General features: G+C 38.3%; 3 protein-coding genes across 5 annotated transcripts in view; 2 read left to right on the top strand and 1 right to left on the bottom strand.

The window, feature by feature from the left end:
- Positions 1-14,245: 14,245 nt before the first annotated feature.
- LOC122670744 lies at positions 14,246-18,854 on the top strand. Of its 3 annotated transcripts, none has more exons than XM_043867719.1 (5): positions 14,246-14,576; positions 14,676-14,953; positions 16,470-16,475; positions 18,376-18,509; positions 18,642-18,854. In XM_043867719.1, the coding sequence occupies exons 1-4, from the start codon at positions 14,270-14,272 to the stop codon at positions 18,475-18,477; spliced, it is 693 nt and encodes a 230-aa protein (XP_043723654.1). In that variant the 5' UTR covers positions 14,246-14,269; the 3' UTR covers positions 18,478-18,509; positions 18,642-18,854. The 3 variants fall into 3 exon arrangements, with proteins under 3 accessions (XP_043723654.1, XP_043723655.1, XP_043723656.1); XM_043867720.1 differs by lacking the exon at positions 16,470-16,475 and adding an exon at positions 15,185-15,189 and having other exon boundaries at positions 14,247-14,576; positions 14,676-14,957; positions 18,379-18,486; positions 18,666-18,854; XM_043867721.1 differs by lacking the exon at positions 16,470-16,475 and having other exon boundaries at positions 14,247-14,576.
- A 3,050-nt stretch (positions 18,855-21,904) lies between these two features.
- LOC122670389 (nudC domain-containing protein 2) lies at positions 21,905-29,812 on the bottom strand. The gene is made up of 5 exons (XM_043867243.1): positions 29,685-29,812; positions 29,285-29,433; positions 29,145-29,193; positions 28,847-28,989; positions 21,905-22,186 (listed from the first exon to the last, which is right to left on the bottom strand). Exons 1-5 carry the CDS (start codon positions 29,731-29,733, stop codon positions 22,100-22,102), a joined length of 477 nt encoding a protein of 158 aa, XP_043723178.1. The 5' UTR covers positions 29,734-29,812; the 3' UTR covers positions 21,905-22,099.
- Positions 29,813-47,365: 17,553 nt separating this feature from the next.
- Positions 47,366-51,720, top strand: part of LOC122670368 (vacuolar cation/proton exchanger 3-like) — a 13,411-nt gene continuing 9,056 nt past the window's right edge. The window contains exons 1-6 of the mRNA XM_043867215.1: positions 47,366-47,657; positions 47,765-47,832; positions 47,918-47,946; positions 48,232-48,428; positions 48,540-48,758; positions 48,865-48,993. Of these exons, the coding sequence (XP_043723150.1) occupies positions 47,388-47,657; positions 47,765-47,832; positions 47,918-47,946; positions 48,232-48,428; positions 48,540-48,758; positions 48,865-48,993 (912 nt within the window). The 5' untranslated portion in view covers positions 47,366-47,387. The remainder of the gene's footprint in view (positions 47,658-47,764; positions 47,833-47,917; positions 47,947-48,231; positions 48,429-48,539; positions 48,759-48,864; positions 48,994-51,720) is intronic.

The raw sequence follows: 51,720 nt of genomic DNA, 5'->3' as shown, positions 1-51,720 counted from the left end.
TCATAAGAATTTCAAGATGTCTTTCATTTTCTCTCTCAATGCTCAAGGAGCTTCTAGAGGTCGGACTCTTATGGCATAGCCACATTAATCTCATGGTCCTTTACTCTGATAGCCACATCATATATACTGAAGTTATTATTCAGAGTTCTTTTATCGTCACTAGTATGTATGATAGGTAGGTGTGGAAGAAGCTCAACTTTATAGGGGGGCAATTGATACAATAATTGGCTTTGCCTAGGAAATTTTAATTCTATCCTCTTATGGCATGAGAAGACTAGGGGCAATAGGAAGAGTTCCAGAGACATTCAGCAGTTTCATGACATGCTCCAATCTTGAACCTGGCCTTTCCCAAGTTGTAGGTCCTACTAGTAGGAAGTTTATTGGGAAGTTATTTAATTTCCAATCTACCTTCAAGAAGTGGAACCGAGAGGTGTTTGGTTCAGTGGAATCCAAAATTATAGCCTTAAAAGAACAACTTGCTTCTCTCCAAGGGTTGCCAATGTCGGTATTCTCTCAAGAACATCATAACGATATCTCTCATAGTTTGGTTGAGGAGCTTGCTCAAGAAGAGGTGATGTGGCATAAAAAATCACGCATCTCATGGTTGAAAAGTGGTGATAAAAAAAAAAATCGGCTTTTTTCATGCCTCTATAGTTCAACCAAGGCAGTGGAATAGAGTGATTAAGCTTAAGCTTCCATCTAGTCGATGGACATCATCGGAACCTGAGGTGTATAAAGAATTCTTGGACCATTTTTGGTGACTTATTCGTCGGATGGAATTGATTCAAAACCGCGCTCACCGATTGATTCTGGACACTGTTGAACCGATGGTGTATAATGAGCTGAATTTTGTTTTGTATTTTTTCCCTTCGGCTGAGGAGATTCATAAAGCTGTAAGCAGTATGGGCCCTCTTAAATCTCTTAAGGCTAGATGGGTTCCTACTTATCTTTTTTCAAAAATTCTAGGATATTGCTAAGGATGATTTAATATCTTTTGTTTCAAAAAAAAAAAAAAAAATTGACAGGGATTATGCCTTAGGAACTGAATAGAGCATTTATTTGTCTTGTCACCAAGCCAGTTAATCCAAAAACCGCGGATCAGTTCTTCCCAATCAGTCTATGTGGTGTAGTTGTAAAAATTATTTCTAGCTTCAAGACTAGAAAGAGCTATGGACAACATTATTTCTCCCAACCTGTCTGTGTTTGTCCTGGATTGTCTAATTTAAGACAACATCTACATTGTTCATCAAATCTTTAATTACATCAGGCATCAGAAGAAAAGAAATAAGAGACTCCTTTCCATCAAACTTGATATGAGGGAAGCCTACAACCGTCTGGAATGGCAGTCTATTAAGCAAGTTCTCCTTAAGCAAGGATTTTGCACTAGATGGATGTCTCTCATTATCCAATGTATCACATAGCCTCCCACAATGTTATCATCAATGGAGTAGATTTGGGAGTCATCTCTCCCTCGCATGGTATTAGATAGGGAGTTCCCATTTCCCCGTTTATTTTCATATTATGCTTCTAGGCCCTTAGTTCGATTCTCTCAAAGGCTGAAGAGGAGAATGTTATCCAAGGAATCAAGGTCCGAATTATAGCCCCCCTCCCCGATATCCCATTTACTCTTCGTTGATGACTCTTTTCTTTTAGGTGAAACTCCAGGAAGTCTATCATCTGAAAGACTACCTTGAGTTATATTGTAAAGCTAGTGGTCAATCTATCAACCTACACAAGCCAAGTCTCACCTTCAAACCTAACACCCTTCCTCGTATTAACAGATGGTTCTCTATGATTCTTAAAATATCCTATGGTAAAAGTCCCTCAAAATATTTGGGATTGCTAACTGACTTTGGTGTCACTAAATCCCATTTGTTCCTAGACATTAGAGACAGGGTGTGTAATAAAGTTCAAGGTTGGAAGCAGCATCATTTCTCTCACGTATGTAAAGAGGCTATGATTATTGGTTGCTTGCTCCATATCAAATTATGTGGGTTCCCACTTTAAACTCTCAGTTCCACGTGGCTTGCATAATAGTGCTTTGTCATTGAATAGTCACAAGACTATGACAGTGTGCAACAATTTCTTTAGATCCTGTCTTTGCATGTGATTGCATCTCTTGAGAAGATTATGCCTCTAAGCATGGATATCAGAGGCCATGCCCTCTGTTGTGGCTCTTCGGATCCGTATACTATTGGATAGCGCGCTTTTGTTGGTATTGAGTCTGGTTTGGCATGTTGTGGCCCGGGTTTTTTCCCCCTTTTTAGTGGGTTGTAAATGATTGGGGTTCTTCCCTTTCTCCTTTGCAGGCCCTTGCCTTCCCTTTTATTGGTTGAGCCTTGTGTTTGGCTTGCGATTGTATGTTCTCTCCTCCCCCCCCCCCCCCCTTTTTTATTGGTTGAACCTTGTATTTGGCTTGCAATTGTATGTTCTCTCCTCCCCCCCTCCCCCCTTTTCTCTCCTTTGGTAATGAATTTTATTCATCCAAAAAAAAAGTTGAAGCTTTTGGTCAGCATCTTAATTCCTAACTATCTATTCTAATAAAGGTTTTATAGAGTGATACAAAAGTAAGTCAATGAGGTAAGTACTCCTTCACAATGGTTTAATACAATACCAGACCAACATTGAAATGTACTTCCATTCATGTTTACTAATGCAAGGATAATTCGTTTTGCTATTTCATTTTCCTCATTACTAGATATAGGCTTTACAACCTGCGAGCAACACTTCTTAACATTCCCTATCTTGTTGCTGAGAAACAGTCCCACTTTCATTAGATGTAAATCTCCAACAACCAACATTTACTCCTTGTTTTTTCTTCACTTCTATAACTAATCCAAAGGTTGAAAGAAAAGACTCCTCAAGAGAAAATCTTCTTCTTCTTTGTCTCAACTTTTATGTTCTTAATCAATTCAAACTCTTGTTCTAGGTAGAATTAATTGTTATTTTTAATTGATTTCATATGCAAAAGTTTTGGTGTTTTTGATTTGTTGGGAAGGTCTTGTGATATTCAAACATTGCACCTCAACAACTCCTTTCCCTATAATGCTTTCTCTTTAAGAGTATAAACCCTTGAAAATGAAACAATAAGTATATAACAACATCAACTATGATGCACTGGTGGTGATGATTGGTCAAAGTAATATAAGAATTACCTATAAAGCTTACAATATCAATTCGTAGATTTTGTTTGCACTTATATGTTTCTTACTAGAGCTTCGCCTCATTGCTCTTCTTATATGACATTTTACAATTAAAAATTAGGGGGAGCATGGCCCCTACGTGTACACGCAGGGGCCAATGAGTGTGAGGGGAAGCACCATGGGAGCCGGGATTTTTTCCTTTTATAGGGGTTGAATAGTCATTTGCACCACCTATGTCTGGGCATGGGCGTTATACTCCCCGGCAAAGAAAATTTCTCCTAAATGTTATTTCATCTTGTTCCTTTAGATAACTTTTGTATGACATGTGGTTTTTTGAACTAATATCTGTTGATTTATGTTTCCACCTTGTGGCTTGTTGTTAAGAATGTTTAGGATAATTGCCATGTTATGTGGCCCCTGCATCAGCGTGGGAGCCAATGCATGGAGACATCCAACACGGGTGGATTTTTCATTTCATGGGGGGCATGGCGGTTATTTCGCCCTTCCTGTGTCTTGATGCAGGCGCCACGCAACTTGGCAGACTTCGTTTTCCCATTTTTAAATTAGGGGAAGTGTTTTGTCTCCAGAGATGTGGCTCCTACACTTGCACAAGACCCAATCAGTGCCTCCCCCCTTTAAGTTCAATTTATGGGGACCAGGAAGTTCATTTTACAAGAAGGAGAGAGAAGAGATAGACACACGGAATGTAATCATTTTGGTGACTTGTTTTTGGAGTTGTAGTTGATTTTAACAAATCAGTATATTTCTTCTCGAAGAGATGTAAATCAATCAAATTTGACTTGGATATAATAATATTCAACATGGTGTTTATATTATCTCATACCAAATTTGAATTCAATATTTTTTTTTTATAATTTAGTAGCATATAAATTCTTACATAAAATAATATAAATTAATGAATAAACACAAAAAAAATAATACACACTAATTGCATGAAACTTTTAGCCTTGTTAATATGAGAAAATGTTTCTCAATGACATGAAATTCTATCACGTGATAGCTTAGCTAATGTCCAAATCTTCTAAGCATGTCATCCAAGCCATCTTCTCCTACTCTGCTAAGTCTTAATCCAATATACTACAAAAGTTGTCCTATCCTAAAGGGTGATTTCCATGTGTTTATATAAAATTTTAGGAAATAGTAGGAATACCATTTTTGTATTTTTTTTTTTGAGTTTATTTATTTACTTTTTGGGTAGAGTTTTTTATGGGTTTATGAAATTGTCAATTTTAGTTAATTTGGGTTTTGCGGCTGAAAATAGAAGAGAAAAAGTTCAATGAGGGAATATTATAGGAGAGGGATATGAACGTTACACATTGTTTAATGGAATCTTATATATTAGTATTTTATTGATCGTTGATATACATAAAGTCAACCACCATCAAGTAACCACCATGTGGTACCAGCAAATGACCGACACGTGGTAGGGAACCAAACAAGAACAGAATTCAGTTAACCACCATATTCATCTTCTCCTACTCTGCTAAGTCTTATCCAATACACTACAAAAGATGTTCTACCCTAAAGGGTGATTTCTATGTGTTTATATAGAATTTTGGGAAATAGTAGGAATGCCATTTTTTTTTTTTAGTTTATTTATTTATTTTTGGGTAGCGTTTTTTGTTTTGTTTATGAAAGTATCAATTTTAGTTAATTTAGGTTTTACGGCTGAAAATAGAAGAGAAAAAAGTTCAATGAGGGAATATTATAGGAGAGGGATATGAACGTTAGTGTTGTTTAATGGAATTTTATATATTAGTGTTTTATTGATCGTTGATATACATAAAGTCAACCACCATCAAGTAACCACCACGTGGTACTAGTAGATGACTGACATGTAGTAGGGAACCTGACAAGAACAGATAGAATTCAATTAACCACAACGTTCTCTTGGGATTTGAGCTTTGGACTTTCCCATGGAGAACAAACTGGGGACTCTTTACGGAATACTTTTCTTACAAGGACAAAGCTGACCTTTCACCACTCATTGGGATTAGTTTCATAATTTCCCATCCATAAATAAGAACGAGGGGACACAAAGTATAAAATCTAAAATACTTTAATACTTTTTCCTACTTATTGATCTTTCGATTAGTACTTAAGCATCGAAGTCCCTGTTGGGTAACCTAGAGGGGGATGAATAGGTTACCACTAGTGGATTTTGCCTCTTTTTCGATTGGTTGCACACTTATATTAAATATAAAAAACAAAAGTAAATGAGGCACAAGATTTATAGTGGTTCGGCTAACTTAGCCTACATCCACTCCTCTCAACCTTGAGAGAATTCCACTAGTATTTTTCTTTCAATACAATAGGTGGGGAAATACCACATTTACAACTCTTTTTAACAGGATAAGAGGATCCTTACAATCTTAGTTCCAGGACAAGAGTATCATTTTAATCTCTTAAGGATGAGAGGGTCCTTGTACTAATCTAAGTACGGTCTAGATTAATACAACAATGCTTTATCAAATCAAAAGCATAAACAAGTAAATACAATAAAAATTTGGTATAAATACCTATCAAAGAGTAGTGACACTTTTACCCTTTGAATGATGGTGTTCAATGATATGAATGAGAGTGATGCACCTTGAGTCTCCTAGATGATTCTCCTTGATGGCATGAGTTGGAGAGAGTGGAGAGTTAAGAGCTTGGTAAGATCTCTTTGAGGAGCTTGAATTGAATAATTTAGCTCAATGACAAATTTTCACTTTTATACTTTCACAAATGTACTATGCACTTTTTCTATTAAAAGATATATTTTGTTTCTTGTTTGGATGTGTTTTATAAAGCCAAAAGTTGGAGTTTGTTTGTTCTCCAATGGATATAAAACAGTCATATTTTTAGATTGTCAATCGACCTATAAAGGTTGTCGGTCGACCATAAAAAAGTAGCCATTGAAAAACTAGCCGTTAAGGCCAAGTTTGGGATTGTCGATCGATTGTCGGTCGACCTATAATTCTGTCGGTCGCAACCGACAGGCTACTAGAAACAGGTGTGTGTTTTTTATGTTCTGTAGGTCGACCGACAGACAGTTGTCCTATTTTTGACTGTCTGTCAAGGGGATTTTTGGTCCAGCTTCCTTGGGATTTCATAGGTTTTTGTTCAACACTTTAATGGCCATGTTTCTTGAGTCTAGGGTATGGGAATGAGTTCCTCCTAGGGTCTCTTACATGTGAGTGCAATGTGTGTGCAATGTGATATGCACATGTAAAGAAATGTGTTCTAATGCACTTGAATCTTCTTGGAGAGTCTTTGTCTTGTTAATTCTTGGCTTCCTTTAAATGATGTTCTTCAATCTTCAAACTTCTTCTTTTCCTTAACTCTTCTGTTGTGAGCTCCGTTGATCAAGTCTTTCCTGGATGCTTGATGCTTCCAACGTCTGACTATGAAGCTTGCTTAAATATTGGAATATTAATATTAATCTTAATGTTTGTTATCATCAAAATTAGTTTATGGAGGAATGTGTTTTCCAACAGTCCCCACCAGACATAGCTCTGGTTCTCTCTTTTGTCTTATCGTCATCTTATGACATGAAGGTGACCTCATAGCATGACGACATAGTTTCCCTCCACAACAATCGTCAAGTTCCTCTCTCTGCATCTTAGCCATTCAACCCGAAACAACTTGAGTTTCATGATTTCATTGGTTCTCAAGTTTCCGTGCTGGACTGTCAACTGAGCAATGTGCTCTATAGTCAACATATTGTCTTTGCTTGAAAACTTTGCGAATTCAGATATCTTTTGACTTCTGCAGAAATCAAACAAGTCTAAATGCTCAAGTTAGGGTTTTTTATAAATCGGTCTTGTTATCTATGTATAGGCAGGGTTAATTGTTCTTGAATCAGTCGAGCCAATTCTCCTCGGTCAATAGGTACCTGATTAACTGAGTTTCCTTGACTCAACCTGGTTAGGAGGTTGCCCCAAGCGGCCAAAGACCATTCTGTGGTGGGAATGGTAATCCATCAGGCCTTCCATTTTGGTCCTGATATGATCATTACAGTGGAGCTTCAGGTAAATTTGTCTGACCCACATTTGGTCTTGGATTAAAGTCGGTATTTCTTCGTCCATATTGTCTCCTACCATATTTGGTGGTGCTCTGTATTGGGGTGAACTTGGATATCCTCCTAGTGGAATAGCATTCGCTACTATAGCCACCAGGTTGACAGATTGGGGGCCAAACGGCGCTTACACACCCAAGGGATTAGTGAGATATGTATTTGTTGCTTGGAAAGGCGGCAAATTGTATGGTGCCTATGATACCATACCCCTAGTGGGCTCACCATTTGCCCCTAGTTGACTCGAAGTCCCTATATGGCCTTTTTTATTGATGGATGCAAGATTGCCTCCATCTATGTGACTGAAGGCCTGAATTGAGGGAGTTTGGCCTACATTGGGTTGGGTCCAATTAGTCAACTGTGCTTGCACTGTAAACAATGTCATGAGTTGGTCAACGCGAGCCTATTGACCATTGTTAGATTGTGTCACCTCAGTGACTAACTGACGCATGTCGTCAGTTGCAATAATAGCCCCTGCATAGTGGTAACCAACTTGCAGGTCATGTCTTCCCTTGCCCTATGACTGGATAAATTTGCTCCTTGTTGAACAATCTCATTACTAGCCTCAGAGCTAGGTCCCCTTGATGAATTTAGCACATCAGCCTCTTAAGCATTTCACGTGCCTCTCTTTATCATTACCGACCCACATTACAATTTTCTAAAGGGTCCCACCAAGCGTGCCAAAAATATGTTGACGAAAATTCCAGTCTCACATGTGCGGTTGAATGTGGGGTGTGCCAGAGACAGTGGAAGCTCAAAAGATGTGATTAGTAAATCCACCGATATGACATCTATCAGGAGAATACAGAATACTCTCATGCCTTGATTGCTCCAAAAACTTTTAACATGCACAAATTGTAACGTTAGGAACGCTTAAAAGAGAGAAGTACACGAATAGTAGATACTAAAATTGGAATAATCTAAAATAAATACTTGAACAAATAAGAACATACTAATGATCGCTGAAGAGCACTGGTACACTATGATCATAAGGTAAACTAATCCTAATCCTAGTTATAGCGATGGAATATAAAGATATAAACGAGTAGTTCTGGTGTGATTTTGGCCAAAGATCTTCCCTTCTTTGTTGAGCTTTCTATTTATGCTTGTTCCTCTTGAAATCCAAATTTGACCGGTACGTTAAACTATACAATCCACTCTCCACATTCCCATGTAGAAGTTATAACCGCTGGAGTTATTGACCGATCATAACTGTTAATGATAGAATGTGACAAACCGATTGTAACTGCATCGGTCATGATGCCGCAATCCAAGCATAATTGTCTTGACCAAGTCAAACATAGGTCGATAATTCCGGGTCGATCGTCCTTGGGCCGGTTCTTTCTATGATCCAATTGCTTTTTGGGCCCGTAGCTCACTAGCCCCATTCATTGACTGAAAATGGGGTGTAAACAAGAGTATACAACTCTTGAAAATGGCATAATAAATATACAACATCAACTATGATGCACTAGTGGTGATGGTTGTTCAAAGTAATATTAGAATTACCTACAAAGCTTACAATATCAATCTGTTAATTTTGTTTGCACTTATACGTTTCTTGCTAGAGCTTTGCCTCATTGCTCTTCTTATATGACTTTTTTTAATTAAATGTTAGGAGGAGCGTGGCCCTTGCATGTACACAGGGCCAATGAGAGTGCGAGCGGAAGCATCATGGGGGGGGCAAGATTTTTGCCTTTTATAGGGGGTGAGACAGTCATTTGCCCCCCACTGTGTCTGGGCATGGACGGTGAACTCCTCCATAGAGAACTTTTTTCTTAAATGTTATTTCATCTTGTTCCTTTAGATAACTTAAGTATGATGTATGGTTTACGAACTGATATTTGTTTTTATCTATTTCCACCTTGTGGCTTGTTGGTAAGAATTTTTAAAAAGAGGGGGGATCATTGCCAGCCTGCATGGCCCCTGCATCAGCGTGGGGGCCATTTGAACGTGAATGAGGTCATCCAAAAGGGGTGAATTTTTCATTTCACATGGGACATGGTATTCATTTCGCCCTTCTTGTGTCTTGGCGTAGACGCTACACAGCCTGAGAGTCCTCTTTTCCCCATTTTTAAATTAGGGATAGTGTTCTCTCTCTGGAAGCGTGGCTCCTACACCAGGGCAAGACCCAATCAACGCCCCCCACCCCTTTTAGTTCACTCTACGAGGGCAGAGGTTATCTTACAAGAAAGAGCTGGGGAGACCAACACAAGGAATGTAATCTTTCTATTGACTAGTTTTTGGGATTTTAACAAATCAATAAATTTCTTCTAGAGATGTATGTAAATCAATCAAATTTGACCTGAATATAATAATTTTCAACATGATGTCTATATTATCTTATACCAAATTTGAATTCAATATTTTTTTAAACAATTTAATAGCATATAAAATTCGTACATAAAATAATATAAATTAATGGATAAACACGAAAAATGTGATATACACTAATGATATTGCTAATATGAGAAAAAGTTTTCTTAATGACTTGAAATTCTGCCACGAGATAGCTTATTAGCTTAGCTAAAATCCAAATCTTGTGAACATGTCATTCAAGTCGTCTTCTCCTACTCTGGCTAAGTCTTAATCCAAATATACTACCAAAAAATGTCCTACACTAATGGATGATTTCCATATGTTGATATAGAATTTTGGGAAATAGTGGGAATGCCAAAAAAAAAAATTTGTGGATTTATGAAAATGTCAACTTTATTTTAATTGGTTTTGTGGCTGAAAAAAAAAAGAAGAAAAATTTTGATCGGTGTAAGATTGTATTTGCTTCGAAAACTTAAACGGAGAAGGGTCAAAAAGAATTGTGAAGGTATTAATTCCTTTTCTTTTTTTTTTAAGCAGTTTTCTGTCCGGAGTGTGGCCTACACCAGCAGTCCCATGTGTCTATATCTCTCCTCCTCAAAGCAAGGGGGGCAGAGGTCTCTTTTCATATGGGGAGGAGAGAGATAGACTCATGGGAGTGCTGACGTAGGCCACACTCTTGGGCAGAGTTCTTTTTCCCCTTTTTTTTTTCTTTTTTTTTTTCTTATGCTTTCAAAACTTTTACCATGAAATTCCATCTTCTTGGCTTTATGCAACAATCTGAATATGTGGGAAAATTTGTTGTCTTTTGTGTTAACGCTTTTGGGCAAAAGGTTTGGTGCACAACCGCACACCATGCATGATTGAGTACCAACCGTGGGATTGGACAATAGGAGGCCGAAATGAGTAAAAATCCCCTACTTAACACATTGTAATCCTCCCCCTCTTATGCGGCCGTGCTTTTGATTTAAGGATTAAATTTTTACGAGGCACTCCTCCCATATGGCATGCTTGACATGCACGCCTTTACTCGCTTTCTAAGAAGTGGAGCCCCTGTGGGTACCATATGTTGATCCCTTGTGGATCTTGTCCTTGTCTCCTTGTGGGCTCCTATCCCCCTAGTGGGGATCCTGCACCAAAGAAACAACAAAAAAAAGCAAAGCGAAGGCGAGAGATATCGAGAAGGAGAGAGAGAGATAGAGAGGGAGAGAGAGAGATTGGGTTGTAGGAGCTAGAGGAGAGAGTGAACGTAACAGTGATGGAGAGAATGAGGTTGCAACAACGAATAGGTTAAACGATTGAGATGCAAAAAAGGGATCCAATGATCAATAAGATGCTAGCATATAAGAGTTTATTACACCCCGCTAGTGTGTACAATATTTTTCCTATTATTATTTAAGAGAAATATTTTGTGGGAGAGTGTACCGCCCATGCCCAGACACAACTGGAGCAAAATGAATGACCACCATGCTTGCACACGTGCTCCCATTGACCCTGTACATGGGCAAGGCCATGCTCCCCATAGGAAACACTACCCCTATTATTTGTAGTTTTTAGAAATGTCAACTCTAGTTAGTTAGGTTTAGTGGCTGAAAATGCTAAGAAAACTTCAAAACACTACTATCACTATCTTTCAAGGTTTTTATTTCTTGGGTTGTGGTTCAGAATTTTTCATTTGGGCAATCTAATGGGTCAACTACCCACCATGGTTTGTTTGGGTATAGTAAAAAAAAATAAAAAAGGTATGGATACATACAAATACTAAATGGATTAGACATCAATAATACTTAAAAAATTCCTCGTAGAAAAAAATGGACACGACGATAATATGGTACCTGCTTAATACACATTTAATATGGTTGTTCTATCAAAATTTGGAAGCAAAAATAGAAACATATGTGACAAACATTTAGTTGGGATTTCAAACCAAAAATGCATTAAAAGAGCCAATGTAGCACACATGTAGTTAGGATTTCAAATAAAAAAGAGTTTTACAATCCCAAACCAAAAGTGTGTTAAAAAAGCCTATGTAGCACACATGTAGTTGGGATTTTAAGCCAAAGAGAGTTAAAAGTGTCTTTTGTGAATTATGATAGTTGAAGCATGCTCAACACTATCGGGGTTCCACGTGGAAAGCAGAAATAATAATCTAATATCCGATGTGAGTAATCCGATATAGAAACAAATGCGGCTCACAGGACAACATGAATTTAGTTATATCCAATTATCCATACCTATCAAATATTTATGGGGTTGCATCAATATTTATGGGGTTTTATTTATTTATTTATTTATAAGTAAGAGAGCGCTACTTGGTCACTTGGCAAACAGGAAGGGTGGGATTTCTGTCTTTCCAAGCTATGTGGCCCCTAATCCAACTCGATTTATTTATTCAATCCACTTATGACCTGGCCAAGGTAAAGATAAAGGACTTTGGGATTGGTGTGTGGTTTGTGGGATTATTATCCGTTGCTGTAACTGCAGCGCTGCAGGTGTCATGTGTGCACAGCGGGCCTCACATGACACACATGGTACTTGCAGCGCTGCATGATGAGTATAGCAGTATTGCAGTGCTGCAGTTACAGCAGCGGATAAAAACCCGTGGTTTATGTGATTACACTTTTTAAAATTAATAATAAAAAAAATAGAGATAAAGGATACTTGGCGTCTAGAATCCAAGAATCTAGAATTCTAGATCGATTCTACATGGTTCGTCTACCTTTGACTCACAATGCAAACAGGTTGTCCAAAACAAAAAACTCACAATCCAAACAAATAAATATAATCGCCAGATGTCGCGTGTGACGGCGTTCGGCATCCTCTGCTGATCTAACTGCTGGCGGGGGCTTATAATTGTGGGTCCCATTTGCTATAGCCGGCTATATGCACATGTTCTTCTTTACTGTTCTGGTCACCGTTTTAGTATTCGAAATCAAATCGGATTTGAGTGTGAATTGTTTGTTTAATTGGAATTGAATTAAACGTCATCCCTGATCTCTGAATTGGTAGTAATTTTGATACTTCGATATTCATATTTTGGGTGGGGTTGGGGTGGGGGGGGGGGGAAAGCACTAGTAGCATGCTCCCTAGTCCCTACACTCTGATATAAAAGCGTGCAAAATAATCATCATATTTCTTGAGAAATATAAAAAACAAACCATCCATGTTGATGTTCTTAGACATGCTTTTATGGATTTTAATCATCTCCAGTGTCCTCATCTGCCAATGAGGTGTAGTGAGGGACTAGCTGCATGACACGTGGATTATTCCAAATCCAATAGCTGGATCAAAAGAATAATGAAATAAAAAATAAAAAAAAAAGAAAAGAAGAAAGCCAGTCAACTGTTGGATTTGGAATAATCTATGTGTCTTGCAGTCAGCCCCTCACTGCACCTCATTGGCAAATGAGGGTGATGGAGATAACTAAAATCTCGCTCTCATTGCTCCACGCTGGTGTAAGGGCATATATAAAGAACTATGCCTGATAACATGACATCTACACCAAGACACAAAAGGAGGCAAAATGACTACCACACCACATGTTTGCGATCCTATTGATGCTCCTATGTGTTGTGTTTAGCTCTTGCACTATCGTAGGGCCACACTCTCAGGTAGAGAACCCTCTCCCTTTTATTTAATAAAAAAGGTTAAAAAAAGGGAAAAGTAACCTTGAAAGGCAACATGGTTTCTTCATCAGGATATAGAGGGCACAACATGACCACCATGCCCTTCCTATTGATGTTTCCACACAAGCTCTCATTGATCCCGTGCTGACACAGGAACTTGCTATCTTTCATAGAACTTTTTTCCTAAAAAAAATAATGATTTTAAGAAATCTTTACTTCATCTTCCCAATTTGAATGGATTCAGGTTGATTCTAGATAAATTCCTGATCATACCTTTTTAATTTTTTTTTTAAATAATAGAAAGGTTCTTGGAAAAGTCACAAGTAGGGAGGGAAGTCTCCAAAGGGCAAAGAGGAACTTGTGCGGGGACTTCCGAACCGAGTCTTATCCTTGTCTTCCCATTGAAGTTATTCCATTTTTGGAAATTTAAGAGCTTTCATATTAATTTCAAAAATAAAAACCGTTGACCAACGAGGCAAAAAATGAAGCAAATGGCAAACTTGACCAACAAGAATACGAGTAAGTAAGACGAGGAAGGAGGGAACTAGTTTCTCTCATTCAAAAGGAAACAACGGTCATCTCATTTGGTTTCAATTTTCAATTTTATTTATTTAAACCAAAAAAAAAAAAAAAAAAAACTTTGACGGTTTTGAATGATTGAGACGGAAAGATAAAGCCGATTAGAATATGAGCAGGTAGAGAAGGAAACAAAACGAAAACCCCCATTAAAACGGAGCTAAAGCTTCTCGCCTTTCCTGTGATTCTTTGGAATTGTCCAATCTTTGGTTTGCTCTCTCTCTCTCTCTCTCTCTCTATTCGATCTCTTCCTGGTTGGTGATCTATTTTATCTAATAGTGCTTTCGGTGATTCTGTTCGATGAATTGATTCTTCTCCAGCATCTGATCGAAGTGGAAATTTGAGTTGTAATTACTTTTGTTGAGTTGTAAAGGGAGCAAATCGAAAGCTTTCATTTTGATCAGCAATCTACGTGTGCCCTCCGTGTCTCCATCGAGTATTGGTACTTTTTACAATCAATATAGCTGAAAGACTCAGAGTCTCCAATCACTCCTATCCGTTCAGCAACTCTGCAATTTCTGAGTTAAAGAATGATAAAGAGAGAGAAAGGAAGCAGATTGATAGCAGAAATGGGTTTAAGTAAAGATGAGAAATCGAGAAGGCTTTTGAGAGGGTTGAAAACCCTATTCGTCTTGGTAACTATGTTGATTTCTCTTATCATCTTCTCTGCTCCTGTCGTTCTTGTCATAGCAGATGCGCTTCTTCCTTCTGCAATTCTTTCCACTTCACTCCCTCTTTCATTTGGGACTCTTTCTTCTCATCTTAGAAATTATGATTTCCGATCATCCCTAATCGATATACCTCTCATCTCCATCGCCAGATCAGCTGTAATCATATGTAAGAATTAAAGTATACCCAACACAAATTCTGCTTCTAAATTAGTTAAATTTTATACCAAAACATGAAATTGATAAGATTTGTGTTTGATTGTTGCAGGTTCTTATTATTTCTGTGATGGACCGAGACTTTCTCGGGGACCATACTTGGGGGTTACAGCTCTATCTTCGTTGATGTCTCTGGTTTTTGTTTCGTTTAAAGCTTCTTACGTTTTCGATGATTCAAGCAGCAGTGATGGAGAAGGTTATCACAGAGTAATGGAAATGGCGCTGTTCATTTGTTCTCTGGCTTTAGGGCTCTGTCACACAGTCGTCGCTTACAGAACCAGTTGCAGAGAAAGACGAAAAATGCTTGTTTACAAAATTGACATTGAAGCGGTAAGTTATTCATTTATTTACTTCTCTCTCCCTAGGGACATTTTTGGACTTTTATATGAAAGTGAGATATACTCAATCTTTACGCGCTTGTCGTACTTTTAATACTTTACACACGGTGAAGAGATACCCAGCACTTCACTTTTGGTTATTAGATGGAACTACTAGGAGTGTAATTACCATATATAGTTGGTGGGTGAAGAAAAACTCTCTTTGGGGAAAAGTTTCTTTGAGCTGCTGGTGTAGGCTATGTTAGCAGTTCTGTGTCTATCTCTATCTCTCTATCTCTCTACTCCTCACATAAAATGACCTCCCCACCTTTCAATTTATGATATCATTTGTATGCATCTAATTGATGCATTCCCCTTGCTTAGAGAACTCTCTCTCATCTTGTTTAACCCCTTGGGAAGAGAGATTTAGGATGAATTAGTTAGGAGGGTTCCCACCTCAAAGGAGGAATTTCCCATATCACACTAATCATGTTGTGTGGAATGATTTCGTCAATAGAAGGAACCGATATCTTTTAGTTGTCTTGGTTTTCGGGTTTGGCCGAAACAAAACCTAGGTTTGAAATCCAATGTTAGGATTGCTAACATTGAAACTAGTCTCAAAATCAAAATTTAGAACCTTGGTTTAAGCATCGAGACACACAATTTTAGGAATTGATATCGACAGTTACCTATACTTGACAAATACAGATCGACCAATACAAATGAATAGTTAGATACCATTTTTGAAGCGTCTCTACTCTACCCCAGGATTTCTGCCCAGTAACAAATAACCCTCTTAAAGATAGCCTATTTTTGTAACTCAAATCTGTGACATAGTACCTGACTCTCATAGCTAATGTTAGGTCAAAAAACTCTAGAACTAATGAAACGCGTTATTCTATTTTATACCATACATAACATAAATCCAATCCCATTAGTCACATGACATAAATGAGGTATTTTTTAATGAAAAATGATATTTCGATTAACACTTGTCAATGGCGGAAACTATAAATCCATGCAGACAGAGGAAAAGATTGTGATCACATTGCGTGTCATTGCGTAACAATGTTGTAATCGCAATCGTTAGAAATGGTGGTATCCACCGAAAGATAAAATTAAATAATGTGTATGTCGGCCAGGGGTTTTTAACCGTCAGATTAACTGTATTTGCGGCTTGTAATAAGTTGGGACCCACATTATGCACAGCTAACCCCTCCCGTCGGCGAGGGCCATTTTCACTCTCTAACACGTGCCAACGTGAAGGTTGTCTGTGGAACGAGAGACAAAGTTCTCATTTCTCTCTCTTTTGAGTCTACTGGAAACGTGGATTCCCAACTTTTCCACCACTCCCTGTGGGGCCCAGAAGATGAGTCTTGGGTCCCACTATTTCAAATCAATAATAAAGTGCTGAGGTGGCATTGGCTAATTGGCCAATGACACGTTTAGTTAGTGGGTGGGAATAATCTTACGTGCATTCAATGACTAATGAGTCATCTTTTGCACAAGGTCAGATAAGAGATGAATAGGTCTCTGTCTTGTTCCTATTTATATCTAATGCTGATACAAAAAGTCCCAAAAGTGGAATTAGATATGAATTAAGTAAATATATGCATCTGGAGAAAGTTTTTTGTCGCCAAAGAAAAAATTGCATTCAAGGTGATATGATCCTGTGATTGGACTCTTGATAATGAGTTTCATTATTCAGTTTTTGTCTAATCCAAATATGAGATACTGTGATTTGAGAAATTCTCTCTTCATCATGGGTGTTTTTTTTGTTTTTTTGGGAGACGATATAAAGAGAGTACCTTTCGTGTTAGTTGCAGATGGGTGATTTGAGAAAGGCCCATCTTCCCTATTATTGTCAATTGCATGCTCCCTTGGCTAGGTCTTTTATATTTTCGTTTCTTATTCTCTTTTCTATACCAATCCATCCGTAACCCATAAAGATTCGTACCAAACTTATCTAATTAAGAGAGTAAATGCATGTTATTAGATTGTTGGAGCTTTCTTTTTGCAAGTGTAGTTGAGATGAGGATATTGAGATTTATAATAATTAGTAAATGAAAGCACGAGATCAAAACTTGACTTCATCGATCACCCCACCTCCCCCCCTTCCCAAGTTTTCACCTTTTAAAAAAAAAAAATTGTTTTCAACTAATATTTCATGAAGGTGAAAGTTTTTCTTTAATGCGAGTGAAGAAAATCTAGTCATTGAGGTGTTATTATTCTCTCTGCTCTTTATTGTATGAAACTTGAAATTTCTTTGGCATGATTCCAAAGTCTCATCCAACCACTAGAACCCATGAATTAATGAAGAGAAATTGGGTCCTTTAATGAATTTGGTGAAGATTGTTTTCAATGGAGTTGATAAATAGAGAAAAAAAAAAGTTGTTTGAGGTAGTGTGGCATGGATAATGGTGACATCAATGCTTATATAAAAATGGGAAAGCGTAAATTAGAGGAGTTAAATAAAACAACTATAGTGAAAATGACATGGTGAGAACCCACTCAGTTTGGGATAAAGCATGCATGGTTGGATTGAGTTCACCCACCCACTCTCCTTCCCAAAAAACAAAAAAACAAAAAGGGGGAAGTAGTTTTCTATCTGGGAGTATGGCCTACGAAACACTCCCATGTGTCTATTTCTCCTCAAAACAAGGGGGCTAAGGTGTCTTTTCATATGGGATGGAGAGAGATAGACTCATGGGAGTGCTAGCGTAAGCCACAACACTCCCGGACAAAGTTCTTTTTTTCTTGCTTTTTATCATATTTCTCCGTGTCACCATTAGTGTGGCGTGGAACATTCTTCAACATTGACATCATAGGAAACCTACTCCCTTTTTTTTATTTTTTGGACCAAAATGTACATTTTTAATGGTTATGGACTTTTATAGCACTGGTGCACCTGCACCATATCTAATCCATTAATAGCTGTACAAAGTTAGGAAAGACTCACCAATACAAAAAAAAATTATAGCCATCAATAGAAATTATTATTTTCAATAACAATTTCAGTTTGACTTGGCAGGAGTTGCTCCTAAGCTGGTTGTCTTTAATAAAATTCTCTCTTTGACAAAAAACACACAAAAAAGTTTCCAGTGTGACGCAGTCCGTGACGTTTATGGTTCAAAGTTCAAACTAAGAGTTCTAGAATAGAAAATAAATAAAAATGCCCACATTTTAAAGTAGGGGTTGTTCCTAGAATTCACAACACCATGTGACACAATGAACAGCACGAATCACGAGTAAACATAAGGAACAAGAGAAAATAGAGGGAAAAGGAGAAGAATTTGAGACACAAGTAGTTCTTTCAAACACAATTATGAGAATTATTGAAGCTAGAATTGAAATTCTGAAAATATATGAGAATTGGTAGAATTGTGAATTAAAATTGGATTCTTGAATCATCACAATTTGTGGCCACTCTCACAGGTATGCAAGAATGGATTCCCAGTGTACCAAAAGCTCCGACAAGAGGAAAGTGAAGTAAAGCTGCGGATGGGGGTTGGGTTAGGGAAGGTATTGTTTCCCTAGCTTCACATCCATCCCTCACCATTGTCTTTCAGGTACCTACTTGAGTATTACTTTCTGTAATTTAGGCTGTGTTTGGTATGCATTCTTGGAATGCATTCTAGGTTGATTTTGCATTCTTGGACGATTTGTATCTTACTCATTTTTATCTTACGATACTTGTGCAGGTTTTTATTTTAATGGAAATCAAGACTTGAAGGAACTGGATGGTAGATACAAGAGACAAAGAGTCCGGCCACCACCCAGAAATGCTTATATTACATATACCAGGTTGAGTGTATTATAGTGTTGAGCAATCTCTATTTGTACATTAGATATGTATAGTTTCATACCAAAAATGCAAAGCAATTGGTCTGAAAGCTAATAGAAGTGTTCCTTCACCTGATCATCCTTGCCAATCAACTAACTTTAGCCGAGGTTTAAATTGAACCAATGTGATGGAATTAACATCCTCTTGCATCCAAATGGTGATCAAAACAGCTCCAGACATTAACCATATAAGTGTAAAGATAGTTTCATGTTTGCCCAGATGAGGCCAAAATCATGGAAGGTGTTGTGGTGAGTTCGATAATTAAGAGTTAAGAGATCAAGAGAAAATGATGGTAAAAGACGCGAATAGAAGATACATACAAAAATAAGATAAAGAATTCATTATAGAATGTACAACTTTTTAAACAACTCAGCCTTATCCCAACTAAATGAGGTTGGCTACATGGATCTTTGCCTATTCAAGGTCATACTCGGTACAAGACCTAAGATATACATGTCTTTCCTCACCATTTCACCTAAGGTCACTTGAGATCCCTAGCTCTTTTAACTCTATCAATGTAAATCAAATCACTCCTCCGTACTAGAGCATCCAAAGGTCTCCATTGACCATGGCCATGCCACCTCAAATCAACTCTAATATGATCATTTCCTATTTTCTCCATCCTAGTTTTGCCACTCATTATCTCCACTACATTGAGTTTATTTATATGATGTTTCTTAACTGTCCAATATTCCGCACCATACATCATAGCTGGTCATCAATTTTCACCACCTCATTTATCACCGTATGACTGTCTCATAAAGATTTCTTTTAAATTTTAAAAGAATGCACAACACTTCGGACGCACCTCTCTACTTCATCCATCTTATTTTAATTCTCTATGGAACATAATCCTCCAAATACCTAAAATAATCATTTTGCGGAATCTCTCTGTCATCAATTTTCACCACTTCATTTATCCGTCCTAGTGTAACTAAAGTTACACATACTTCATCTTTGTTCTACTTATCTTAAAACTTTTTGATTCCAAGGTTGATCTTCATAACTCCAACTTAGAGTTAATCATCAATTAACATAATAAGCGTCAACAAATAAGAGCTTAAAGTTGATCCTTGATGTAACCCAATTTTAATTAGGAATATACACTATCTTGGCCTCCTACAGTTCTTACACTTGTCACCGCATCATCATACATATCTTTAATTATGTCCACATATTTACTTGAAACAATTTTCTTCTCTGGTACTTGCTATATTAACTCTATAGTGACTGTCACAAGTTTTTTCTAGTCAATAAATACCATATGGAGATCCCTCTTGCAATCTCTAAATATTTCCTTGAGTATCCTAAGTAATAGCTTCTGTCATGGATCTTCCTAGCATGAAATCAAATTGGTTCTCCGTAGTAGTAGTTTCTTGTCTCAGATAGCCTTTAATAATCATCTCCTATAATTTCATAGAATGATTCATTAGTTTTATATCTCTATAGTTATTGCAGCTTTGAATTCACTACAGAGTATGAATTGTATAAATTATACAAATGATGATAACTCATTCACTAAATTCCTGCAACTCAGATACACCTAAACGAATACACTCATCCTCTCCACAAATTGTCTCCAAGGAACAACTAACAAGAGAAGAGTATGTACTCTCTCTCTCTCTCTCTCTCTCTCTCTCTCTCTCTTATATATTGGTGTATCAAAGAGTGAATAGTAACCATTAATAATAGTATGTGGTTCCCATATGTGAATCCCACTTGCTTTCAAAGCTGACTTTGACACTACTGCCGCAAATGTTTTCCCCACATTCTATGCTGCTATTGACTTTGCATCTCAATGTTTGTGAGCTGCTTTCAATGGTTTGTGCGGATGAATCAAGGCTGAACTTGACTATTGTGCCCGAGTGACAAGTCACCTGAACAAATCTCCACCACCCATCATGTTGGAAAATTCAGAATTTTTCAAAATGAGACATTCAAGAAACCACCCATACAAAATGTCTAATTAGTCTTCTCCACACAGCCCTCAAGTGCTACAGACGCTAGTCTGTGACAGCCTTCTGACAATCTTGATTAGATCCCGGGAAAATTATCTTCTTCAATTCCTTAAAGTGTGGCAGTGCTAGGTGGAGATATCAACATCTGGCCACTGTCGCATCCAACCGTCCATATATTCCTTAATAGCATACCTTCCATAATGATTTTATTGAATTCATCAATATATTCCTTAATGGCGTACCTTCCTTCTTCCTTCCAAATGGTGTAGAAACTTTGTTTCAGGTTAGCCTCCTGGAGAGAGACTTCGATATGTATAGGCTTTCGAACTTCAACTATAGTTTTGCGACTAATAGTTGCAAATTGAATCAATAGAGTGCACATTTTAATTCCTCATCACAGGAATAAGAGAGAGCAAGAGTCTTTACTATCTCTAAACAAGAGAAGAGTTTGTATTATTTCCAAGGGAAAAAGATCTCTATTCGGTGATGTTTCTTATACCTCTTACAGGGCACCGTAAGATGACACCTCTACCCCCTGGGCAAATACCTAGGCGTGCTCACCCATTGACCCAGACACTTGTGTAAAGATCATGGAACCAAGTAGAAATCTCTTGCCCGGTTTCTAAAGTCTCTTTCTTCCTTCCTTTTATATAGAGGTGTTAAAAATGAACTGCCCCGGGTGTGAATCTCACTTGTCGTCAAAGCCGACTTATATTACCAACTACCCAACACATTTCCACTAGGATCAGTGTTGCAGTTGACCTTGCATCCACACGAGCCGCCCTTTCTCACTTTTATAACTGTTCATCGAAGTCATCCATCACAATGTTTTCAACACAGATCACAATGGCTCAAATACTTGATGTGTTGCTTGGTTGGGCTTGACTATATGCCCCGCCCCCCTTCCCCAGGCGGAGAAATTTCCAAGGGCACTGTGATCATTTCACATGCTCCTGTGACTGGACGGAAGGACAGTGTATCGCATGCGCCCAGGTAGCGTTCTCTTACCCTTTAACAAAAACACCTAACATGTACCTGAATTTTCAACTCCTCTGTATTCAATTACTATTTTCAACAAACAATTTTCACATGGTAATTTTGAGATGCATTAGCCAAACAAGACCTGAATTGTATAGGCAATTAGACCAAATGAATTAGAGTATATGGTCAACTTGGATCAAACACACGGTCACAAAGATTTACATTCAATCACACATTGTACAGGGATTACATACATGACTGGTTAATAAGCACGTAGAACAGGGAAATTAAGAAAACAGAATGTAATGTATTCAACAACATATGGTTAAGATCACAATTAACTAATAAGGATTGTTGCAGCAGGCAGCATATAATTTCAATCGGTGTGGATTCCACCCATGAATGTCCGTGGATCAGGGCAATTTCCAGTAAACTGCGCCTGAGAGAAGTCAAAACCTGGGTTCTGCAAACAGATAACTCAGTTAGCACGACGTTAGGGGCAGAACAAGGACAAATGTAACTTATGAAGAAACAAAGAGTTCCAGGATTGTGGGAGACGAACATAAACAAAATGAATCATCCACTGGATGGAATAGGGCATAGAAGGACATAAACAACTGGGAGACGAACATAAACAAAATGAATCATCCCCTGGATGGAATAGGGCACAGAAGGACATAAACAAAGTGTTCCATGTCTCCTTATGTACAAACTTTTTCCATGTTGAGAGGAATGCTAGAAACATAAACAAAATGAATCATCCCCCGGATGGAATAGGGCACAGAAGGACATAAACAAAGTGTTCCATGTCTCCTTATGTACAAACTTTTTCCATGTTGAGAGGAATGCGAGAAACATTGAGGGAAACTTCTTCCCTCACTCCTCCCTTCTAAGTTCCCAAGCAACTTCCAGAGAAAGTAATCAAGACACCTTGATTTCTTCCTTACAAGGTTCAACATCTTCATCCACACGTACGAAACAAGACTAAAGCAAACCAATGGACCAAACACTGCTTTTAACCATGTCTTCTCAAGGATATGATTGATTGAATTATTATAAAAAGATTTAGCTTGTGCTAGCACCGTATTCCATGTTTTCATAAAATCTTCCATGTACCAAAATGTAATAGCAAGACTTCAATTGACCATCTTTGGGCATTAGTTCGTGGATGACATAAAGGGCGTACCCAGTGCACGAGGCTCCCGCCACTGCGGGGTCTGGGGAGGGTCATAATGCACGCAGACTTACCCCCGTTTCGCGGAGAGGCTGTTTCTAGAGACTCGAACCCGTGACCACTTGGTCACAAGTTTGTGGATGACATGCTGAAATATTGCATGTCTGGCTCACACAGTCACACCACAGTCCCACCCTTTAGAAATACATAAAAATGTCTGATAAACTTCATCATGATCAACATAAAAGAAGAATGAATGCATGTACTCGAATTCAAACCCCACAACATAAATAGAATCAAGGCCACAAGCTGTCTATGGGAGACTCAAAACAAAGTCCATGCTTAGATGAATCCTAGTGAAATAGGCAAATGGTGTATAAAACTGTATTCTTTGACTGATCCTTTGTAAGTTGGCAGGCTCTATGCCTCTTTACCCATCTATCAATTTTCTAATATATATTCAGCCAAAATTATCTATCATTTCCCTTCTTTTCATCCTCTCCAAAACGATTAAAAAATCACTTATCAAAAAGGGGGAGGAGGGGAAAAAAAGGCCATCACCAATTTCACATCCATGTAGCCACCAGATAATTTTCTCGAAAAATGACCCTTTAGTATTCAAATTGAATAGCTTTGAAAAAGTAATCATTATGAACAGAAAAACTTAGCAATACTAGCTTCTGGATTTTCTAATCCTCTCAAACATGGCTGAAATATGGATCATGACTAGTAATCGAACTTATTATAAAAAAAAAAAAATAGTAATCGAACTCCTCAAAACACAATTTTGTGCAAATGCGGAACACCAATTACATGCATCAGCCATCTTGTTGCATTGTCTCACTGTGAAAATGAACTGTCGAAGATAAGAGCTTCACCTTGCAACAACAACAGTAACAACATAGCCTTATCCCAACTAAATGGGGTCGGCTGCATGGATCCTTGCTCTCCAATCAGCTCTATTCGAAGTCATACATGATACGAGGCTTAAGCTATGCATGTCTTTCCTCACCACTTTTCCTAGGGTTATTTTAGGCCTACCCCTGGTCTTTTATTTCCTTCAATCTGAATCAAATCTCTCCTCGTACTGGAGCATCCCAAGGCAAGGTACTAAAACTCGGAACTCGGTGGGATCTCGGTCCTTGGAAAAACCGAGCCAAGTCGTCGCCGAGTTGGTGCATTTTTTTTTTCAATTCAAAGCCTCAACTCGGTGGGTTTTAGACCTAGTTTGGGTCTGAAACTTGGTATTCAACCTATTTTAGGCCATTTAAACACAATGGCACTATCAGATTTCCCAAAAACAAAGTCCAAATATGAGTTTCACTTCGGACCCTAAGTTGATAGATTGTCCAAAGTTGTGTAACATATCTTAAAATGACATGAATCTACCAAGGATTGAGATTTGGGAAAAAATAGTTTACCATTGAAAAATCCTTCAAATTTGTGATGATGAAGATGTGTAGTTGAATCTTCAAATGTGCAGCTAAATCACCTCTCCCGAAGTTCAAGTCTTGAAATCCATCCAAAAAATAAAGAAAGAGAGTAGTTTTTTGAAGAAGAGAGCTTATTTAGGGGTTTTGGACAGAACTCACCGAGATATGGCGAGTTCTGTCGAGTTAGGTGGGTTATAAAAGTGGTAGATGGGGAAAATTGTGGGTCAAACCGAGACATCAACCCGAGACGAGACCGAGATATCAATCCGAGATGAGATATCTCGCCGAGATAGCCGATGTCTCGGCTAGATATTGTAATTTTGAATATCGCCTCCTATCTCGACTCGAGTTCTAAAAAAACCGAGAAACTCGGCGAGATCTCGCCGAGTCAAGACGAGTTTTAGAACTATGTCCCAAGGCCTCCGTTGAACATGGCCATACCACCTCAAACAACTTTTTCGTAGCTTATCATGTATTAGAGCTACTCCCAACTCATCCCTAATATGTTCATTCCTTACCATCCCTCTTAGTTTTACCACACGTCCATATCAAGATCTTCATCTTTCCCACACTTAGTTTATCTATATGACAGTTCTTAACTGCCCAACATTCCACACCATACATCACAGTTAGTCGTATGACAGCCTTATAAAATTTTCCTTTAAGTTTTAAAGGAATACGCCGATCACAAAGCACTCTGGCCGCACAACTCCACTTCATCCATCATATTTTAATTCTTTGAGCAACATCTTCTATATCACCTTCTTTATTTACGATTGAGCCTAGATACGTAAAATAATCAATTTGAGGAATCTCCCTCTCATCAATATTCACCACCTCATTAACCATCCAAGTGTAACTAAAGTTACACATCGTATACTCCGTCTTCGTTCTACTTATCTTATAACCTTTTGATTCCAAGGTTGATCTCCATGACTCCAACTTGGCGTTAATCTCTTTTTTTTTTTTTTGTCTCATTTACCAAACAATATCATCATCAAAAAGCATACACCAAGGATCCTCATCTTGGATGTCTCTAGTTAAATCATCCATGATAAGTGCAAACAAATAAGGGCTTAAAGTTGATTCTTGATGTAATCCAATTGTAATTGGGAATTCACTACCTTGACCCCCTCATAGTTCTTACACTAGTCACCATACTCTCTAGGGACTCTGTCATAAGCTTTTTCTAGGTTAATAAAGACCATATGGAGATCCTTCTTGCAATCATAGTTCTAAAACTCGTCTCGACTCGGCGAGATCTCACCGAGTTTCTCGATTTTTTGAGAACCCGAGTCAAGATGGGAGGCGATATCCAAAATTACAATATCTTGCCGATATCTCGTCTCGGGTCGATATCTCGGTTTGACCCATATTTTTGCCCATTTATCACCATATCTCGGCGAGTTCTGTCCAAAAACCCCAAATAAGCTCTCTTCTTACTAAAACTACTCTTTTTTCATTTTTTGGATGGATTTCAAGACTTGAACTTCAGGAGAGGTGATTCAGCTGCACATTTGAAGATTCAACTACACATCTTCAAGATTCATTACAAATTTGAAGGATTTTTCAAAGGTAAAATATTTTTCCCCAAATCTATTTTTTTCAAAAAAAAATTGTTCAATCCTTAGTAGATTCATGTCATTTTAAGATATGTTACACAACTTTGGACGATCTACCAACTTAAGGTCCGAAGTGAAACTCATATTTGGACTTTGTTTTTGAGAAATTTGATAGTGCCATTGTGTTTAAATGGCCTAAAATAGGCTGAATACCAAGTTTCAGACCCAAACTAGGTCTAAAACCCACCGAGTTGAGGCTTCGAGTCGGAAAAAAAAATGTACCAACTCGGCGGATCGAGATCTTGACTCGACTTTGTTTTTCCAGGGACCGAGATTCCACCGAGTTCCGAGTTTTAGTACCTTGCTTGCAATCTCTAAATCTTTCCATGAGTCTCCTATGTAAGAAAATAGCTTCCATTGTGGATCTTTCCGGCATAAAACCAAATTGGTTCTCCAAAATCATAGTTTCCTTTCTCAAGTAGGTTTCGATAACCCCCTCCCATAACTTCACCATATGACTCATTAGTTTTATGCCTCTATAGTTATTGCAGCTCTGAATATCACCTTTATTTGTTGTAAATCGGGACCACAATACTTCTCCATTCATCTGACATTTTCTTTGTGCTCCTAATCTAATTAAACAGCTTGGCTAGCCAAGATAAACCACAGATTCCTAAGCCCTTCCACACTTCTCTACTGGAACCCCGTCTAGACCCGATGCCTTGCCTACTTTCATCTTTTTAAAGCTTCTTTTACTTTAGACACCCTAATTTTGTGTATATATCTACGACATGTTGTGTCTTGATAAACAATGTAGTCGCTTATCCATTCAATGACTTTGGCACTGGGTGTTCCCAAAAAGGCGGGTCAGGTGAATTCAATAATAGACGTCTATTGGCATTCCAGCCTTCCTTCTCCTTTCAGGGCCTATCCGAAAGAGAATCCAGTACCTCTTGGTCGTGAATATCTGAATAGGACGAATCGGCCCCATGAATATCTTTGCTTTGGAGCGAAACAATTAGAATTAGGCTCGGTCAACTAGAATGTGTATTCTCCATATAGGAGGGCACTTTTACTAGGAATAACTTCATAAGAGCTTCACCTTGCATGCTGTTAATTTCTTTTATGAATTCAAGTATCCTGATGCTTTGTGATAGAAAAAATACACAATAAAAAGCCTATGCACCAAATAGTGTTACCAATGCTGCAATGCACAAACTAAACGTAGAATTCTGAATATTATATATGAAATAGCACTACTTTTCATAAGTCAAATTTTCACCAAAGAAAGTTTGCAAGTCTGTAATCTTTGTTAATAACATCCCAATCTTATCATAGAATGCATCTCATTCCACTATGATGATCTTATCAAAAACAGGCTCCAATCCTAGTATAGGACATGATTTGTGTAACTTGAACCGATTATCGATCGGCTCTAAAATATGATCCAAATCCAGATCTGATTATGGAATCAGACCTAAAATCATGATCCAGAGCCGTATTAAATGGATTCGAACCGGAGTGAATCTCGGGTTCAACCTGCCTAATTTCCTGCACTTCAGAATCCAAACATAAAGGCACTATCAACCCATTGTAAAGAAATACTTCAGCTATCAGTTGCCTAATGTGTTTCAGACAAGAGATGCCCCTTTGAGGAGGTACACTGTAATTGGGTTCGCAATAGAACTGAAATTATAATTATAACATGGTGGGTAGGCCCAACCACCACACTACACGTATAGACTTGAACCCCCCCCCTCGTTACTATACGTGCGACTCTCACCGCATACGGCTCGCACAAAGACTCAACAATCCATCCCGAGCCTTTTCTTCCACCTCTCCTCTCCAATCCTCGATCAAACTTGTGTTCCCCAGGCACTATGAAATTGGGAGTGTATCCTTCGCCTATTATATGTATTGGCTTGGCTTCGTCCCGAACCAAGGAGGCATTCTGGAGGGTGCGTACGTGTAGGAAGGCCGACGACTACTTAGTGCTAAAAGACTATGACTACAAGCCAACCGGAAGTGACTTGCTTCTATTCTCGCTGGGATTGGACATAGATGGGGACTCTATAGATAGTAGTAGTTCGCCAACCTCTCTAACTAACATAAGATACAATTTCACTTCACGGCACAGCCAAAAAATAGAACGAGCTTCGCTCGGTTGGCCTTCCTACGCTAAATAATGCCTCCTTTCTAACCCAAGAAAACAGAAACCGTCTCCCATTAAGAGAAGAATAAACCATTCAATGATTGCCTCCACTTCATCCCATCAGACTTCAAACCTTCAGCTACAAAAATAGAGACCCAAAACACCAAACTGTCACAAAGAAAGGATCACTCTTTCAATTCCCATAAAACGTCTATTTGCAAAGCATCACCCTGGCTTGGTGGAAATGTAATAAATATTCATTTTCAACCTATCCTACATCAGTACCCATATTGGAAGTGTTTTAGGTGTATCATGTTTCATTATTGTTGAATCTACTTTAAAACAACCTTCAAGGTTTTGGGAGGAAAATGTTTGGAGATAACCAAACTAGAATGCTTGGAAAGAAACACAGATGGAGGTTAAGATACTGAGAAACAAAATCCAGTACAAACACAAATACCAGAAATATGGATGTTTAATCTAATATCTTGATACCATGCTTCAAAATTACTTTTAAGCTTTTTGAGTTGTTTTTTACCTAGAATTTTCCTTGTGCAAAAAATTCAATGGCATTTCTAAGATAAATCAAGTTTCTCAGATACACCAATAATACTATAGGACATTAAAGTAACTGTATTCCTAAGGTGCACACTCAAGACCGACATCGGCAGCATATCATCCATGTTGCAATATCTGAGCATTTTTAAGTATCTGGGGGTGAGGAAACACTGATGAAGAATAAATAAGCAAAAGTAACAGCAACAACCAAAATGCTAATTACAGTAAATAGTAGTGGGGCAACCTCTTCTTGGAATCTCTGGAGCATAAGGCGCTTCTGTTCAAGATCAGCTGCATAAGGATCAAGCTGGCCCTGACCCAATATAGGAGAAGACCATGTCTGCCCTTTATCTCTCTTCTGCAGAGTTAAGTGCATTGTACCATCCTCTGATCACATGATTCTCATCAAACAATAAAAGTGAGAACAACAACAGTTGATACAAAGGGAATATATAAAACTTAATAATGCATCAAATGTCTGATAATTGAATCACATTATGGGCATGCTTTTCTAAGCAGAGAAAGTGAAAAGAAACAAATACCCAGAGTCCAGAATGACGAATCAGTCTTCACAGGGCAGGTGAGGTCATGCTGAAAAAACCAAAAAATGCAGAAAAAATTACCCCAAAGTTCTCTATGAGACATAAATAAATAACTATCAGAGATGATTTTTACTACTGACGTTAAGATAAGGTGGGTTTCCTTTGATACCAACTTCAACATGCTGGGACTGTATCTTACAGTAGAATAGCTTTGTAGGAACATTGGGCGGTAGAGTGACATACATGTTCACCTCCTCAAGCGTTTGATCCCATTCAAAGACCTTCTGACCTGAATTACACAACTATGGATAAGGAAACCCAGAAATGAAGCAAATACAAGTAGAGAACTTTAGACGCTCCATAAACAAAAATCTAAAAGGAGGAATCAATAGATTGAAAGTTGAAACCCTAGAATCGAATAATATCCAGTTGGTTCGGATCAGAAAAGAAATAATCTTGATAAAATAAACTGCCCAGGTAATTGTTTATGTACGGAACGATGGATGACAAGAGAGAGAGAGAGAGAGAAAACTGACTGACCTCCATGGATGAAGCTGTGACGCTTCTCTGGTGCCAACTTCTCTGCCATATAAAGAGTTTCTGATTCCGAGTTCCAAGTTCCAACTCTCTTCAGTCGCTTGCGTCTCTGGAGAATCCAGAAGACTCCTTCGGAGTGCAAATTGAATAACAAAGCGAAGTTTAATGGGAAAAAAGCCCTTGGAAATCGGAATTCGAAGCACAAAGGAATGAAGAGAAGGGTAACACAACACAACAAACCATTATAGGATTTGAAACGACAAACCCATGGCCGGACGGCCCACCCATCGGGTGGACCGGATGGAATCTCGGGCCTATTTAAGACCCTGCAACCCACGTGGACCAACCGATTAAGAACCCGACTCAACTTAACACGTTTAAAGCCTGTTTAGAGTCCCTTTACTCAGCCCGAAACATTTAAAGCCCATTTAGATTTTAGATATCGTTGAGAGATAAAAATGGCTTACTAGCCCTTTTAAAGCCCATCTAAGGCCCGTTTAGCTCGATTATTGGTAGCTCGAATTATCGATGATAGACTGTTTATAAATGGGACCATGCCTGACATATGCAGGCTCGACTACCTATTTGGGCGGTCATGGTGCAAGGGGAAAAATGGTGAAGCCCAATTAGGCCCGACCAAGCCCAACCGGTTGCCCCTAAATATTTACAGGCATTATAGATGAATAATATGATTAAAATATTTTTGGCATGGGTAATCATTACCAGGATGCATGCCCCTTGCAACAGCACGGAACCAATAAGAGTGCATCGAAGCATCCAATAGGATCATAGGGATGAGATTTTTCATTTCATGGGGGAAGGATGATCATTTCTCAGTGTTTGGGCACAAGTTTCAGCCACGCCACATTCTCTTCTTTAGGGTAATATCGAACAAACCGATCCAATAAAGACCACGTTTCTACTAAGTTAAAGCCCATTTGATGACATTCCTTGGATCCCTTGGTAGAACCCTCTTCCTTTTGCCTACATCTTGTCTCTTGCTGTGCCATAATCAAGCTCGTAGAAAATAATCTTGTTCTGAATTCTTAATTTTAGAAGATGTTTTACTTTCCACTGTTTGACTGGATCTTAAACTTCACAAAACTGAATTAAAACTACATTTTTACTCATGAGGAATTGATCTTGAATCCAAATTGCTAACTAAGCTCCTTACCCATATTGGAGGTCACAAAGTAAGGGCCTTACCTGACCTGACCCTGCCATTTACGGATCCGGATCCTCTTCAATTACTTGGGCTTCCAACTCTTTTCCAACCAACCATTCAATGACTGGGAAGATTTAGACATGCATCCCAACACCAGTCAACACCTAGGGATACGTGTCCAAGTCCTCTCTACCGTTGGATGGATGATTGGAGAGGAGTTGGAGTTAGAGTTGGAGAAGATCTTTTTCCACCATTTACACCCCTATCTATTTGTACATCAAATTTAGATGCAAGTAAATTACCATGTATTATTACATTATAAATTATCATTATGTTTGGGTTGCGTAATGGTAATTGCGCTATTACCTTCCCCTTTTTTATGGAGGAACCCTAATTTTAAGCCAATGTTGTTTCCAAGTAGTAAAGCACAAAAACTACAAGGGTTAGTGTGGACATATCTGGATTCTAGGCTTTTGTTTTCCTTCCCTAAGATTGATTTCAAGAAAAATTACTAATTAGCCCAGATTTTAATTAGTACTTAGGGGACGATTTTCCTTCAATCATGGTCAAAAGATTCTTCCTTGATCGAAACATTCTGATAGCATGCAGAGAATGTTGGGGGAACGGGACAAGGGTATTATTGACCCAGTATAATAGGGAACATACATTTATTATCGGATCGGGATCCTCTCCAATGAAGAGATCGCCCAAGGAGGCATCCAACGGCTGGGCTGCCTAACACACATCCCAGTGCGTGCCCAATCAACCCAACCATTGGATGCTCATTGGACGCTCATTGGATGATGCCCTCATTGGAGAGGATCCAGATCCTACATTATGTGGCGGAAAATTCGTCTTGTACTAATCGGCATGTACAAAATTGAAGCGCGTAAATAAGACACATGAAAAAGAGAAATGTGCGACGACACAAGATTTACTTGGTTCGACACGATGGCCTACATCCACGGGGCAATCACACGAAATTCACTTCACTAGTACAGGAAAAAGTACAACACACACCTCTCACCCACAAGTCACAACACTGTATTTGAGACCCACTCAACAAGGAAACTCTCACTTATAGTATCACTCTCACAAATCCCTAAGTTAGAAGATATAAAAGAGATAATACCCAACGATAATTCTTACTAATGAAATCCCAAGCCAACACAAGAACACACTCGAAACACTGAGATATTAGTTCTCAGTTGCTTATTTTGAACACCACCCTTACTCTCTATCTAAGGGTGTCAAATGGAATCGAAACCGAATATCAGAGCCAGAACCAATTGTTTAAAATCAAACTAAATCGCACAGTAGAAAAATGATCCGATTTTGATTTTATATGTTCTCTTCTCGGTCCCGTTTTGATTTGCACCGTAAAATCGAGGTCCTAAACCGAATAAGAATTTGGAAAAATCGAATAGAAACCAATACATTTTACTCAAGTACTAGCCTATACATCAATTGGATTAATTAATAACATAATAATTAGTTTAATAAGCAAAAATTATTGCATCATACTTGAAACATAAAATAAATATAATATCTTGGGTTAACTATATATTATATTTGTTCAAGTATGAATTGAAAATGATGGATGATGTTGAAATAGATTAACAAAATCCTACTTTCTAATTGAAGAACTTGTTTGTTTATCATGTGAGAATGGAGAAGAAAAAATCAATGGAAAAACAAAGAATAGGAAAGAAAGAGAAGGATGGGTGAAGATGGGAAGTTTTTGTTTTCTATCACATAGACACGTGAAATATGATGAGTGAGGAAGATTGGGAGAGAATTGAAAAATACGGGAATATAAAGGTCATGAAAACCAAGATCGTCTTCATTACTCTTTCCCAAAACCAACACTACACAAACCGCATATAAACGGTTGTAAATCGGATAACGAAAATCAAATAGAAATCGGTAAAATCGGACTGTATGTAAAACAATTATAATTTTGGTTGATTCCTATTCGGTTCGATTTTGATTTCACCTTATCAAAATGTAAATCGCACCGCAACAGAACCGAATAACCAGAACCGCACCGATTGACACCATCACCTCTATCTATAAGTAAAGGGAATGAGAGATGGATGAGAGAAAGCCATTCAACTTCTTGTTTTTTCCGTCTGCTTTAGCCACAATTTCGTAACCGCCTCAATTTCTCGTTTTTCGTGAACAAGTGTTTAGCACACATGGTAGCTTGTGGTCCGTGAAAACTCATTACTACCAAGAGGTCTTGGGTTCAAGCTTCATGGTTCACTCCTTCCCATCCCCTTAGAATAGAATAGAATAGAATAGAGTAGGACCTATCCAAAAAAAAAAAAAAATTCTCGTTTTTCCAATTTGTTGCAGCGAGGTAGGTGCCGACCATGACTTGCACCCTCTCTACACTCTTCTTCTTGCCGACACAATGCTCTGAAGTGAGTTTGCATTTATAGTTTTGTCATGCAAGTCATTACTTGCATTTATTGATTTTACTATATCTCTTTTTTTTCTTTTTTTTTTTAAGAATTTATTTTAGGAGAAAGTTTTCATACACGGCCGTGTAAATCGTGTATGTGAGAGGGTGGGAGTTTCAATGCATTAATTAATGGGTAGGGATTTATGACTTTTCCAACTCTTTTTGAGAGACCCTCTCTGTAAGCCGTGTATAAAAACTTTCTCCTTTACTTTATATTTGACTTCAACGTTTTCCACAACATGCATTTCTATCACACATTTATCACCCTAGATGGGTAACTTTCTCCTAATATTTATGAGTTATATACAATTTTGAGACAACAAGGTCCATAACATTTTCAATTAGATTCCTTATCATTGCCATCTTTTCCTATTCAAATCAAGCTAATTTGGATGAAAACTATAATAAAAATCTTAAGATAAGTTTTTGAATGACTGATACAATCATTAAACGTTTGTATTTTGGTTTGTTTTCCTTATCATTTTCTTTTTTTGGTAAAGTTTGTTTTCCTTATCTTTCATTTTACTTGCACCCACATGGAATCATTGATGTATTTGAAATGTCCTCTCACGTATGAAATAAATAAATAAAGGGTCAATGTTTTCTGCCTGGTCCGTTACCATACAAGACTGAGAGAAAGTGAGGAGGCGCTAGTGGAGGCTATGCTCCCAGGCATGAAACAATATCCTGTAAATAAAAAGAGAAAAGATCTTTACTTGGTGGTGTTTCCTACAGCCTCTTACAAGATACTGTGAGGTGATGCCCCTGGGTAGATATCCAGGCGTGCTCATCCATTGGTCCAGATACTTTTGTAGAGACCATGCGATCAAGTAGAGATCTCTTTCCCAAACAAAAAATAGGGCTCATGTTCTCTGTGCCGCAGCACAGGCTGCGCCCAGACACATGGGCCTGTCACTCAGGGGGGCAGGGTGGTCATTATGCCCACCCCCATGTGTCTAGGTGCAATCTGGGCCTCGACACAAAGAACATTCTCCCTAAAAAATATATCCCAATGTTAATATAAAGAAATTGTTTAGGGACCACAAATTTTATTTTTGGTAAATCAAATTACTATTGAAGAACACAGAATACACTCCTGGGATCTAAGATTGAATCAACAGAAACACAGGGATAGGAATTGGGCCACACTATCCTATCCGTAAGAGATAGAGCCCTCCTAGCAAGAGAATCACCCACAGCATTGGCTTCCCTTGGAATATATTGAAATGAAACATGGTCAAAATAAGTAACCAGATGTTTAATATCACTAACAATCGGCCTAATTGAGAGAGCCGAAATCTTCGTGAAATCACGGAAATAAGAGATAACCTCTTGATTGTCACTTTCCACCACTAGCATATAGGTTCCTTCTGAAAGAACCTCAAGTAATCCATCAAAGTTGAAGATGTCATAGAAACCCACTTGAACTAACTGTTGATGTATCCTTTTATATATTTATTTTTTTGGGAGGGTGTTTCATATTGTGTAGTGTAGTGTTTTTCGTTTTGTCCCAAAACAGCTAAACAACTTAGCTGACTCTCTTGCCAAGGAAGATCGGTCCGTGAAGTGTAAGATAATTTGGCATCAATTCCATCACTCTCTGGATTTTGAAAGTCTATGTTGTATTAAGAAACCTTCAAATAATCTCTTCTGGATGGAACCTGCAAAGAGGAACATATAAGCAAATAAGAGCCAGTATTCTCTGGTGGGGGACTATTCGATGCCTAAGTCAGATCTCTTTTAGCAGCAGACAATTCAAGAGGACTTGAGAGTAATGAGTTAGATAGTCTACCTGACCCGTAGGCCTCCTATTTATATGCCAGCGTAGGCAAAGTTGTGTCTCACTAGAAGTTTTTGTTTCCTTGTTGGACTGTGCTTACTGGCTGACAGCGTTATAGTGAGATTTAGACATGTATGCTGCCTTTTATGTGGGGATTGTATCCTCACATGACTAGGTTTCACGTGAGTCTCAATAGAATATTCTATCAGGAACATTAAAAAGGTTCTTAGATATCTTATACTGAGTTTTTATAGACAAAACATTTATGATTCCAAAGAGGTTTATATCATAGAATTGATCAATCATACATGATTTCCTTAACAATGGTTGTACTTATTATGCTGATGCTGATAAGAGAGGCTTCTAAGAAATGGGATTAATTGGGCACACCCACTTGAGAGTTGAGACTCTATGTGGGTCGCATTTCAAAAATTGGAATTGGATCAATTCAACGAAAACGATCCTTGATTCAAAATCTTAGAATCACGAAATTTTCAGATTTGAGGGTTGATTCTAAGTTTTTTTTTTTGGATCAATTCCAATTTGATCCGTGATTATAATCGACAAGGATTGATCGATCGATCCTCGATTTCATGCTTTGAATTAATGTGGGGCTAATAGAATTGTGTGGATTGCACCATTTATACTACCATGTCAATGTTGTTTGCGATTTTAATTGTTGGGTTTGTGTGTGTCTTGTATTCTGCGGGTCTAACATAGTTGAAATTGAGACGAGTTTTGGGTCAATTATATGTACGATGGTAGAATTGAATTAATGTAGGAATTAGGGGTTTGAGTTTTCTTATATATTATTACTATGCGGAAAACCCTGATCACAAGCAAAGGGAAACACTTTGTGAAGTGGAGAGTGGTGTAGAGAGGTTTTTCAGCAAATAGTGAAAAATCTATCGTTCTCTCTGGTGGATGTAGGCATGGCCCTGTGAAGGGATGACACGCACAAATCGAGAAATGGTCCAAAATGACAAATTCCTTATATTGTGTGATTGTTTGCTTGGATTCTTCCTCGTGATTGTGCATTCATCCCCAAGAATCAATGATCTATGTGGGGTATTAGCAGAGTACAAGTGGATGACACAAGCTCATTGTTATAGCAAAAAAAGGATAAATAAGGACCATAGCAATTATTTTTGAATAGGTATGTCTTATTGGTGAAGCCTGATCTCAATTTAGAAAGTGTTGTGGTGATTTTTTGGCTGACTGTTTCACCTTCAGAACGAGCCAAAATTGCCAAAAAGTGCATAGGGACAAATCCGAACCAGATCGGGTGGATCTCTAGGGGTAGTTTTGTACTTTTTGGGTTAGGATTTTCCTATATGTTGTAGTTATCTCTTTGAGAGATGGAGAGTGAGGGTTTGTATTTGCTTCACAAAAATAATGGATTCGTACTATCATTCGATCGTGGATGTAACATTCCTTCTTGGGGGTGAATCACGTAAATCTTGTCTTGTGTATATAGGATTTATCTTTTCCTTTGCATTTCTTTTGCAAAATCTTCATTTTGTTGCGTTGTTTTCCTAACAGTATGGAGAATGAAGAGGAGAGGACAGAAGATCTTGATTCCAAAGATGAGATATAGATCTAGAAACTTCTTGCGACCTTTTTAAAGAAACAGACAATGAGAGAGAAAGGAAAAGGGTGAGAAAAAGGGATAAAAATCTTCTCCAGTACCGCTGGGTGTGCAGTGCACATCCTGTGGCACAACAAAAGTCATGTGGCACACGTGGCCTCTGCTGTGCTGCAGGATGTACACCGCACCCGTCGCTACTAGTCCAAGAAAAAGTGTGTGATGGTTTGATTGAACTGCCAAAAGATTCACGAAGGTTCTTTGTTACGGTGAAGTACGAACGTTTTCTTTTTTCTGAAACTGAAGTACGTACGAACTGTTCTTTCCTCTAAAAGTGTGTAAAAAAAGTTTTTAGTTTAGTTTCCATTAATGATTATTAATTAGTCCATCTAAACTAAGATACCAAAATCTTCTGTTCTCCTATCATATCTTCTTTCTAGTTAATTAAGCAAGATGCCAAATTAATCCTTTCAATATAATTAGATACCAAATCATTTGTTAGTCCTACCATGTCTTCTTTATTATTATTTTTTTGTCTTTTCACTTTCATTTGATATGGGTATTTCTAGGTGCTCTTTGGAAATGATTCACAGTTAATAATCAAATCAAAGGTGGAAATATAATTTATGAGAGAGAGATAGAGCATTTGTATTAAATAAATGTTATGATTAATTAACAATGGGTAGGAGAAGTTAGGGGAGTAGGGAAAAAGGTTGTGGTAGGGAGTGCATGATGAATCAAATGAAACATTTTAATAGAGAGGTAAAGAAGATAACGCGGTTCGACTAAAAAAAAGAAAGAAGATAACGCAGATATAGGTGCTGATGAAAAAGGTTGTGGTAGGGAGTGCATGATGAATCAAATGAAACATTTTAATAGAGAGGTACAGAAGATAACACGGTTCAACCAAATAAAAAAAGAAGATAACGCGGATATAGGTGCTGATGAAAAAGGTTCTAGTGTAGGGAGTGCATGATGAATCAAATGAAACATTTTAATAGAGAAGTAAAGAAGATAACGCGGTTCAACCAAAAAAAAAAAAGAAGATAACGTGGGTATAGGTGCTGATATCCTCTCTAAGCCTTTGATTCGATCTCTTTTTATTTGATTTATGGAAGAATTTAATATTTCTATCTCGATAAGAGATCTAGTCAACTTTAACCCTTTGAGTCTAACAATAACACTCTTCTCTACATAAATAACTCATTCAACACATTTTGTTGGCAAAAGTTTTCCTTCAATAGTGGGGGAGTAGTGATGTGATCTTATGAATATGAAAATACATTTCCCCTTTGTCGGCCGATGGTATCCATGGTCATGGACAAAAGATTCTTCTTTCTTCATGGGTGAAGGAAAACTCGATTCTATTTTTTTATTTAATTTCATCCTCCAAATTCTTGTTTGAATTTTGAAGATATAAAGCTTCCCCACGTTCTTACCAACAAAAAACAAAAAAAAAAAAATGCTTCCCCACGTAAGATTGTAAGAACCATTCCTCCACTTGTTCCTTGGACTTTTCCCTTAAGTCACCAAAATGAGTAGTAATCCAAAGCTCAAGACCATCTTTAAAATTTTCACATTTTTTTATTGAAAATATAGAGGCCATATGGTCATTAACCTTTTTTTAGAAAAAAATCCTAAGTAGTGCACTACAGTGCAGGTTTGAGAGCTCGACACGTGGAAGATGCGACATCCAATGGTACCGAGTTCGAGAAGAAAGAAAAGAAAAGAAAAAAAAAAAAAACTGTCTTGCATCGAGCTCACACTGTTGAATAAAGCTTCTTCCATGTGTCTAGGTCTCAGGACCGCACTGTAGTGCACCGCCAGATGCCCGCACTGCAGAGAATTTTAATCCCCTTTTTTGGGTTTTGATGATCTGTTGTTCCCTTTGTAGAAACATAAATGACCAACTTGAGAATTTATATGGTAAATAATTAATTGAACAATTACTACTAAATGAACAACGATGTCCTTACCCTTAATACCATCACCAATGCCATGCTTTCCTGATATTATTTGGTAAAGTAGGATGTGCATGGGTCCCATGATGTGGCAAGTCATGATGGATTAAAAATGCCTCGTGGTATTTATAAATATTTGTGTATTGGATAGAGAAACTAATTTGCATTAATTGTTTTTCTCTTGTGACCCAAGAGGAAGAGAGGCTTTGGGCTGCAAGGGTCCTTGGGTTAAGGACTGACTTTCTTGTTAGTAACTCAATCCTTTGAGTATGCTTTTCTATCTATGCTAGTGGTAATCATTCATTTCTTGACAATAAGTTGTTTTTTAGTATGGTAGCTATCACTCTATATTTTATTTGGATTCATCAGAATCAAAAGGTTTTTAAAGGTGCTAAACCTACTCCGATTGGTATTTTGCAAAATGTTTATAATTGGATTTGTGATCTTTGGTTGTCTCCACTTATCCTATCTCTTTCGAGGTGCGATCTTAGACGTCAATTTTTGATTGATGATTAGGATGTTGGAATTGATCCAATAATGCAGTGGATTCGGATTAGGGTGGCAAACTTTTCCGTTAAGATTCAAGAGAACAAAATAAAATTCATAAGAGAGAATAATCTTCGGATACCTTAGAGTCGCAATTAAAGATGTAAACGGATAGTCAAAAATCCATATTCGATTCGGGTTTGTATTCGTTTATGAGGATTCATATTCGAAAATTCACTATCCGGAAACTATCCGAATCTGTCCAAAACTAATCAAATACAAATATGGTAATCCATGTTTCTGACCGATTATTATCCGATTCGTTTAGCTATCCGACGGTATTAAAATATCCAAAATAAAATATTCGTATCCATCTATCCGATTAAATTACCTTCTTGGATTTTGTATTTTATTTATATTTATAACTTTTTTTTTTTTGGTAAACATTTATATTTATAATTAGTAGCTAGTAAGTTAGAAAATATGATTGTTTTATATATATTACTATTTGACTTTGATAGATGTTATCATATATCTATTAGAAAAACATATAAAAACAAAACAAAACAAAAAGTAGGAACACATAAAAATTGTAAATAAGACCAAAAAAAAAAAAAAAGGAATTAGGAAAACCAAAAGTCTCAGTTGGAAAGCCAAAAGTAAAAATGTAAATAAGACAAAAAAAAAAAGAATTAGGAAAGCCAAAAGCCTCTTTAAAAATTGAAATCTCGGTCTCTCAACTCTCAACTCTCAAGACTCTCAAATATAACCCTAAAGCTCAACGTTCTCTTTGCCTTCCATTCACTGTGACTACAAATCTACAATCCCTCTCTCTCTGGTTTCATATACATTTCGTTTCATTCCTTCCTGTGCACATCTTCATTGTTACAAGAGGCGTTGTTCTGCATGCACAATCATCAATAGCAACTGTCAAAGGTAAGTCTCTCTCTCTCTCTATTGTTTCATATGCATCGTTTTCTTCTTTATAACATCACCCCTGATGCCATTTCTATCATTCTAGCGAATCCATGTCTTGGACTGTCCTCTGAAGTCCTAGAACTCATTGTTAAGGTTGTCGATCTCAAGCCTGTTGGCAACAGATTTACGTGAGTTTCTATCTTTCAGATTCTATGTTTTTTTTTTTTAACTGTATGAATCTGGTTGTTGTATGTTGGATTTGTTATTAGTCCTATCTACAGTATCACCGATTGCTTTATATTTGTTGGGTTGTTCCATATTCGGATACTGCAGGTTTGGTTGGGTTTTAGATCAGACTTTTCTATTTTATTATATTCATGAGTGAAATCTTTAAATTGGACTTTGGAGGAACTTGCAAATAGGATTAAATGGCTTAAAGGAGTTCTACAGTTGGGTTAATGCAATGAGGCCTCCATGGAAATTTTTGGAAAATCGAGCATCATTCACACAGAGATGACTGCTTAAACAATAAAAGTTTATGTATATTTGGAGTAAGCAAACAATCGGACAGTAATCGGATAAAAACATTTGGATATTTGGTATCCACTGCTAAACGAATCGAACCAGATAATATCCGAAATCCGTTTAACAAGTCGAATTTGAATTTGATATTGTGTTACTATATTCGGCGGATATTCGGATCGAATTCGGATAGCGAAATTATAAACGAATTCGAATTCAGATAGTACCCAATCCGATTCAAATTCAATCCGTTTACATCTTTAGTCGCAATCGAAGCTCCTCCTCCAGATAATAGTTCTTCTACGACCAGAGCAAGAGATGCAATTGAATTGTTCAACTCTTTGAAGCTACCAATCCTGCGCGATATAGTAGAAGATCACCAAAAACATAAGGGTTTTAAAAACCCTAGCTTTCTCAAACCTCACAAACACAAAGAGAGAGAGAGAGAGAGAGAGAGAGAGAGAGAGAGAGAGAGAGGAAGGCTAAAAAATGTGGAGACTTCTCCCCTCTCCTCCTTTCATATATAAAACTAGGGGTGCAAGTTTGGCCCTGTCGGCCCGAACCCGCCCTGGCCCGCCCTAAGCCCGAATAGGGCTTGAGCTGAAATATTGGAAGGAGGGCAAGAGGGGTAAGAAAATTGGGCTGGGGTTTTTGGTTTAGAGTAGCAGTGCAGGGTGTCATGGGTATCTCGATTGCACCAATGGCACCATAGACGCGAACCTTGAGGCCGACCACGTCCACCACGACCATGGCCACGCGAAGAACCACCCCCTAGGCTAGAGGAGGGAGAGCAGGTATCCGGCTATGAAGGTGACCGTTGCACATTGTGTGCAGAGGGAGGGTGTCCAATAGCGCTGCCGTCACTGAGAACAAGCTTAGACAGTTTGGAGCCATGCAAAAATTCGTGACTAAGTAGCATGGCATGCAGGTCATCATAGGGCAGTGGGGTTGTCCGAGTGAGAAGTGAAGACACCATGTCATTGAAGTCAGATTTCAATCCCTTGAAGATGTGGAGATTGAAAGCACTCGGACGAAGAGGATGTCTAGCGGCGCTTAATTCTTCAGAGATAGTCTTGGCGCGTTGAAGAAAAAGAGAGACTGATTCATCTGGTTTTTGCTCCAGATCTTGCAGAGCCATGGTCAGGAACATGATACGACTCTTAGAAGGAGAAGAGAAGGCAGTGTGCAACGTTTTCCAGATCTCCCGGCTTGTGTGTTTGCCGAGGATGAGGAGAAAGACCTCTTTAGATAGTGAGGAAAGGAGGAGACTGCGCAATAGAGAGTCCTGACGACGCCAAGAGGCTGCAGCTGTGGGATCGGTGGGACAAGGGGTGGTACCATCAAGGTGACCGAATAAGCCCTGACCATCAAGGAACGGTTCTATTTGGGTTTGCCAGAACAAATAATATTTGGGGGTAAGCTTCATCGAGAGATAATTGTGAGCATGGTGAAGGGATGGAGATCCAGAAGGTAGAAGAGAGGTGAGGGTGCTGCTGTCAGCGGTGAGAGGGGTGGAGGATTCAAGATCGGTAGCACCCGCCATTGAAAAAAAAAAAAAATGAAGGGAAGAAGGCTCGTTGGAGCTACTGTGCTCTTGATACCATATTGGTTGAGAAGATTTAGGATTTCATTAGTGTATTATTCAATCGGTTACAATGTGTATATAAAGGGGGATTCGAGAATCCCAATAGGTTAAGATTCCACATGTGATAATAGATAGGTTTTCATATCACATGTGGTTTACAAGGTAAGGAGATATATACAAATCAGGATATACAAGGTAAGAGATATATGTGCATAAGAAAACCAATATAGCACGATCCATGAGTGAGAACGGCTATATTGGTCAATACCCACCAACAATCACACTTAGGATGATTGTTGGGTGTCAAATATCTACTCAGTTATACAATCACACTTAGGATGATTCTATTTTCGCTAAAGAGCCCAGTTTGGAGCTGACATCATGGAGACCCTTGAGGCTAATAAGCTTTTTGAGGTCCATTTATCCACTCACAACGCTCCTTGTTCCTTTACAGAAGCCACCATCCAATTCTAAAACCTTATTAGGCTCTGAGGTGTTTGTTTCACTAAGGGAGATTGGCCCACTCTAGTGTATGGGCGCTAGATTGGGTCAGCCTAATATGTGATAGGTTAAAGGGCTTGATTTAACGCGCTCCATCAGATCTGGAGCTTTTGGTGTATTAGTCAAATACCTAACAGAAGTTGTTGTTGGCGATTAAATAATAAGTATATTAGTGTATTTAACAATATAAGAAGTGTTTGTCTGATAATACTGACTGGAACAAGACCAATTGACGGGAATGATCACCTCCTTGTTTGTTTCAAAGGTTGCAGTTTCGGTGACTGGATTAATCTGGGGAGCTGCAACATGTCAGAGCCCAAGAGTTTTTTAGCGATGGAAAGAATGTGGTAATATGGTGCAGGCGGGATTGCAGCAAGGGAAGTGGGGCAGGGTTGTAGGGGAGGGGAGGTAGTGGTTGCGGAGGTGTTTCTTTACTGAAGCAAGAAGGAGAGAGAGAGAGTATGTTGGGGGTATTGAAGAACTTTTATTATTTTTATGGGGATTCGATAAATCTTTTTAACATTTTAATTTTTTATTGTAAAACATAATTTATCAGTAACCTTCAGTAGCACTATGGAGAGTGAAGTAGATTGCTTCATTATAATTTCTTTACCCATGTTATTTATTTATAAGGAGAAAGAACTCTACTTGTTCTTGCAGGTAGTGCATTTTCCACGTAGGCATTCTTCTTACTATTGAATTAGGACTATCCATTTAAGACCCTTGATATAATTAAGGGAATAAAAATAAACCAATTCAATTAAATAATTAATCAATTTGTATTTAAAAATTACTTTTACATCGTCATGGAATTAAGGTTTATCATAAAAACTGATTTAATTATGTTAAAATTCTCTCCCATAAAACTAAGGCAATTAAAAAAATCAATTGAATTAAATAAGGTAGTTAGAAATAAGATAAATTGAAAAAGATAGATATTTTCTCTCCACGTTTTATAATGAAGCAATTGAAAATTTTATAGTAGTGTTTAGTGTTTACCCAAAAAAAAAATTCTAGTAAATAACTACCCATATACTAAATTTGGATACAAAATAATTAATTAAATTACCATTTTGAATAAATGATTTGGCCCACTATGCCATGTCGCAGTTGGCTGTTGAGCTATACCACCTCCCCTTTAAATAAAAAAGGAATTTAATTGTAGTTATTGTCTCAGACGTGGATCAGATATCACTGGATGTGCAGAATATATAAATAAATATACCTCAAATGGTATGTAGTAACATACTATATTTATACAACACAAACATATTTTCTCTTTTTTATTTTTCTTTCCTTTTTGGGGGTGGGTGTGGGACCATTATCTACTCCATTTTTCTGTCCGGTTCATTTCTTCAAGTTCCTCTAATAGAGGGTGAAAATGACCATCCTACCCCTTGCCTGAACACACTGCTCAGGTGGGATCCCCACCCCCCTATTAGAGGGACTTGGGGAAATGAACCGGGCAAGAAATGGAGAAGATAATTTTCCCGTAGATGTGTGGGAAGAAAGATCGATATCCTCATAGATCCTCTCATAGTTAGGGTGTCAATTTGGAATCGTAAAAAAAATGGGAAATTTAGATCTACCTCTCCTAAGGTAGCTTATTATAGATTCACCCATGAATTTTTTATATTTACTCATATCTCCCATGCTTTCCAAAATAATTACTAAACAAACCTACTCCATTAGGGATTTCCATCCTCTCAAATGCATGCATTGTCCAATGCACCATACTTAAGAATCCAATCGTAAAAACATGGGCAGTGGCATCATTTTATCCTCTCAAGTGTTGGGTGGACGGTTGGATTCTTAAGTGTGGTGCATTGGGCAGCGCATCGCACCTGAGAGGATAAATTTTCCTTCATTAGTTGTCCCCGTTGTCATTTTATGACCAATATACCCTTGATGGGGTAAAGATATCGCTTACCACCTAAACCTGGCTTGGTCTTACCCAAAGGCAATGAATAACCAGAGGATGAAGATGACGATGATGGAGAAGAGTCCAGCAACAAAGAAGGGATCCCAAATTAGTCCGAGCCTTAGAACCCCTGAGTCTCCTTGCCGCCACATCGTAAGCCCTTGCCGTCTCTTCAACCGTATCAAACGCAATTTTTCTCCTCTCAGTTCCCTGACCAGTCAGGTTTGTAGAACGTGCCAAGCTAGTGCCGACAATGCCCTATTCAGTCACGAGTCTCAGCCGACCACCGACCCCACTACCTCTTCCTCAGGAAAATTATCACGTCAAGTACTTGACGCCGTCAAGTGCGCATCGTGCGGCTGGGCACCGCCCATGTGCGCACAATGGGCCCCACTGTCGATGCACACTTGACCGCGTCAAGTACGACGCGATAATGATCCCTCTTCCTCACCTCTCTGTAACCTCTGTACCGATAATAGCAGCGATTGAGGAAAGCAGTTATGAGAATGAAAATCAAAATGGACAAAATTGTAGGGATTGGAACAAAACAAACCTATATTTAATTGCCGCCTGGATTTTAAGCAACTCTGCATAAGCTCTGTAATCTCCTCTTGCGTCAAGGGCTCACCTAGAATCTCCTCCCTGGACTTGACATACTTAGGTCTCGAGCAAGCTAGATATGGGCCAGATTCCTGTTTAAGGTTTCACGACCTTCTTATGTGGTGGTGGCAATCGAAAGGAATCGAATTCTGGTAACTTCTTCTTACTCGGGGGAAGCGGAGCTCAACCAGTCCATGGCCGAGGCATTTTTCGAGTATTTTGAAGCCTTGCCAGGGATAGAAGGGCCAGAAGGAGAAGAAGGGGTTCCAAAGGACTTGAAGCTTTCGTTTTCACAGGAGGAGATGGACGCAACGATGCCAGAATTGATGGCAATTATGGTATTTGCTTCAGTCGTCTTCTTAGATCAATCACCTCCTTTCCAAACTAAGGAAGAATTAAATTTATTTTAGCATGGAAGGCAATTTGATCAACAATTAAATAATTCTAACGTTTTCAGTCCCAGGTTAAGTGGTTAATAGAGTGAGTTTACTTATGGGGAAAGTTTTCATACACGGCTGTGTAAGCCAACAGCCGTGTATGTGAGAGGGTCTCTCACAAAGAGTTGGAAAAGTCATAAATTCCCACCTATTAATTAATGCCTTGAAACTCCCACCCTCTCATATACACGGTTTATACGACCGTGTATGATGAAAACTTTTCCCTTTACTTATTAATTATTTTGGAAAGTAAAAGAAGTAAACATAAATATCCAAAACACATGGATGGATCTATAATTAGGTCTTACCTCAGAAGAGGTATGTGTAAATTTCCCAAAAAAATTGGAATTGAAATCGAAAGTGAATGTTTAAAACCGTGTCAGAGAAGATTCAACGCGATTTTCATGTGGAAAATAGAATCTTTCTCAATTCAGTATAAATATATTATATATATATATATATATATATATATATATATATATTTATTTATTTATTTATTTATAATGTTAAGTTGCAAAGAGTATAGATAAGTAACAAAAAAATATAAATACAAAGTAAAGTCAACTTATTTCATACCAAATAAAAACTAATGATATCTGTTTTTTTTTTTTTTTTAATTGTTTTTTTGGTAGAGAACTGATGATATCTGTTGAAACCAAATTTTCACACAAGACTATCAAGTTCACACACAATTGAGGATACTTCGAATAAGAAACTATATAACTGTTTTTTATATCGACTAAAATTGGTACCGCAACTGTAACGATTGGTATGGTATCAATATTGAAAATGAAGTTTGTATTCGATATTTTGATATTTACTTTCTGTTTTTTGTACCGTAATGAATTCCCGATACTGTACTGATTGACACGTTACACTCATAAATTTATTTTCATTTATTTTCTCTTTATTCACTACTATTGTGGATCCTAGTAGCTAGGAGGATTACTAAATGCAAGTACATGTGGAAATGCGATAGAGCTGATAATAGCATTGCTTGCTCTTATCAATATTGAAAAAGTTTGTATTCGACATGATACAATTTTGATATTTACTATCTGTTTTTTGCACCGTTACGAATTTCCGATACCGTACTGATTGACACGTTACACTCATTGAATTATTTTTATTTATTTTCTCTTTCTTCACTGCTATTGTAGGTCCTAGTGGTGATTCTATTATGTTTATGGAAGAATGTTCTCTATGCCAGGGGCGTAGGCTATGCCCAGCCACATGGGGGTAGGCGTAATGACCACCTTACCCCCCTGAGTGCAAGACCCATGTGTCTGGGTGCAGCCTGTGCTGCGGCATAGAGAACATGAGCCCTATGTTTATTATCATTGATATAATGTGAGAGATTCTTCCTACACCGGCAGCGTAAGAAAACCCTTCCCCTTCATTTATATTTATTCACTGCATGAAAAGGAACAATTTTTTTTTTTTTGTCCTTTTGGCCTTTTGGTAGGAACACCCCAACCCCCTCTGAAATGGGAAGGGGAGATTTTTATTTAGTAATCAACGTGTAGAGCATATATCTCTCTAATCCATGACAACAAGAAATTGGTGATGAAGTTTCCGCGAAGTTTCCTATAGTAGTTGCCTCTTTTGGGGCACTAGTTCGGTAATATTAATATAGAAGAAAGGGTTAGATAAATATAAGCAGAAGAAGGTTTGTCGTTTCAATTTTGTTCTGCAACAAACGATATCAACTCAATTGAGCAAAGTTGCTTCAGTTCAGTATCAATTGTTATTATTAGAAAAACTACAAAGCTTCATCAATGGCTTCGCCAGAGGAATCTTGGAATTTGGAGTTAGGAAGTAATATTAAGGGTTCAAGCAAAGAAATTCGCCATGGGAGAACTGCTCACAATATTTCATCATCTTCGCTACGCAAGAAGTCCGATTGTGCGATCGTTTCCAAGGTTCGCTGTAGTCTTCTGAGGTTGATCTTAGCGAACCTGCAAGAAGTCGTTTTAGGGACAAAGCTTTCTGTTCTCTTTCCTGTTATTCCTCTTGCCTTCATCGCTTCCTTTTTAAATTTTGGAACGGTGAGTTTTACTTCCAAATTCCTTGACTTGCTTCTTATTTACTTTTTTTTTTTTTTTAAATTCTAACATGTTCTGTTTTCGTTTCAAAATTTTTTTTTAAAAAAAAGCCATGGGTTTTCGCGTTTAGTCTGATTGGGCTTACTCCGCTTGCTGAAAGAGTTAGCTTCCTCACTGAGTACGTTTCCTATCCTTCTTTGCTTTATAATTCCAATTGTAAAATGGGAAGGCTTCTAAGTTCTTTTTCCTGGAAAAAATTGCAGACAAATTGCATTCTACACTGGTCCAACAGGTAAATTCTCCCTTTCTCTCTCTCAAGATACGTCAAAAACTCCAGAGCTGACGAAACATGTTGAATCAAGCCTTTTAATCTATCTCATACTAGGTTGGCCCAATCTAGCACCCATACACTGGTTTGAGTCCCAGTTGGTCTTTGTCTTCCATGGCTCTTACTTTAGGCAGCTTCACATAATCCGATGGAATGCAATAAATCAAGTCCTTTAACCTATCTCATACATTTGATAGAACCAAATTAGGTAATCTTATTGTGATATCTGATCTGGGTTTTTTTTGGCAGTGGGAGGATTACTGAATGCAACATGTGGAAATGCGACAGAGTTGATAATAGCATTACTTGCTCTTCGGCAGAACAAGATAGAAGTGGTCAAGTGTTCCCTTTTGGGTTCTGTGCTTTCAAACCTTCTTCTTGTCCTTGGGAGTTCACTCTTCTGTGGAGGATTAGCAAATATCAAGGAGGAACAGAAATATGACAGAGTAAGAAGAGATTATTCAGAATAAAAAAAAAAAAAGAGACACAATCTGTTTGATCATTTGTGTCAGTCAATTTTTTACTTACAATTGTACACATAATTTTGGGTTTAACAGAAGCACGCAGATGTGAACTCCCTTCTACTGTTGCTGGGCCTTGTGTGCCTCATGTTGCCTATTCTGTTCAAATACTCCACCAGCTCTACGGCTGCCTCTCCCGGAGGAAACCCAACTCTCCTGTTGTCAAGAGTGAGCAGTATAATAATGCTTCTTGCATACTCTGCTTATCTCTTCTTCCAATTGAAGACTCATAGGCACTTATGCGAAGCCCAAGAGGTTCTTATCTTGCTCCCACCACGAAACCTTTTCTTTCTGTTATGATTCTTTTTTTCACAAAAGAGAAATATTGAAAGCTGAAGTGATTTCTGGTGGAACTGATCAGGATGAAGATGGTGATGAAGTTAGTTCTGAAGAAGAGGCTGTGATCGGAGTATGGAATGCATTTGCTTGGCTTGTGGGAATGACCGCCGTTATAGCCCTGCTCTCTGAATACGTCGTCGTTACTATTGAGGTAAACTATGCATTTGATTTGATTAATTTGAATTCATTTACAGCAATTAAGGGTGTGAATGGGCCGGGCTGGGCCTTAACCCTACCCCAATCCTAGGAGCCTTAACCTAAACCCAAGCACAGCCCGATCCTGGCTGGGTTTCCCCAAGCCCGGCCCAACCCTGATTGGCCCTGATGGCCCATTGAATAATGAAATTAACAAAGGCCATCATGGCTCTACCAGGCGTAGGGGTGTCAATTAGTCCGGTTCTCTAGCGGTTCCAGCTCTAAGATGTCAAGACCAGATCCGGACAAATAAGCTCACAGGTTCCAAATCTGAGATGCAGAACCATTAAGTAATGAGTGGTTCAGTTCCAGTTTCTAAGCGGGTCCAAATATTATTATAATGTAGAGCCCAATACAAGGACAATAGGAGTTGCTCTAGAAAAACGGTAGACGTTTCAATGTGTCAATGTATATATTATCATCTCATGCGAACAGATATGTTAGACTTGAACTAATTTTGATGTCTACAACTTTCACATAATTCCTCATATTTGGACTTTGTTTATGCAGAGAAAGAGAGAGAGTTTAGAAATAACAAACTATTATAATAATTCGCCATTTGTCATCACCAATTTGGTGTTTCGTGAATAAAGATTTTTATTGAAATAATTATCTATACATTGCAGTTGTTAGGTATGAGTGGAGATAATACCAAAAACACAGCTTATGGAGTTGTTTTTCTTTTGTATGACATCATTCGTCAGATTTTATTAGATGATAATCCAGTCCTTGTCATTTCTTCCGGTTCTAACAGTTCCTGTGACCAGACCAGATCTGGACCAATAAGCTACTGGATGGATTTGTTCCGGTTCCTAGCGGGATGGTTCCAGTCCAAAATTGATATCCCTAACCAGGGCCAAATATACCCTCAACCCAACCTGACCCTGGCAGGATTTTCCCAAGCCCAGCCTGACCCTGATTAGCTCTGATGGTCCATTGAATAGTGAAATTAACAAAGCCCATCATGGCATTACAACCCACTTGATATATATTAATGCATATCAAAGCCCCGACCCACTTTTTGATGTAATTATATTATATATATATATATATATGCAAGTGAAAACTTGAAAGAGGTCAATGTGGAAATAAAACTTGTGTGTGCTTAGCAGTCCGATGCCCTTAATTTGGGCAGTCGTGGCACTCGGAGGGGTAACCTTGGCGGTCTACCGTTTTGCGGGTAGCCTTCTTTGCTTGAAGGGGCAGCCGGCCAATATTTGAAGATAAAAGATAAAATCTTGAATTTTATATTACTTGGAGAATTTGAATTACACTCTTGATATACGGGACTCTTGAAGAAAGCTTGAAGATAACTATTCACTTACGGGTTTACTTGAAGGAAACTTGAAGCCGAGATAAAGGCTTAAACTTGCGATTCTGAGACTTGACGAACACTTGATGAAACTTAGTTACAAAAGAACACTTGATGAAATAAACTTGAAGTTACACTTGAAGAAATAAAATTAAAAATACTTGAAGTAACTTGGTGTAAGAACTTGAAGAGTGAGCTACAGATCTCAGTGCTTTCTATTTTTCTCTTCGAGATTCTCCTCCTTCTCTATGGAGAAGAAGAGGGGTCTTATAGAGCTTTGGAGGCTTTGATCGCTTTACTTTTCCACCGAAAGCAAACCTTATCTTGAAGGCATCTTTGGTAGAGCGTAGAAGCATGTGGGCGTGGGCCCGAGTCTTGACTTTGGAGGCGGGCGCCCAAGCGCTTTTGGTCCGTAGTGCTACAAGAAAAAGTCAATTTTACTATTCACCACTTTGTTGGTAGAACTTGGAATCTTTGAAAAAGCTTCAAAAACCGCACCGAGGCATTCCACGTGTCGAAACACTGTTTTCCTCATTGGTTTGGTTTAGATGGTTCACTTTGTATTTGAATGGGCCCAGTGGTGGCTTGACTATCTAGGACCAGAGATAGTGACTGGGACACGACTTTTGATACAGCCACGTGTCATTTGTTGAGCCATTTTATGATGTCGTCATGGTGACGATTCTCCAATATCGTGGTTTGGAGACTAACCCATGGGCTTAAAGGCCCACTCTTTTGATGTTTGGCTTACGGACCTTCCGTGGACCTTGTTGAAGAGAACTGTTGGTCGATGAGGTCCACCCATCATTTGGATCTTGGGCATATTGACCTTCATGGAGGTGGGGTCAATGGACCCAACACTTGAACTGGTTTCTTCTTTTTCTTCTTCATTCGAGGGCAGCCACCGGGCCTCGATCTCGCTTGTTTGGCTTTTTAGCTTAAGGCGTCTCATCATTCATCGGATTTGTCCGATCCTTCATGAGGGCCGCTTGAGTTTTGGCTTTGTGAGGGATTGAGTAAGGGCCTCGGGGTACACCTTCTCGATCACACTTGTCCCACCACTTGACTAAGTTTCTTTGTAGAAAAGGGGTAGAGCAATCGGGGCCTTCGGATTGTCCAATTGCATACTCCCAATAAACGATCCAAGCCGGACGGCAATGGATGAAGAACCTCGGGAGATCTGGTTGTTCAGAATTTGTTCGGTGTCGGCAATAAATGCTTAAAGCATCGAACACTTGATCCGGCAAAATGTCACTAATTGGCCCAAAGGCGGCCCACCAACGAGGGAACCAATTTGGAATTGGGCCGAGAACTTGAAGTCGAAACAAAAGAACCAGGAATGTTGGTTCTTGCTATTTTGAAACAGAAAGC

Source organism: Telopea speciosissima, chromosome 8 (assembly GCF_018873765.1).
Source record: "Telopea speciosissima isolate NSW1024214 ecotype Mountain lineage chromosome 8, Tspe_v1, whole genome shotgun sequence".
Classification (NCBI taxonomy): Eukaryota; Viridiplantae; Streptophyta; class Magnoliopsida; order Proteales; family Proteaceae; genus Telopea; species Telopea speciosissima.
This window is presented reverse-complemented; position numbering and strand designations above follow the sequence as displayed.

Bases quoted from the DNA above. Each gene is read 5' to 3' on its own strand.
- LOC122670744 (XM_043867719.1), top strand. From the start codon at position 14,270: ATGATAAAGAGAGAGAAAGGAAGCAGATTGATAGCAGAAATGGGTTTA. The intron at 14,577-14,675 runs GTAAGAATTAAA...TGATTGTTGCAG, and splicing joins CAGATCAGCTGTAATCATAT to GTTCTTATTATTTCTGTGAT.
- LOC122670389 (XM_043867243.1), bottom strand. From the start codon at position 29,733: ATGGCAGAGAAGTTGGCACCAGAGAAGCGTCACAGCTTCATCCATGGA. The intron at 29,434-29,684 runs GTCAGTCAGTTT...TGTGTAATTCAG, and splicing joins TCACAGCTTCATCCATGGAG to GTCAGAAGGTCTTTGAATGG. The intron at 28,990-29,144 runs GTATTTGTTTCT...TCATGTGATCAG, and splicing joins TTCGTCATTCTGGACTCTGG to AGGATGGTACAATGCACTTA.